This window comes from Orcinus orca, chromosome X (genome assembly GCF_937001465.1).
Source record: "Orcinus orca chromosome X, mOrcOrc1.1, whole genome shotgun sequence".
NCBI lineage: Eukaryota > Metazoa > Chordata > Mammalia > Artiodactyla > Delphinidae > Orcinus > Orcinus orca.
Window position 1 is genome coordinate 116,243,228 of NC_064580.1, and position 71,278 is coordinate 116,314,505.

The 71,278-nt window shown below is 36.9% G+C and overlaps 1 protein-coding gene and 1 non-coding gene across 8 annotated transcripts; both read left to right on the forward strand.

The window, feature by feature from the left end:
- Positions 1 to 1,048: 1,048 nt before the first annotated feature.
- On the forward strand, positions 1,049 to 53,794 carry PHF6 (PHD finger protein 6). Of its 7 annotated transcripts, none has more exons than XM_049704964.1 (12): positions 1,050 to 1,224; positions 5,160 to 5,343; positions 5,580 to 5,681; positions 19,352 to 19,485; positions 19,752 to 19,795; positions 37,701 to 37,870; positions 38,040 to 38,183; positions 39,553 to 39,657; positions 40,421 to 40,528; positions 42,134 to 42,267; positions 50,180 to 50,309; positions 53,164 to 53,794. In XM_049704964.1, exons 2-11 carry the CDS (start codon positions 5,206 to 5,208, stop codon positions 50,307 to 50,309), a joined length of 1,209 nt encoding a protein of 402 aa, XP_049560921.1. In that variant the 5' UTR covers positions 1,050 to 1,224; positions 5,160 to 5,205; the 3' UTR covers positions 53,164 to 53,794. The 7 variants fall into 7 exon arrangements, with proteins under 7 accessions (XP_049560923.1, XP_049560921.1, XP_049560920.1 ...); XM_049704963.1 differs by having other exon boundaries at positions 1,051 to 1,224; positions 50,637 to 53,794; XM_049704965.1 differs by having other exon boundaries at positions 1,052 to 1,224; positions 37,704 to 37,870; positions 50,637 to 53,794.
- Positions 19,927 to 20,033, forward strand: LOC117198637 (U6 spliceosomal RNA). The gene has a single exon (XR_004479851.1). It is a non-coding gene; the product is annotated as a U6 spliceosomal RNA (small nuclear RNA).
- Positions 53,795 to 71,278: the final 17,484 nt, after the last annotated feature.

Below are 71,278 nucleotides of genomic sequence, written 5' to 3' on the forward strand. Positions count from 1 at the left end.
GCATCTTTAAAATTTCATTGGTTTGTTAGGAACTTCTTTTCTTTTCTTTTAAACCACTGGCTAGCAGTCTGTGAGCCCAGTAGAAAATAACAAAAGCTGACCCTTACATAGGGCATACTATGTGCCCAAGCGTTATTCTATGTGATTTACATATATTAACTCATTTCTCTTAACAATCCTATGAGATGGACACCACTGTGATCTCCATTTTGGATGTGCTGAAACTGAGGGACAGAGGTAATGCAACGTGCTCAAGGTCATAGAGCTAGAAGTGGGGGAGCTGAGATTCAAACCCACACAATCTGGCTTCATACATCAGAGGAAAGCGCTCAGTTTAGGTGTCAGGTTTACCTGTGTGAAATATGAAGAAAATCACTTATCTTTTCTGATTATGAAAAATCTCAGAATTTATACAGGGCCTGTTATACGCCAGGGACGCTAATACACGGTTTACTGGCATTATCTCATTTCTTCCTCACAATAAACCCGTGAGATACTATTTTTATCCCCATTTTAAAGACACAAATTTAAGGCACGGAGATGAAAAATTATTCGCCCAAAGATTGAAATCCAGGCAGACTGACTCCACTACGAGCTTCTCAGTCTTTCCTGGCAGTAAAACGAGAGAACGGGGGACCTCAAAGGGATGCCACGAAGAGTACAATGAAATAATGGATATGAAAAGGCCTCGGTGAACAAGTGCAAGGGATAAGGCCTACCCACTTGAATCACTGTTGAAAACTGGTTACCCGGGGCCTCTGGCCAACGGTTTCTAGTCCCAACCCAGCCCCTTCTCCGCCCAACCCACAGCGATATCTTTGAATCTCTTTCTCTATCTCCTCGGATCCTGCCCCCAAACACTTGGCTGAGCGGCGGACCGGAGAATAGAAGGTACGCGCGCGAGCAGGAGGCGGGGCCTGCCGCCCCGATCCGTACCGGGGGTGGCTTCTGCACATGCGTTGTGGCTCTACGGCTTCAGCTGCCTCCTCGCTGCAGCCAATCAGGGCCCGCGGCGCGCTCGAGACGTATTAACGCTATGTGAGTCGTTGCGTGCGAGGGGGGCGACGTAAGGGCGCTCCGCGAGCCCGTCTGTTCTCGAATGAAAGGAAACAACCTCCGGCGACAGAACCCCGCTCCCAGGCGCTGCCGGAGAACCAAGACCGAGTTCTTTCTCTTTCCCCTCATTGGCGCTTCTCCCCTGCCGTTCGCCTCTGGGCCCCGCCGGTGAGTCCCCACGGTACCTTGGGGCCCCCCATTCTCTGCCCGGCGGGAGAAGACAAGGAGGATGGCGGTGGCCAGGCCGCCGCCCCTGCCCGTTGTTAAGGGGGACTCTTGGTGGTCTCGCTTTATTGTCAGGGACCCCAGAAGCGCCGCTCATTGAAGGCGCTTGGCAGAGAGGCTGCTGAGAAAAGTGCTTCGGAGGAGCCAAGGGAGAGGTTAGGCTTAAGCCTAGACTTCGGGGGAGGGGGCGCAACATTTAAGGAGGACAAAATACCGGGAATTTTTAGCCTTTGCCATCGCTTAGGACATATTTGGGAAGGAGGGAGACTCCCAGTTTGGGAAGAGTGAGAGGAAGAATTGTTAGGATGGCAAGAAGGGTAACCTTACGGAATGAGGAAAAACTCCGGGGTGGGGGGAATTAGGGGTGAAACTGAGATAGGAAACGAAGACTATTAGAGGGCGAACTCCTGGCGGGAGGAGGGTTAAAGAAAGTGGTAGGGTGATATTTTCCTGGATCCAGGAGGATTGGAAAAGGACAATTAGGGGACCCTGACTTTACGACCGAAAGGAACCTGCTAAAGTGCTTTATTGGAAGATAGTTTTGCGAGTTTATCTAGCGCTTGATTAGAGAGAGATCTTGGAGTCTAGTGTGTATTGAGGAATAAATAACGGAGAGGCTCCGGTACGTTATGTGTACCATCCTTTATTATATGGACGAGCAGCACGGCATTCTTTTGAAATTTCTTCGTTTCGATATTCTGCGTGGAAGTTGAAAAATCCTTTAATTTCGAAAAACCTTTTCTTTTTATCGGCTTACTACGTAATATCAGGTCTTATTCATACAGTTCAAATTCTTTCTCTACCCTTGGGTTTGAAACAACTGGAAAATTCCTTTAGTTTCCTTTTGAATAACCGCAAAAAGCAGTGCGAAGCATGTAATAATATCGTGCAACCAAATTCAGGTGCCCTTCCGGTTCATCTCTTATTCGTTTATTTCTCTCCAGTGTAACTTTCCTGACAGAAATACTGCTTCTTGGATCGTTTATATATTTTGATCTGTATATTTCAACTTCCTTGCGTGTGGAATTGTTTGATCTTCCGGAACTGCAGTTTTTGTTTTGTTTTGTTTTTCCGTGAAAATGGTCTTTAAGATATCAGACACTGAATGAGCTCTCGAGTTGGTTCTTGAATGCTCTCCTTGATGTTTCAGGTTATTTCCACCTTGGTGCTTTAAAGCATCTTGGAAAATCTGAAATGCACTGATTGCTTCAGCCTAACTAATCGGGTTTTTATATTTTTTCGGACATTTAAATTATGTTTCTCACGCTGTTATCTTTGCCTCTTTATTTCTGCTTTATAACATTATCCATAATGCTATGTTTCTTTTAAGGAAAAGGTTTCATTGTTGGGTGGAAGCATCAAAGTTTGATCTCCGCATGCCCTGAAAAACCTTTTAGACTAAAATTAAAATGCCATATACTGTATGGATCATTATGAACCCCTTAATATTGGTCCTTGGAATGCCCTTATTCTCCTCAAGTAGAGACCACAAATGTGACAGCATTAGATAAAAATCTGCATTTTTATGATGAAGACATTTTTACTAGGAGTCATTGTTTCCATGATGTTCTCCACTTCATGTTTTACAAGGAGGCTGTAAAAAAAATTAGCAAGATATGCACAGATGCATTATTTGAATTTTAGTGGAAAAATCCATTTACTCATTGCACGTTGGGGAAAGTTTTTAATTGGTTTGGTGCACTTTTATGTGCGTTTCTGTTCACTTTACAAATTATATTTAAACTGATTACAGGAAAAATACACTAGAGTATTTTTGAATGCAAAATAAAGTGTACCTTTTTTTCTCTTTTAGATTTTGGGGTCTTTGATACCTAGAAAAGTAAGTTCTCAAAATTAGGATGAGAAATTTACCTGTTTATAAATGGAAAGAGGCAGGATTCAATATGGGTAGAATTTTGGGGACACCATTTTCAGAATTAATTTTAAGAATAAAAAGTGATGTTCTAATCTAGGAATTTACTTTGTCTTAAGCTGTTTTTATAGCTTATGCTAAGGTTGTACAGAAATTACACATTAAGACGTCTGTATAGATTGGATTCATAATGTGCCATCCTTTCAGCTGGCCAAGGATGACCAGGAGAAATGCTGAATACATTACAGTGCTTTCAGAGTGCTTACTGTTCATTGCACAGTAGTAAAGAAAGCTAATTTAGAACTCAAGTAGCAAATTCTGGAGCTATTTATGAATTTTGATGTTTTGCATATTTAATTCTAAAGATGTTGGCAGCTACATTCTTGATAAAGCAACTGAACACATATTTGCCTGAGCAAATGCAAACACACTTCCCCTTTTGTTTCTTTTGTTTCTCTGTTATGTTCTTTTTTTTTTTCTTTAATCCTAAAAGTATTTGCTGCCTGTTTTCAATCAGTTTCACGGTTTATAGCCAGTGCTATGAATACAGTACTGTTGTAAAGTATCCGATGCCATTTGGAAGAGTGAAGTATTTAAAATTGTAAATAGCCTTAAGAGTTTGTTAAACCCATCAATGCAGAGACTGTCAGGGCCTTTGAAGTTTCATTAAAGAGAAAAACCTAGATGTAAATTGCTGAGAAGACCTGTTTCTTTGTAACTTCGTGTTCAGTTTTAAGTATTTGCATTGTTACATTGTAAAGCACTGAATGGTTTGCAGCTACCACCTTGCTGGCTTCCAACTGCTCCTGTTCTTGTTGGTGAGCAAGTGCTTCTCAGAAAGAAACAGTGTAGTGTTAGTGAGTCCATTTTTTCAACATATTTTGAAAATGTTCAAATGTATGGAGGAATGGAAAGAATTTAGTAAATGTTAACACAAAAATTTGAGATTTTATTGACTGTAATGTGTGTTGTGGTAACCTGGGTCCTGAACTGCTTAGTTATGTTGATTTGGGAAACCTCCACAATTCAAATAACTGATTCTACATTTGTTTATAGTCTTCTGAAGAATCCATGTTGAGATTGATGATCTAAATCTGAAACCTTCCATGTTAGAGCTTTTCTTCCCTTTTTTTGTTTGACTATACTACCTATAGTTATAATTTGACTAAATTTAAGGCTCATTCAGAAAAATTTCCCTTTCTTTATACAGTATTACTAATTAAGGTATGAAAGTTACTACATTTAGAACACGACTGTCAGTTTGTAACTTTAATAAGCATATTTTTGGAGTAAATCTCAGAGTCAGATAATACAGTTGTTTTTATAAATGATTGGTTCCTAAAGTCTGCGTTTTTGAATAGACTGGTGTAAAGCTGAATGTTTTCCTTACTTGCAAAAGGAATACAATAGCAAAAACTAATAAAGATGTATACATGGTTTTTTTAAACTTGAAAATAATTCAGCTTTTAAAAATAAGTGTTCCAAAGTCATGGTTATGTAAATTCATTTCTCATTTGTTGGATTATCAATATGTGAGCTTTAAGGAGTTGTGCAGTTACAGAATTCTGTTCACCCTGGATATTGTGTAGTTCTCTTATTAGTTTTTGCTCTGCTCTTAGATGTATAATTCTTTGTCTCCTTGAAGGGGCACCTAGCTAGCTATACATGAAAAATGTTTTTCATTAATTATGTCAGCAGATGACTATTTTAATATCATACACTGTTCGTGTTTTATGTATCCATGCAGAAATAGTTCTAATTATTTCACATGTCCCTTAATTTGAGAGCAGTTTGATTTTTCTCAGTACTTCATTAACTTATCTTTATGCATATGCTGTACATTTTTAAAATTACAGAGGTTTGAATATTAATTTGTCTATACTAAATAGCTATTTTTAAATGCATATATTAAGACCTAGGTCAAATATTAAGCAATTTATATTACTGTGTAAACTGATTTTTAAAACAAAATTAACCATTTTGTTGCCCTTCTTATTCTCTGTAGCATTTCTTGAGACATAAAGTGGCATTCTAAAGGCAATTTAAAAATCATGTCAAGCTCAGTTGAACAGAAAAAAGGGCCTACAAGACAGCGCAAATGTGGCTTTTGTAAGTCAAATAGAGACAAGGAATGTGGACAGTTACTAATATCTGAAAACCAGAAGGTGGCAGCACACCATAAGTGCATGGTAAGTATGCCCGCAGCAACCAAGAGATCTGAAACCATGAGAATCTTAATAATGAATATTCCTGATTACTAAACAAAACAAAACAGCAAAACCAGTTAAACTTCTAAGAAATGGTTTCTCCCTAATGCTATGCCATTTTTACTTGAATATTTCCTTTTAAATTTAGCATCTTATTCACTGTTTCACTGTAATTTCTTTATATATGAACCTTAATTTTTTTTAAATGTAATTTATAGCTCTTTTCATCTGCTTTGGTATCATCACACTCTGATAACGAAAGTCTTGGTGGATTTTCTATTGAAGATGTCCAAAAGGAAATTAAAAGAGGCACGAAGCTGGTAAGTTGGTATTTCTGCCTCTTGAGAATAAAACTTACTTTAAGCTCATTAAGGAGGAAATTGCTTATTTTAGAGTGTATCGTGTTATTAACTGAGTGTAATTTTTTTAATTGCAGTCTTATTTTTTTCCCCAAATCAGCAAATTGCAAGGCTAGGTTTAACTTATTTGTCTATCAGTGAAAAAGGAGTGAATCAATATGTATATTCATTTTTTTTCTTTTCAAAAATAATTAAAATCTTCTTGGAGGCCATGTTGACTTACAAAACAAGCAGTTTGCTTAATTTGAATATTTCATGTGTTAAAGTCTTCATTCACGTATATTTTGATAATTAAAATTCTGAAATGTTTTCATTTTCCATTAATAAAGTAATTGTGATCATTACAAATGAAGATGACAGAACCCTTTCAACAGGAAAATGTTAGTAGTTGCTGCACAATGTATTTTACCATGGTTCAGCTATACAACACAGCATTTCTGACTTTGGATAACTTTTGGTGAATCTTACAGTTTTTCTGAAGCTGTGCTAAGTGTAATGTTCCTACAGTTGTCTTCACTACCAAGTAACCAGTTTGGCAAGATACTGTATTGCTCTGTTGGAGAGGTAGTGTCGTCTCTGTTGCTATTTAATACATTGTGGTTTACATTGAGACAGTGTCTTCTCATTTGGTTATTTTTCTCCTCTGAGCTCTTTATTGAAATTACATCTGTAAATGTACCTTCAGTAGCTCCACTATCAAGTGTTTCATTATTTTAAAGATGGGTTTGGCAGAACATATATCTATGTTCCTAGGCACTAAGTAATCTCATATTTCGTAAAGAATCTAATGGGAAAGGGGGGGCTATCATTTTTTTTTTTTTTTTGCGGTACGTGGGCCTCTCACTGTTGTGGCCTCTCCCGTTGCGGAGCACAGGCTCCGGACACGCAAGCTCAGCGGCCACGGCTCATGGGCCCAGCCGCTCCGCGGCATGTGGGATCTTCCCGGACCGGGGCACAAACCCATGTCCCCTGCATCGGCAGGCGGACTCTCAACCACTGTGCCACCAGGGAAGCCCGGGGGCTATCATTTTGATGTCAGGAATAATCTATTTTGAAAAGTAGTCAGTTTTCTAGTATTAGTTGAAAAAAAAGAGAAAAGCAATATGAAGAAGTTCAAAGATAACATTTGAGATTTGTTTTAAGGATAAATAGTCTCAAACCCTAGAATCAGTATTGGCACAAATGGGAATTCAGAGGTCAGACAGTTTTTGTTGTAGTGAGATCTTAACTGTGAAATTGTTTATATTCCCCACCCTCAAAACTGTAGATAGCAATAGAATGCTGCATTTTTTTAAAAATGAGTTTTTTTTTAATTTGGTGGTTTTAGATTTCTTCATGTTACTGTGGCTTGCTGAGTTTTGAGAACCAGAGCAGTTATGTTTTTATTTCCTAGTCCTTAAAAACAACTTTGGGTACAAAGAAAGAATACTATTTACTTGAAGCTAGTTGTACTGTAACCCTTATCACCCCATTATTTATTCCTTGGCATTATGAATATTCCTGGAAAATGCATCTACATCCTGACTTGTTAGCATTTTTGTTATTTGACATGGCTGCTCTAGTCAGAACAGAAGCAGTTTTGGTCCCTGATGTTACTGTGTTATTAACAAATACAGTGCCTAGTTTTATATGAAGCAGCAGCATACATCTGGCAGTATTGCTGAATTCAATGGAGATTTAATTTATTTGTACCTGTTTGTGCAGAAAGCATCAGAACTTTGTACAGATTTCACTATTATAAATGGTTTTGATTAATTTTTTTTTTTTTTTTGCGGTACGCAGACCTCTCACTGTTGTGGCCTCTCCCGTTGCGGAGCACAGGCTCCGGACGCGCAGGCTCAGCGGCCATGGCTCACGGGCCCAGCCGCTCCGCGTTATGTGGGATCTTCCCGGACCGGGGCACGAACCCGCGTCCCCTGCATCGGCAGGCGGACTCTCAACCACTGCGCCACCAGGGAAGCCCTTGATTAATTTTTAATGGTATGGTGTAGGGAGTTAATTTTTTTGCCCAAGTGTAGTGAGTTATAAATAACTAAGCTTGTTCCTTGATCTAGGGAGTAGAACAGTATTGGAGGTTAAGACCACAAGCTTTAGTAACTAACTAGCTGGGTGACCCTGGGCAAGTTGATTTACTTCTCTACACCATGTTTTCTTCGCCTGCCAAAAGGAGATAACGGTAGTACTTGCCTTCCAGGGATATTGTGAGAATCAAAAAAGAGACGATACAGGATTTAGCATGGTACCTGGTACATGGTTAAGACTTGATAAATGGTAGCCCCTGTTGTAGTTATTGTTCGTAAGTAATAATAAGATCCTGCTAATATTGTTGTAGGCTAATGAAAAGGATGCTGGGCTGGGAATTCACGAGGCCTGTTTTTAAATAACTGCCACTGACACATTATATAACTTAGGACAAGTCACCAACAGTAAACGGATAATGCTGTATCACTGCTTACTAAACAGTGATGTTGCATAACTAAAGAGTGCTATAAGAGATATAAAGAGTTACCTTAGGAAAGGTGTGGGTTTTTTCTTTTTTCTTTTCTTTTTTGGCTGTGCCGCATGACTCGTGGGATCTTAGTTCCCCGACCAGGGATTGAACCTGCACCCTTGGCAGTGAAAGCATGGAGTTTTAGCTAGTGGACCACCAGGGAATTCCCTTAGGAAAGGTGTTTTGTAGCCATTTTGAGGCTGTGGGCATCCAGCATTGAGGAATAGTGGCAGAAGGAGAGAACTTTTGAGCCAGGTATATAATTTTGCTCCCTTTCCTTCTCTTAAAATGTCAGAATTTAAATAATTTACATAGGGGCTAGGACTGGAGTAGCATTTGTATGTTTAATTTTGAAATAATTTTTAAGTCACCTTTTAACCTTTAGTTTTGTCCCTTCCATTACATCATTTTTATGTGAAATACTATCAAGTAACCAAAATTCCAGATTTTGGTTTTCTTATTTACTTTTCCCTTTGTAGATTTGTCTAAGCAATAAAAGGGCCATAAATCAAATAGAAAGGGAGAAAAAAAGTGAAGAGTTTCATGTAAGTAGGTAAGCTACGTGTAAACTAGATAATCAGTTTCCATAATTGACTTTTTAAGGCATTTTATCCTGTGAGTCTGCCCTGGCTCCTGTTCATCTAGATTTTAGGTGAAAAGTGGGTCATGAATTCCCGTTGAAAATAATGAAAAACAGGAGTGCTGGTCCATGGGTGCTTTTAAGACAGGTTCCAGTCTGTATCTCGTGCTGGCTCCAGAGGTTTTCACTTGCCCCAAAGAAAAGTATAAAGAGAAGAGTCTGGGGTTTGAGGTGAAAGTATATAGGCGGCCAGATGGGTCAGAGTCTTGAGAGGATGGGAATTCACAGTAGAGCAGGAGGTATGGGTGGCAAGTGTGTTCTTGCTGCCATAGGCCATTTTCCAAGATTTTCATGTCAGCCACAAGGATCAGGGAGGAAAGCCATTCCACACGAACATATTCATCTCTTTTACATCACCTTTAAGCACCAAGATGGACCAGGAGACATTTGCCAGCCTACTAAGGTTTTTATAATTTGAGACTCTGTTTTTGCAATTAAGACAGATTTTTTTTTTCCAGAATGGTTTCTAGTTCCTCTTGAATTCATATGTGGAGACACCACATCTGTACCATCTACGCTTATTCTCCAGCCATCTAGCCAAGAAATGCAAATTTCCAAGTAAGATTATGAGTTATCGTTGCCGTTTTCATTTGTTTAAGGAGACACTTGAGTATATTTGAAGAACATACTCTTGCTGGATGAAACTAGGTGGTGAGATCATTAAGAGTATCTACATCGGGGGAATTCCCTGGCAGTCCAGTGGTTAGGACTCGGCACTTTCACTGCTGGGACCAGGGTTCAATCCCTGGTCAGGGAACTAAGATCCCACCAAAAAAAAAAAAAAAAGGAAAAGAAAAGAAAAAGAGTATCCACATCAGATAGTTACTGTTAAAATTGGTACCTATGTCACATATATCACAGACTCTAGGAACAGAAGGAGTTGAGAGGCCATTTAGTTCACTTTCCTTCCCCTTAGGCAAGATTACCTAAAAGCCATGTAACATAGATTTTTTTGTCTATCTTATTTTAAATATATCAAGAAATTGTGATTCTACCCAAGCAACCTGAAACAGGACCAGTATTATATAACACTCTTCACAGTTGCGAAATTCATCCTCCTGTATAACTCAAGTATCTCACTTAAGTTAGAGTCATTTATTCTAGGTCTGCCTCTTTCCATTAAAAGAAATATTTGGTTTTTTCTATATTAAAAATGAAAAGTCCTTCATAAACTTGATGACTATCCTCAGGTCATTCCTAAACTTTCCCTTTTTCAAACTAAATTTTACTCACATGTCTTAAGAAGTCCTTTGAACATTTTTCCTGCTTTTTTCAGTAGCAGAAATAGCTAACATTTATTGAACACTTAATATGTGCTAGGAACTGGGCTAAGTACTTTAAATACATGAACCTTTTTAATCCTTACAGTCATATTGTGAGATAGGAAGGTATTCATTCTCACTTTACAGATTAGGAAACTGAGGCTCAGAGAAGTAACCTGACTATGGTCATATAGCTAGTAAGTGGCAGAGCTGGAATTTGAATCCAGGGCCAGTTAACTCCAAAGCCAGAACTCTTAATCTCCAAAGCCAGAACTCTTACTCTCTAGGTTATACTAGACTGCCTTTTAAGCTACCTAACCAAAAATCACATTTTAAAAAATGTAATGATTAGAGCTTAGAAGTTTTCTAATAAAGATGGAAATAGTACTGAACTTAGGACATAATCAGACTCCTATTAATATATTCTGTTAATAGCATTGTTTTGGGGACAGAAATCCTACATACATACTATGTAAGAATATGCCAAGTCTCTATTGCCCTCAAGATACTTTTTGTAGCCTCTGAAAATAAAAAGACAAATTTTACATAGTGTTTAGTTTATTTACTCAGTACCAGTAGAGTGCTTGGCACCCCAAACAGGGTGTCTCATTTTGAGAGTTCATGATCTAGATATTGGGCATGCCATGAATCTGCATACATGACAATTTATAGATACACCTTTTTATTCTGTGCGGGAGGGATCTTGCCAATTTAGGTGGTTAAGACTACTTCCTAGAGATGGTAAGTTTAAAAAAAAAAAGGATGAGTCCATGAAATAGGTTAACTATAACAGAATGGGTCATTGAGACTGGCAGTAATGGATTAGAATTGAGAAAGGTGGGATGATTACAGGGTCTTCAAACATTAGCAGGAATTTCAACTTAGATAGGCAGGATTTTTCAGGAGACAGGTGATACACAGTAGTCATTGTGGAGGATGAAGTATAATAATGGCAGCATATTTGTCTGCTGTACATAGATGTCCTGCAGGCATCTTAAACACAACCAGTATTTATCATCTCCCTACCCTGAAACCAGATTCTCTTTCTGAATCATTTACCTTCAGTTCTTCCTTCTTCCACATCAGTCACATCGATTCTACTTCTGGGATGTCTCAGCCCTCTTGTCTTTCTTACTGCGACCCTGTATCCAGTCTTCCTCTTCCCATCCTTCCAACATACTGCTGGTATTTACTTGATCTCTACTTTTATAACCTAGTATCACTCACTTCCTGACTCCAAACCTTTACTGATTCCTTACTGCCTACAAAATAATATCTGCCCTTCAGAAGTCGTACCTTAACCCACTTTTTCCATTCCTAATGTCATCCCCTCTCCTCTCGGTTTCCCAAGTATCCTCTGCTTGTCCCCATATCTGTGCATGTACAGATGTTATTCATCTCCTAGCTGCCTCTCAGAACTTCTGTCTGTTTCTGAGTCTAACTCAACCTTCACCTCTGTCATAGAGTTTAACAATATGCATTGTACTTGTTACACGTGCGCAAGCCATTCTTCTCCACTGTGTTGTGAACTCTGGGAGAGCAGACTGTATTTTCTTTGCCCAGCATAGGATTAAGTGGGGGAAATGCATGGAAAACACTTAGCATGATGCTTGGCGTATCATTTGTGCTCAGTTATACTCTAGTAAGTGGGCACTCATTAACTGTTGGCTGAATTTGAAGGAGGGAAGGGCTTCAATTGGATGATAGTGTGAAGCTTAAATAATGGGCTAGGTGTAAATTGACCACGGAAGTAATAGTATAAGCATAAAATTCCTGTGTTTTGGTTAATCAGTGTTTTAGTGTTGTTTGCAGCTCTAGCAGTTTGAAGAGGAAGGAGAGAAATCTAGAGGGAAAAATCAGGTTGGTTATTTGTTCAGGATGGTGGAGAGCTGTGTATGCCTCAAACAAGGGCGTTTTCATGTTTCTTCAACCTTCACTCTACCAGTAGGGTGTTAAATTTTTGTTGTTTTCCTCAGGCATTGTATTCGTCAAGGCCTCCATCTAGATTCTAGAAATCATCTGTCTGTCCATTTATCAGATACTTAATTGGGTGCCTACTTTGTACCAAGCACAATGCTAGACACTTTGTATGCAATCATGAATAAATGTACTTTAGCCTTAGAAGTATGTAAAGAATGCCACAGGGGAGCTGGGAGAGAGGACATAATTAATTTTACCTGAGAAGTCAAAAGACTTCATAGAAAGTGACATTTGAAGTGTGTTCCACTGGGGAAATGATGCTGTAGAACTCAAAGGGGGAAGAGTTTCAAGGAGGAGGAAGTACTTTTGACAAGTATTAAATGAATATTAAATGCCAGTGCTATTTAAAGTAGAGTGTGTGTGGCTTATTTGGCATTCAGTAAGGGTAAAATGGAGCACCCAAAGTGTATAGAACGCAACCACTGCTTACTACATACAAAGAAGCAGAAGATGCCAGGTAATTAATGGTGCTACCAAATCCTTAGAGCACTGGTACTTAACCAACTATTAAACCAGAAAGGGGTGTGGGTGGGTTGCAGATAGGTATTTTCTGAAAAAGATTCCCAAGTGATTTTTGATGAACACTCTCCGTTACGGACCATTGCCTTAGGACAGGGGTTGGGACACTTTGTGTAAAGGATCAGATAATAAATATTTAAGGCTTTGCTAGCCATATTGTTTCAGTTGTGGTCACAGACTATACACAAAGAAGTGAACATGTCTGTGTGCCAGTAAAACTTTATTTATGAAAACAGGTGATGGGCCGAATTGGGCTTGCAGGATCCTTGCCTTACAGTATTTTGGGGGAAAAACAGGTAAATTTTTTCCTGAAGATTTGTTCACTGGCTTCGTTGTCATCTGTGTAACTAAGTGTACGTGCGTCATGAATGTATTCGTATAAATGTGAATTTTTTGAAAGCTCATCATGGCATGCAGATTAATTTAAATGTGCGCAGATACTTTACCTGTCGTTTATATAAAATGAACTTTGTTTTACTTTGGAGGTGATTAAGGAGAATGAATGTGAGGCCAAAGAGAAACTTCAGATCTAATGATGAAGAAAATCAGGTCTTTGACTATTACTGAATAAATTAATTTTTAAAAAATTCACAAATTTTTTTCCTTTGCCTTCATTGAATATTGATACTTCTTTGTAATTGAGAATACTGTAAATTTATGTCATTATATAATCACTTCTCGCTTATTTGTGCTAATGGAAGAGAACCCAAACCAGTAGTATAAAATAATCTATGTCTGGTTTTGGGGGGATGTCTTGGTACTTATTTGAGCATGGATTGTAGTTGGTGTTCTTCACAGATTAAGTATAGTAAGCAGCGTGGCACTTTAGAGTACCCTCAGCCTGAAAGACCTACATCTTAGAAGAGCTTAAACAAAAAGATCTGAGCTCAGAAAAACTCTGAATCTTTCAGATGAATAAAACAAACTTCAAAAGCTCCGATAAGATAATTTTATATTCCTCATAATGATGATTCATAAAGTTGGATGGAGTTGGAGTATGTGATATTGAGAGCTAGGTCAGGAGACTAGGTTAAGTAAGAGCTTGACAGGCTTACTTGCCCTCTGATTTCCAAGAGACTTCTGAAATTATTTATTCAGTAACTGCTTAGAATTATCTATTACTTTAGTAAAAAACAAGTGCTTTTCAGTAGCCCTGTTTTTTAGAAGCACTTGGAATTTAAGGTCCTAATCTATCAAGTCACTTTTCAGTGACTTTGACAGCTTTCAGATTTCATTTTTGCTTTCTAGCTTTCTACTTAGACCTAATTATTTTATTATATAACCCTTATTAAGAATATTTTATTAAGTTTGTATTTTTTGAGACCTTCTTCAAAATGCTGTATATATATATTTTTTAATTGTAGCTGTAGGATAAACCAGAAACAGTTATGAGTTCATGTTCCACCTTTCCGGGCAATGGTAATTTTTTTTTAGGGGTTTTTAACAAATCAAGTGGACAGCATCTGCTAACCAGATAATTCAGAGGTTACTCTGTTTTCTGACTGTGTTGGATATATGAGGTATTACTCTATATAAAGTAATGAACCTGGAGTTAGGAGCATTTTTTAGGCAGCTCTGAAAACTTGCCCCAACCGCACTGTCCTCCATTCTAGTTTTAACCGGAGGTAGTGTTTTCTGTTATTAAAAATAACACAGAATAACAAACACCAGTGTAAGGTGAACTACTCTCACTTTATTTTTGTCTCGTTTCTCCTGTGAAAATATCCTAGGTACACTATTCCCAACTCCCAAGTGCTTTTTTTAAAAAGATTTTTTGACCTGGACCATTTTTAAAGTCTATTGAATTTGCTACAATATTGCTTCTGTTTTATGTTTTTGGCCCCGAGGCATGTGGGATCTTAGCTCCCCAACCGGGGATGGAATCCGCACCCTCTGCATTGGAAGGCGAAGTCTTAACCACTGGACCACCAGGGAAGTCCCTCTGATTTTTCTTTGTTTTGCTTTTGTTTTTTTTTCCTACAGACTTTTTTTTTTGAAACCTCTTTCATTCTCTGTACATTTGTAGCAGTTTTCTTGCAGCAGGTATCTTGAGAGTAGTAAGTACTTGGCTGTGAGAATTTATATTTATACACTGGTGGTCAGTTACTGACATGCATAGTAGATATACAGCAGTTAAGCTGAGCAAGCTAAGACTTAGAGCTTTTCCCCAAGAGCCTTCTCTTTCTGCCTGTCCTAGAAGTTGGCAATCTCATTTGTTTTGCCTTGTCTCTGTCTGTGGTCTTAGTTGAGTTTTCCCTGAGCTTCCCCCATAGCAACTAAGAAAGCAGTATTTTTCCTTTTATTACTTAAGACTTCTTCCTTTTGCAAAGTGAATTTCAGTCCTGGCCTATTTCAGTTGACTGAGGAGCAGGTATGTCCCAGCCTCTGTCTTCTGCGGGACTTTAGCTAAGTCATAGTCCTTTCAGTTCCGTTTGTCTCCTCTCATGCGTGACTTAGTTCCTCTTTCGTCTGTGGATCAGCTCCTTGAGACTCTGCTTGTGTGGCACAACTTAATCTTAACATAGTAAAGCTTCACAGACAGTAGAACCCTGGTTACCAGGGGCAGGAGGGGTGGGGGAAATGGGAGATGTTTGTCAAAAGGTACAAAGTTGCAGTTATGTAGGATAAATAAGTCTAGAGATCTCCTGTACAGCATGATGACCGTAGTTAATAATACCGTATGGTATCGTGGAAATTTGTTGAGAGTGGATTTCTGGTGCTTGTACCACATGCACTAAAAAAATGGCAATTATATGAAGAGATGGATATGTTAATTAGCTCAACTCTAGTAATCATTTCACTATGTATATGTATATTAAAACGTATACATCCTAAATATGTATAATTTTTATTAACATTTTTTAAAAAGATAGTATGATATGTAAACATCTATAAGAGTCTCTTTTTCTAATCTCCCCATTTTGGAAGAAGTAATTGATTATTGAAATTTATTAGGTCTACTAGGTAGCAAACTGAATAGAGGAATAAAAGTAAAAGAAAAATCATTAACAACAAAGAAATTTTCACCTCTATTTAAAGAACTTGAAATCAGGGTATAGGCAGGATAAGCTGAGAATTGACATTTATACCTATATTGAAGACAGGAAGTTGGCCTTCAACAGAATATTTGATATGTGGGACAGACCTTTTTTCAGGGAGGAGGAAGTCCGCCACTGTCCTTGAGAAATGTGTTCCTGTCAGATTAACTTTGATTTGCCCACATGGAGAGCAACCTGGCTACAGTGCAAGCATGACACTCGTTCTGCTGAGGGCCCAGTAGGGCCTGTGACAGATTGGAGGGCAAATAAATGTTTTGTGTAAAGAGGAATACAGGATAACATCACTCAGGTCCAACCAACTGGTGCCTTGCTGTGTCGGGGGGGCCCATTTTCCTATTATTCTACTTTTTTTTCAATAGAAGTCCTCTTTGTTTTATTTTCCATAATACTTTTTTTTAAAGAAAAGTATACTAGCCACCTATCTATTTTCTCAACTTCTTTAATTTTCTTTTTATCTCTTCTTGATTCTCTCTGCTCATTCTGTGTCCCTTCAATTGGATTGTTCGCAATTTCACCTTTCCAAATCAGACTTTTAAAATATTTTTAGATGTATTTTAAGATAATTATGTCAAGTCTGCAGGTATTAGAAACGTGAATGAGAAAAAGATATGCCATATGATATTAAAATCTTCAATAACAGAGTAACCTGAGTTTCTGTAGTTAACTGGTTATACTTTGGGCAGATTTGAATTTATAACCAGCCAAAACACGTTTTGATATATTTTGGGCATTTGGTTTCCTTCTCATTCTCGATAATTGAGTACTACATGGTAAGTCACAGTGTTTGTCTTCCAAAAAACTCATTCTAGAAGCACTTGATGGATAAAGTCTATACATTTATAAAGATAAATTAGTCATACAAGGAAGTAAAATGGTAAGAGCCAAAATGAATACTCTATCTTAAGTCCCATAGGCGTTCAAGTAAAAAGAATTATTTCAGGTGTTGCAATATAGTAGTGATGTCTTGAACACAGTAGTGTTCCCATTCTGTATTCATAGGTACACAAGCAGATATACATTTTATATTTAGTTTTATTATGGACACTTTTTTGGTATTTTCTTAGTACTTTGCCAGAATTTCTTATACAAGCAGAAATACCTGCTTGTGTATGAATGCTGCATAAAATAGATCCTGTGAATTCTAATTAAGAAAAATTTCTACTCCTAACCTTGAGAAGAATCTTCCACTCTCTGAAAACATTTTTATTGGGATATCTTCCTCTTTCTTTTCTTCCTTGAGATAAACTGACAAAATAAAAATGAGAATAAGCTTTTTCTCACTTAAAAAATTTTTATTTGTTCTGAGTTGCTGTAGTTAACTGGTTATACTTTGGGCAGATTTGAATTTATAACCAGCCAAAACACATTTTGATATATTTTGGGCATTTGGTTTCCTTCTTATTCTCAGTAAACTGAGAGATGGGTATTGAAATCATTTGCTAGAGTATTTCCAATGGTTTTTAAATAATTTTTTGTAATTTCCCCTTTGTAGAAAAATCAGAAAATATATGAAATGATGAAGAAGAAAACCAATCACACACAGATAGTCACTCAGCATTTTGCTATGTTTACTTCCACCTATTTTCAGAATATATGTTGTAAACATAATTAGCATACCTAACTCTGCATCCTGCTTTATTTTTTCACTTAATGTTATACATAAACCTTTTCCCATGCCATTAAAATGTTTTTGAAAAGAGTAAAGAACATTCCTACATATGGTTGAACCGTAATTTATTTAAACATTTTTCAGTGGTTGTTTTCCACAGGTGGTTTTACATTTTGGGCTATTCCAACTTTGCAGTGAAAATGATTGCATATAAATCGTTTAAGTATGATTTATTTTGTAGACTAGATTAATTCAAGGAAAATTACTGGATCAGAGAGTATAAACTTTTAATAAGTTCTAAGATAAATAAGGCAAGTTGCTGTCCAGAGAGTATACCAATTTCCAGCAGTATCTGAGAGTGCCCATCTCACTGTGTTTGCCAGTGCCGAGCCTCTACAGGATTTTTATTTTTGCTTGCTCCTTTTATTTTTGCTTGCTCATTGAACTCAATAATTTTTTTCAGAATGTACCCATGCAGACACATTTTCGATGTAATTTCAAAATGAGCTACTTGCAGTACAGTTCTTAATGAAGTAATGGTAATGTTCAATTTATTAAGTTAAAAACCAAGTGACAGTATGTACAAAATTACATAGAAAAATACTTTCACGTAAGCATAGCAACACTGTAATGGTGTCTACACTTGGTGAGTATGAGTGATCTTTTAATTTTTGTTGTGCTCTTTCGTGTTTTCCACAATTTCTGTAAGTCTATGATTTTTTTGATTAGAAGTATAATTTACTAAAATAGTAGAACCTCATAAATAAGTTATAGTACAAATGCTCCACCTCCTCAAAAATTTATAAGCCACCCAAAAGCATTTAACAGCTTTCCCTGCTTGATAATTTGGCACAGTGTTTCTTTTTACAGTATTGCTTTGAAGTTTCTATATTTATTTAAGGAAGTGGTGTATTTCTTTCGCATTAATAATGGGCACTGGCCATCATGTTTTCTGGGAAGTACCTGTATTGAGAATGTTTGTTTCTGACTTACATAGGAGTCTTTTTTAAATGATAGCTTGAATGAGAGGTTGAGTGTTTGACTTGCTTAGAGAAATGTAAGGCAATTTATTAGAATTTACATTAGCCTCTTGGTACACTAAAATTGCTTAGGAGCCAAGTAATGCAAAAATTAGGATGTTCTTTATGTTAAAATTAATCAAGAGGAAGGAGAACAGTTCCAAATGAGGCATCTAGCAACAAAGAAACAAATGAACAGATTTTAAGATTTACCTTACTGTGAATTTATTTTTGCATGGCATTTATAGCTTAGGAGACAGCCTGATTAAAAGTCCACTCAGTACCGTATACTATGATATGTTAATCAAAACCACTAACAGTCATTGTTATGTACTTTTCTTAAAGAATTTGTTTCTAAATTTAGACATGAGCTAGTTAAACAGTATGAATTATCCAATAAAGTCAGAAGGTAAGGTATATTAGAATATCTTGAAAGAATCTGTTTTATCTACTTCCTTGACTTCATAATGTGAGAGGTAAGTAACAGATTAAATTAAAATAGATGAGCATGTTTTCACAATCAATTTGACATCACAAAATATTTTTAGGGCTCGAGGTATTTGAAAATCTACCTAATTCTTTTATCTTCTCTCCTTCCCTCACTTGAAATTGATTTTACCAGGTTCCCAAATAGTATGTGAGTTTTTTTCTAAAAATTCTCATTGATAAGTGGAAATGTGAAAGAAAATTTTTTCTGGAATGAGCCATTTTCTCCAGTTACTCATTTCCAGGAAGATCTGGATTGTGAAAAGGTCTACAGCTTACATTCCTGATTTGCAACATTTCAGATTTTCTCTTAACCACAATGAACCAATAGATATTAATAATATTCCATTAATTTTGTCATAGTTTAACATGGGAAAAAATACTCCCAGTAGAATTTGATTTGAATTATTTCTAGGTGAGAAAACAAGAAAAGTAGCATTATTAGTTACAGAACTTTTCAATAACCAATTTGTTTTCCTTGACAGAGATTTGATATGCCTCTAACCTGATTTCATAGCCATAGCAAAATCACACACTAATAATATTATTTTATTGTTTTCCTGTAGATGTGTTCTTTGTGCCATTGTCCTGGAGCTACAATTGGTTGTGATGTGAAAACATGTCACAGGACATACCACTACCACTGTGCATTGCATGATAAAGCTCAGATACGAGAGAAACCTTCACAAGGAATTTACATGTAATTATTTAACTTCTCTTTTAGTTTTTTTAAAACAGTCATACTTTCTTTAGGCCTTTGTAAAAATTTGTTCCCATTTCAAAGCATTTCATCATCATCGTAAAGGGTGTTTTTGGTAGGGAATTTAATGCTTAGAGAAATGGCATAGAAAGTTTAATGATAAGGTTTTTGGAATCCAGCTTGTGAATGGGGTGAAGTGTACTGCTCATTCTTAATTTGAAAAATGAATTTGGTTTGTTTACTTTTAATTTCTTCATTTTTTGTAGGGTTTATTGCCGAAAACACAAGAAAACTGCACATAACTCTGAAGGTACGTTATTCAGCCACTTTTCAATTTCAAGAGGAAATTTGAGTAAAATATGAGTGAATTATACTGTATTGACTTTTACCACAAGACATATCTCAATATTGAATACATTTTGAAGAATTGAAAGCATTCGGGTGCTTTCTTCAGTAGCACATATACTAATATTGGAACGATACAGAGAAGATTAGCATGGCCCCTGTGCAAGGATGACACGCAAATTCGTGAAGCGTTCCATATTTTTCACAACATTGTAAATCATCTATACTTCAATTAAAAAAAATAGAATGCTTAACCCAGTTCCTACAGAGATTCAAAGCCTTTTGAGAGCAGTTTTATTATATCTGTAAATTAATTCCCTTTTTATTCCTATTATTAAGATTTATAACTAAGATATTTAAGTATAGAGAACACGTTCTGTTCGCTTTTAAGTTTAAGCCCTATAAAAATTATTCAAGTTATGAATGAACCATTATGAGGGGGAAAAAAGAGAGAGAAGCATTCAAATAAACTAATGTACATAGTGAAAAAGATCTGAATTTTTAAGAAAACTTTTACCCCAAAATTCTTATGAAGAGTATGTTGAGAATGTATTTATCTTTAGGGGGAAATGATGCTAGTGGTTACAGATTTCTGTGTTCAGGTAAGTATGTTAGTAGATTGTAAAGGTAATAATTAGAAACCTTGCTACTGTCAGATAAAGAAAACGTGAACTGGGGATACTAGTGCATTTTGTGATAAACAGGCTTTCTGTTAAATTTTTATCCACATTGTAGTACTTCTTTTTCTTAATACAGACATGTTCATAAGAGGTAATCACTTTTAAAATACAAAGTTTTAAAATTGTTTTATAGTTTATTTCCACTTAAATTTATACAAAACCAGGATAGTCATGTTCATGTATAGTTAGCCAAGCTGTAGTTGGTCTTTAAAAGGTATGGGAAAGTTCTCAAATTGAATTCTGACTTGTTTCAAACCTTTTCAAACAGATGGTTTTGATACTTTTACTAGCAATATAAAAAGGCTTAGATTTAATTTGAGATTGTTCTATCCTTCCATTTAGATTAGAGATCTTTAAAGTTTTTGTTAGCTTCTGAGAACGTGTTGCTTAGAATTAAGAATGGTTTGAGCCTGTTGTTTTAGGAAGTTGTTGCTTTTATAAAGACTTACCTAGTTATCAGTGTTAGCATATTAAAATTTGTGGCCCTTTTTTGATCTCTTAGATCTTGGTTTTATAATACAAAATAGTATTGTTTCCCCTTCAGGACCAGATTGGTCTAAATACTTTAGAAGTGCTGGTTAAAAATTCAGTGTTTAGCAAAAACTTGTCATTAAGGTAAACATATTGGACAAATAATAAGAACAGAATGTTTTTGAGGTGATAAAGTACAACTGATAAACTTTATAGTGTTTTCCTTCAGTTTTTTCCTCACTTAATTCTGTAATTGAATTGAAAAACCTTTCGTGAAAGGTTAAGAGTAAGCTTTCCCACCTTTCATTGCTTCAGGTTTTAACAGCGGATTTATTTGATTCTCTTCACAATTGTAGTGAGCATATATGAAAAGGCAAGGATTGAGACTTAATAATCTGACGAATACAAGTGTGTCAGCATACTGGGGCAGGATATTTGAGGGTGGCAACAATGATTAATATAGTCATCTCCCCTTTTATTTCCTCAGTTTCTGAGGCTGATAGTACCATCTAGTGGTAGAGATAAGTCAGTGCAGACTACATAAAAATAATTTTGACCACCTTTTTGCTTTGAGAAACTTTTTAATGAGGAAGATCTAAATTCATGCTTTTCAGGAGGGCTTTCCGTTTTTTTTAAGATTTTTTCATGTGGACCATTTTTAAAGTCTTTATTGAATTTTTTACCATATTGCTTCTGTTTTCTCTTTTGGTTTTTTGGCCCTGAGGAATGTGGGATCTTAGTTCCCCGACCAGGGATCAAACCTGCATCCCCTGCATTGGAAGGTGAAATCTTAACCACTGGACTGCCAGGGAAGTCCCAAGAGGACTTTTCTTTCAATATAGCTGGCAGGAATACTACAATTCAAATTTGTGATACGATTGATTTGAATTTTGGGTTCAGTGTATAGTTTGGTAGCACATTTGGGTTCCCTGTATTATTGACACATGTAGTATGTTTATACTCATCTTGTAGAACTTGAAAGGATAATATTACAGTTTAAAAGTATGACAGAGTTTCTGTTTATTGAATTTTGACTTTTATCACATTCATCTAGCTTGAATTTATTAGATATTGAGTGCTTTGTCAGAAATAGAACTTCCAATTATTTCATTATTCTAATGGGAAACATATATGCTACTTTATGATTGTAATTTATGTTGGGGGTTTATAGGATTGTATTTCAGGGACTGTCTTTGAGAATTGTATGGCACTAATCTATACAGCAAAGAGGAATTGATACCTTTGGCGATTTCTTGATCGTTTTTGCCATTTGTGGCTCAGTACCTACTTTGCTAATACTCAAAACGATAAATACTATGTAATTCAGTCTGTCATGTTAGCTTGATATAACATGAACTGTGCTTTGAAATATTAAATTTGAGAATCTCTTTACCATCTCCATACTTTTGCCTTTTCCAGAATGTCATATAGTTGGAATCATACAGTATGTAGCCTTTTCAGATTGGTTTCTTTCACTTCGTTGGCCTTTTTTTTGGTGGGGGGGGATTAGTTGTTAATGCTTACAAGAAAGGATCCAATGAACGAGAAGAGATTGAAGGTACAAGAAGGAGGATTCAGTGCACAAGTGGAACAATTGTCCTGTGATAAGGAGGTCCTTTCCACTGTAATAGGAGAGAAGGAAGAGGATAAGTGGTTCCTATCAGGTCTGTTTTCTCTGTGAGGGAGAATGTAGGGGGAGGGGTGAGGGTTGGAAGTTGAAGGAGAGAGAAGTTGTTTTGAAAGAATAGTTGTGAAGACCAGGGGAGGAAGTTTGCCTAGAGAAATGTAAAGTTTCTGGACTGAATTGGGCCAGTTGAGGTTGGTAACCGTGAATTTATAAAGTGATGCCATCAGTCAGGTTGTGTGACATTTCCTACAGCAGTACAGGATCCTGGGTGTAGAATAGAGAAAGTATCTAGTTGGTTCATTCAGAATCGGAATTTTTCCAAGTGGGTTCAACATAAGAGTAAAGGGATAAGGGAGTTTAGAATATTTGCGAGAGTAAAGAAACTGAAAGGAATTAATAGACTGGAGGTCCTGGTAAGATTGAAGAACAATGAGAATGAAAGTACTTGGGAAAGCAATCATCTGTGGTTCCAAAGTATGATATAGTGATTTCAGAGGTAGAATCCTTTTAGGTGACTATGAGGTATCTGGGTATGATTATAGGGATTAGGTGGTTGATGGAGGACATCAGTGAAGTCTAAGGAACTGAATGGCTGGGTGTTGCTTGGATTGTCCATGTGGATAGTGAAATCACCCAGCATGATGGGCAGGGGTCAGGATGGAGAAGAGGGCTGTGAGCTGTGTGCTAAAGAAAGTGATGTGTGAGTGGAATGATTGGAAGTTGGCAATTATTAGCAAGAAGGAGAGGAAGAAGGTAGCATAGTCTGTGGACCAGCAGAATGGACGTCATCTGGGAGTTGTTAGAAATGCCTGATCTGAAGCCCCACCCCTGACCTACTTAATAGGAATTTAAACAAGATCCCAGGTGGTTTGTATGCATATTAATTTGGGAAGCAGTGGTTTAGTTGAATGACATGGACCTCAAAGGTGCAGGGCTTTTTACAAGGGAATGGAGAATTAATGGCTCAACAATGCTGTCTAGCAGAATTTTCTGTGACGATGGAAATGTTCTATATTTGCACTGTCCAATATGGTAGCCACTAGCCACATGTGGTGATTGAGTGCTTAAAATGGTGTAGTGCCCTCCTATATGTTAGAAATGGACAGGAATAGCCAGAATTAAATCCTACATCTTATGTTCCCCCCCCCGTTGGCCTGTGTTTAGATAATAGGTATATCCTTTACCTTTTTTTTAATAACTTAATTTATTTTATTTATTTATTTTTGGCTGTGTTGGGTCTTCATTGCTGCGCGCGGGCTTTCTCTAGTTGAGGTGAGCGGGGGCTACTCTTCATTGTGGTGTGCCGGCTTCTCATGGCTGTGGCTTCTCTTGTTGCAGAGCACGGGCTCTAGGCGCACGGGCTTCAGTAGTTGTGGCGCGCAGGCTCAGTAGTTGTGGCTTACGGGCTTAGTTGCTCTGCAGCATGTGGGATCTTCCCGGACCAGGGCTCGAACCCATGTCCCCTGCATTGGCAGGTGGATTCTTAACCACTGTGCCACCAGGGAAGCCCTTTTACCTTTTTTTTAAAGCAATATTTCAAAAATGTCAAATGTTCGCAATAGCAAATAGCTTTAGCTTGTAACAGATGCCAGTCTGTATTTTGTAGAAGTACTTTAATATGATAATTTGTCATCACTAAACATATGACTACTTATAAGGAACTGTGATTACAAATGAATGGTGGTTCTTTTAAAATCATTTTCATTAAGGGTATTACGGTCTTTGCATTAAATAATTTATATGGAGCAAAGTAATCTGTGAAGAGATAGAAAACAGTATCTAGAGTAGATGCTGGGTGTTAGATATTCACAGCAAGAATGTGTAGAATGTAAATCATCATCACAAACATAACCTCAGCCCAGTTTAAATTCTTAATTGTAAGGAGCCAAACTTGTGGTTTATTATACTTCTTAAATTACCCAATATAGAATGTTTTGCATGGGATGGGTACTCGAGAAATGTTTGTAACTTATTCATTTTCTTTGGCTTGAAACTAAGAACGGTATTTAACATGTCACTTGTTCTGGGGTGACACTTCTTGTCCTGTAGCTTCTCTTGTGCTGGGTGTCAGTAGAGAAAGATGAATTAATAAAACAGGGTTTCACTCTGGGGGGAGTTACAGAATTTAGCAGCAGATATGTGACTAACTGATTAAAATACAGTGGTGATACATGGAAGTACTTAGAGATAAAGGGGCATCATGTTTGCATCTTACTCTTTAACCTTTCAGAAAAAGGTATATGGATAGAGAGAATGAATGATAACGTATATATGGTAAGATATTAACATTTGGGTGAAGGGTATATAGGAATTTTTTTTTACAGATTTTTATAAGTCTGAAATTAGTGATAAGTGCCACAATTACAGTGACCATAAAATCCCAGGTGTTCTGAGACAGTGTAAACAAATCAGGGACTTGGTGGAGCCCCTGATGGACAATTTGGGAGCTTTATTAGAGGTGTTTGTCAAATCATATAACTCAGTTTATGTTTCAGGAAATAGTTATATTGGAAGTATGTTGAAAGTGTGTTGTCATTTATGTAGATTCAAGCCTTTGCCTGGTTTAATACTCCCTTAATATTTTCTTTCCCTTGTTCTTTTTCTCTAGATTATGCTGCAGTTTCCAATCTACCCCTATTAAGTGGAAGTTTAGGGAGATTTTAATATGGTATCAAAGTGTTTAAAAACCTTTTTAATTTAGGTGCATTGAATAGATTTATGAAGTACTGGAAAGGCAGTTTTGTACACTGATTGAATATGGGCTTTGAATTCAGATGTATATTTGAATCTTAGCTCTGCCACTTACTAGTCACATGATCTTGGGCAAGTTATTTAGTATCTCTTAGAACCTTAATACTGCATCTGTAAAATGGGGATTAAAAAAAACCCACCTGTAGGATTATTGTAAGAATTAAATGAAATGATGCATGTGAAGCTCTTAGCAATGTGCCTGGCACATAGTAAGTTGCTCAGTAAATACTACATTCTGTATCATTATGGTTGTAACCATTATTCCTTGAAAACTCTACCTACCTCTCTTACCACTCATCTTTTCATGTGCTCTTCCTTGGAAGATAATAGAATTTAAACTGTGTGATTTAACTCGGAAAATTTTAGTAGTGTATTCATACTGTGCTCTTTGCTAGAATTGACTCCATTTTCTTTCTTTGATTCACCAGATTTGTTGACTACCCATGTGCAAAGTGCTGTGCTAGGCATTATTTACACTCATCTTTGTTTTAGCACACTTTATAAACTTTCATTATAGGAAGTTTGAAACATACGCAAAAGTATGTTTGAAAAAAAAATCCCAATTCACAGAAAGATAGACAAGATGAAAAGTCAGAGGGCTATGTACCGGATGAAGGAAAAGATAAGACCCCAGAAAAACAACTAAATGAAGTGGAGATAGGCAACCTTCTAGAAAAAGAATTCAGAATAATGATAGTGAAGATGATCCAGGACCTCGGAAAAAGAATGGAGGCAAAGATCGAGAAGATGCAAGAAATGTTTAACAAACACCTAGAAGAATTAAAGAACAAACAAACAGAGATGAACAATACAATAACTGAAATGAAAACTACACTAGAAGGAGTCAGTAGCAGAATAACTGAGGCAGAAGAACAGATAAGTGACCTGGAAGACAGAATGGTGGAATTCACTGCTGTGCAACAGAATAAAGAAAAAAGAATGAAAAGAAATGAAAACAGCCTAAGAGACCTCTGGGACAACATTAAATGCAACAACACTTGCATTATAGGGGTCCCAGAAGGAGAAGAGAGAGAGAAAGGACCCGAGAAAATATTTGAAGAGATTATAGTAGAAAACTTCCCTAACATGGGAAAGGAAATAGCCACCCAAGTCCAGGAAGCGCAGAGTCCCATACAGGATAAACCCAAGGAGTAACACACTGAGACACATAGTAATCAAATTGGCAAAAATTAAAGGCAAAGAAAAATTATTGAAAGCAAAAAGGGAAAAACGACAGATAACATACAAGGGGACTCCCATAAGGTTAACAGCTGATTTCTCAGCAGAAACTCTACAAGCCAGAAGGGAGTGGCATGATATACTTAAAGTGATGAAAGGGAAGAACCTACAACCAAGGTTACTCTACCCGGCAAGGACCTCATTCAGATTCGATGGAGAAATCAAAAGCTTTACAGACAAGCAAAAGCTAAGAGAATTCAGTACCACCAAACCAGCTCTACAACAAATGCTAAAGGAACTTCTCTAAGTGAGAAACACAAGAGAAGAAAAGGACCTACAAAAACAGACCCAAAACAATTAAGAAAATGGTCATAGGAACATACATATCGATAATTACCTTAAACATGAATGGATTAAATGCTCCGACCAAAAGACACAGGCTCGCTGAATGGATACAAAAACAAGACCCATCTATATGCTGTCTACAAGAGACCCCCTTCAGATCTAGGGACACATACAGACTGAAAGTGAGGGGATGGAAAAAGATATTCCATGCAAGTGGAAATCAAAAGAAAGCTAGAGTAGCAATACTCATATCAGATAAAATAGATTTTAAAGAATGTTACAAGAGACAAGGAAGGACACTACATAATTATCAAGTGATCAATCCAAGAAGAAGATATAACAATTATAAATATATATGCACCCAACATAGGAGCACCTCAATACATAAGGCAACTGCTAACAGCTATAAAAGAGGAAAACGACAGTAGCACAGTAATAGTGGGGGACTCTAATACCTCACTTACACAAATGGACAGATCATCCAAACAGAAAATTAATAAGGAAACACAAGCTTTAAATGACACAATAGACCAGATAGATTTAATTGATATTTACTGGACATTCCATCCAAAAACAGCAGATTACACTTTTTTCTCAAGTGCGCATGGAACATTCTCCAGGATAGATCACATCTTGGGTCACAAATCAAGCCTCAGTAAATTTAAGAAAATTGAAATCATACCAAGCATCTCTTCTGACCACAGTGCTATGAGATTAGAAATGAATTACGGGGAAAAAAACGTAAAAAACACAAACACATGGAGGCTAAACAATACGTTACTAAATAACCAAGAGATCACTGAAGGAATCAAAGAGGAAATCAGAAAATACCTGGAGACAAATGACAATGAAAACACGACGATCCAAAACCTATGGGATGCAGCAAAAGCAGTTCTAAGAGGGAAGTTTATAGCTATACAAGCCTACTTCAAGAAACAAGAAAAATCTCAAACAATCTAACCTTACACCTAAAGGAACTAGAGAAAGAAGAACAAACAAAACCCAAAGTTAGTAGAAGAAAAGAAACCATAAAGATCAGAGCAGAAATAAATGAAATAGAAACAAAGAAAACAATAGCAAAGATTAGTCAAAATAAAAACTGGTTCTTTGAGGGCTTCCCTGGTGGCGCAGTGGTTGAGAGTCCGCCTGCCAATGCAGGGGACACGGGTTCGTGCCCCGGTCTGGGAAGATCCCACATGCTGCGGAGCAGCTAGGCCTGTGAGCCATGGCCGCTGAGCCTGTGCATCCAGAGCCTGTGCTCTGCAACGGGAGAGGCCACAACAGTGAGAGGCCCACGTACCATAAAAAAATAAATAAATAAAAGTAAAAGCTGGTTCTTTGAGAAGATAAACAATATTGATAAACCATTAGCCAGACTCGTCAAGAAGAAGAGGGAGAGGACTCAAATCAATAAAATTAGAAATGAAAAAGGAGATGTTACAACAGACACTGCAGAAATACAAAGCATCCTAAGAGACTACTACAAGCAACTCTGTGCCAATCAAATGGACAAACTGGAAGAAATGGACAAATTCTTAGAAAGGTTTAACCTTCCAAGACTGAACCAGGAAGAAATAGAAAATACGAACAGACCAATCAAAAGTAATGAAATTGAAACTGTGATTAAAAATCTTCCAACAAAAGTCCCGGACCAGATGGCTTCACAGGTGAATTCTATCAAACATTTAGAGAAGAGATAACACCCATCCTTCTCAAACTCTTCCAAAAAATTGCAGAAGAAGGAACACTCCCAAACTCATTCTATGAGGCCACCATCACCCTGATACCAAAACCAGACAGATACTACAAAAGAAGAAAATTACAGACCAATATCACTGATGAATATAGATGCAAAAATCCTCAACAAAATACTAGCAAACAGAATCCAACAACACATTAAAAGGTTCATACACCGTGATCAAGTGGGATTTATCCCAGGGATGCAAGGATTCTTCAGTATATGCAAATCAATCAACGTGATACACCATATTAACAAATTGAAGCAGAAAAACCATATGATCATCTCAATAGATGCAGAAAAAGCTTTCGACAAAATTCAACACCCATTTATGATAAAAACTCTCCAGAAAGTGGGCACAGAGGGAACCTACCTCAACATAATAAAGGCCATATACGACAAACCCACAGCAAACATCATTCTCAATGGTGAAAAACTGAAACCATTTCCTCTAAGATCAGGAACAGGACGAGGATGTCCACTCTCACCACTGTTATTCAACATGGTTTTGGAAGTCCTTGCCACGGCAATCAGAGAAGAAAAAGAAATAAAAGGAATACAAATTGGAAAAGAAGAAGTAAAACTGTCAGCGTTTGCAGATGTCATGATACTATACATAGAGTATCTTAAAGATGCCACCAGAAAACTACTAGAGCTAATCAATGAATTTGGTAAAGTTGCAGGATATAAGATTAATGCACAGAAATCTCTTGCATTCCTATACACTAAGGATGAAAAATCTGAAAGAAATTAAGGAAACACTCCCATTTACCATTGCAACAAAAAGAATAAAATACCTAGGAATAAACCTACCTAGGGAAACAAAAGACCTGTATGCAGAAAACTATAAGACACTGATGAAAGAAATTAAAGATGATACAAAGAGATGGAGAGATATACCATGTTCTTGGATTGGAAGAATCAATATTGTGAAAATGACTATACTACCCAAAGCAATCTACAGATTCAGTGCAATCCCTATCAAATTACCAATGGCATTTTTTACGCAACTAGAACAAAAAATCTTAAAATTTGTATGGAGACACAAAAGACCCCGAATAGCCAAAGCAGTCTTGAGGGAAAAAAACGGAGCTGGAGGAATCAGACTCTCTGACTTCAGACTATACTACAAAGCTGCAGTAATCAAGACAATATGGTACTGGCACAAAAACAGAAACATAGATCAATGGAACAGGATAGAAAGCCCAGAGATAAACCCACGCACCTATGGTCAACTAATCTATGACAAAGGAGGCAAGGATATACAATGAAGAAAAGACAGCCTCTTTAATAAGTGGTGCTGGGAAAACTGGACATCTACATGTAAAAGAATGAAATTAGAACACTCCCTAACACCATACACAAAAATCAACTCAAAATAGAGGAGAGACCTAAATGTAAGACTGGACACTATAAAACTCTTAGAGGAAAACATAGGAAGAACACTCTTTGACATAAGTCACAGCAAGGTCTTTTTTGATCCACCTCCTAGAATAATGGAAATAAAAACAAAAATAAATAAATGGGACCTAATGAAACGTAGATTCTTTTGCAAAGCAAAGGAAACTACAAACAAGACAAACAGACAACCCTCAGAATGGGGGAAAATATTTGCAAATGAATCAATGGACAAAGGATTAATCTCCAAAATACATAAACAGCTCGTGCAGCTCAATATTAAAAAAAGAAACAACCCAATCGAAAAATTGGCAGAAGACCTAAATAGACATTTCTCCAAAGAAGATATACAGATGGCCAAGAAGCACACGAAAAGCTGCTCAACATCACTAATTATTAGAGAAATGCCAATCAAAAGTGCAATGAGGTATCACCTCACTCCAGTTAGAATGGGCTTCATCAGAAAATCTACAAACAACAAATGCTGGAGAGGGTGTGGAGAAAAGGGAACCCTCTTTCACTGTTGGTGGTAATGTAAATTGATACAGCCACTATGGAGAACTGTATGGAGGTTCGTTAAAAAACTAAAAATAGAACTACCATACGACCAAGCAATCCCACTACTGGGCATATACCCTGAGAAAACCATAATTCAAAAAGAGTCATGTACCACAATGTTCATTGCAGCTGTATTTACAATAGCCAGGTCATGGAAGCAACCTAAATGCCCATCGACAGACAATTGGATAAAGAAGATGTGGTACATATATACAATGGAATATTACTCAGCCATAAAAAGGAATGAAATTGGGTCATTTGTTGAGACATGGATGCATCTATAGCCTCATACAGAGTAAAGTAAGTCAGAAAGAGAAAAGCTAATATCGTATATTAACGCATATATGTGGAACCTAGAAAAGTGGTACAGATGAACCAGTTTGCAGGGCAGAAATAGACACAGATGTAGAGAACAAACGTATGGACACCAAGGGGGGAAAGCGGCAGGGGGGTGGTGGTGGTGGTGTGATGAACTGAGCGATTGGGATTGACATATATACACGGATGTGTATAAAATTGATGACTAATAAGGACCTGCTGTATAAAAAAATAAAATTAAGAAATTTAAAAAAATGTAGGGACATGAGGAGAGCATAAAAAAAAAAAAGCCCCATCACCCAGCTTTAGTAACCGTCAGCTCCTGGCCAGTCTTGTTTCATCTATACCCTTACCCACTTCCTCCACCTGGATTATTTTAAATTCAATCCCAGCTATCCTATTTCATTTTGGCACACTTAATTAAGAATAATATATTTATGTATGTTACATATTTATATATGTATATGCATATGCCTAAAAGAAATCATTTTTCTGATAACTTTACTGGAAAAGCAGAGTTTACTTGTGACCAGGGGCATGCAGAGCAAGTGCTCACTACGTTCCCATTGGAGACGGCAGGGCAGATGACCTCCAGTCTTGCTTTTGTAGCTGCCCTAAAGATTCAAAGCAGATGTGGTAATGCTTACCCCAACTTGAATGCTTGGCCTTTTTCTTAAAAAAAAACATTCCGACAAATGTTATTGAGTGCCTGCTGGGTGTAGGCACATTGGGAGTTTAGAAAAGAAGCCCCTTGTGGACAAAGAGCTTAAAATCTACACAAGGTATGACAAGTAATAATTAACAATTGAATAGAATTTCATAGTTTATAAAGTGCTTTTCTCAAACATTTTCTTAAAGCAGCCTTTTCAGGAAGGTGTTCTTATTAGTCCCATTTGATATACCAGGAGACTTGCGAGTGTTAAGTAACTTCACCAAGTTAAGGCCTAGAAAGTGGCAGACTTCAGACTTTCTGTCCAGGGGTCCTTTCTACTTCATACTGTTAAGTGATGTGAGAATTTAGGAGAAGGAAGGAAATGGGGCTTAAACCAGGAAGATATAAGATGAGGAAAACATTGATTAGGAGGGAGAAGAGAATTGGTAAAGGGACAGATAGGGCTTATACAATACTAGGAGGAGGGGAGAGTTGGTTTCCTGGTAAGTTGGTCACCCCCCTGTCGCATAGGGGCAATCAGAAGGGTAACAGAGAAGGGCCTGGCCATTCTAAGGTGACATGGACATCTGTACTCATAAAGGTGGGGAACACTTGGTGGCACAGGAAAGGAGGACAACCTTATTTTGCTACCTACCTTATCAAGTCTGGATTTTTAGAAATTGTAGTTGTGAATACAAGGGTAAGGTTTTATTTTCTCCCATATTCTTTTGTTTGAATAGGTATATGAACATTGTACAAAAATCAGCAATACAAAAGAGTGTAGACTGTAAGTAAGCTTTCCTCTCATCCTTGTCCTTGTATCTCAGTTTCCAAATTTTTTTTGCTAAAAGCAACACCTACTGTCAGTTTCTTTTGTGTCCTTCCAGAGCGATGCATACATAAGCATATGTATAGCTATCCTTTTTCTAACTTGCAGGAGCATATGAAGATGTTTATTTCCATGATAGTGGGTATTACTACTTCCAAAGCATATAGTAGTGACTCACTGACATGTGTTTGTCCCAACTCTGCTACTCCCTAGCTTTATGATCTTAGGCAAAATTATTTAACTTTTCTGAATTTACTTATCTATAAAACGGAGGATGGGGATGGTGACTGATACAACCTCATGGGGCTGTTTTGAGGTTGAATAAGATAATGCATGTAAACTGCATAGCACATCCTGTATAGTCAAAACTCAAAAAGCTCTAATGTTAGCTCTTATATTTTGGGTATTTGCATTTACATATTAAATGGAAAAGGGCAAGATGCAGAATAGTATGCTTAGAATGCCATTTGTTTGTATATGCTTTTAAAACGGATTTGCATATGCATAGAAAATAATAGCTGACATTTATTGAGAGTGTCTTATGTGCCAGGCCCTGTTCTAGATTAAGTACTTTACAGGAACTAACTCATTTAATTCAAGAACCCTCTGAGGTAGGTCTCAGGTCCAAGGACACACAGTCTGTGACAGATCCAGGATTCAAAACCAGGCTCTCTACCCTTGAGATTGAGAAAAGAAGCGTTAAGTTAACGGTACCTTGAGAGTAAGGGAGTGAGTATGAAGAAAGGGAAGCAAGGAAGCTAGGGTACCAGCTGGGAGTGCAGAGCAGATGGAATTGGAAGGTGGAAAGGAAGATTTTCCCTACTTTTATGCAGATAGTTCTTTATAATTATTATTAAAAATAACTTTTAAGAATGTTAAAACATTTTCACAGTTTTGAATTGGAAAAATAAACAATAAGTAACCATGAAAAATTTAAACAAAGGTGCTGTGACTAGCTTCATACTCACATTTTCATGTGCAAATAATTTTCAAATATTTTCTAGGATAAATTCCCAAAAATAAAATCACTGGGTCAAAGGGTTTAATCTTTTTAAGGTTCTCAATATGCATTGCCATATTACTTTCTAGAAAGATTGTGCTAGATTATATTCCCGTCAGCAGTGGCTGACTTTACCCCCTCCTTTCACCACACTGGATGTTATAAATTCTTTTAAATACAAACGTAGTACATAGCCCATTGTTAAAAAAATTAAAATAGTACAAAAGTACTATAAAAGTAATTCAGAAAGCCCTCTCTTCACCCCAAAATCACACCCTCAGTAGTAGTAGAGTTCCTACTACTAACAGTTTGTAAATCTTCCTAGAACCTTACTTACATACGTACAATCTTACATATATATGCATATGCTCACTATTTGTAATACAATGGCATCATAGTATACATAGATAATGTTATGCAACTTGTTTTTTTCATTCTGTGATGTATCAGACACCCTTCTCTGTGCATACAGATCAACCTCATTCTTTTTAACAGTTGTGTTACATCCCATAGAATAAATAGAACCATAGTTTATTTAAGGATTTCTCTTAATAAAAATCAGTTATATTTATTTTTTATGTGAAATAGGAATAAAACTGCATTGATCTTCCTCATACGTATGTGCTTATGTACTTATGCAAGTGATTCTATAGGATAAAGTCCTAGAAATGGGGATGCCAGGAGAGACTCTGCATTTAACATTGGGAATCAGTACTGTCACGTGTACCAACAGTGTATGAGAGTGTCCAGTTCCCTACAACTGTGCTGGATATTATCAGTCTTATAATTTTTACAAATCTGATTATCTCATTTAATTTCCATTTCTCTTGTAATTAGTAAGGTTGTGCTTCTGCCCATGTTTTTTCAGTCATTTATATTTCTTCTGTGAATTGTCAGTCCTATCCTTTGCACGTTTTTCTTTCAAGGTTTGTCTTTTTAAAATTGATTTGAAGTGCTGTCTGTAAAATATAGATATTAATTCCCTGCCACTAAATGGCTTCTTAGGTGTCCTAACCCCAAGATTATAAAAAAAAAAATCTCTTCCATTTTCTTCTGTTACATTTCTGGTTTGTTATTTTATTAGATTTTTTGGATCCATCTCTAATTTTTTCATATAGTATGAGAAAAGGAATCTGAATTTTTAGAAAATGGGTACCCAGTTGTGCCATTATGTCTCTCCCCCACTCATTTGAAATGCTACCATTATCATACTCTGATTTCCCATATGCATGTGGGTCTCTTTTCAACCTGGCTTTCTCTTCTGACATGTGTCTATTCCTATGCCAGTGTTTTAACTACTGTTGCTTTATGGTATATTTTGATACCTTTTTTTAAAAAAGATAGTCTTGTGTATTATATTTTTACTCTTCTAGAAAACTGTGGAATCAACTTTCAATTCTGTTTTATCAGCGTTTCATTAAATTAGGTTAGCAAGAACTGATACCATTCTAATGTTGATCCTATTCATCCAGAAGCATGGCTTATCTCAACATTTTTGTGGGGCTTCTTTTATATTTGTATTTCTAACACATTTTTTGTTGGGTTTATTGACGTTTTTTACAACTACTTAAAGACTGCTATTTTGATAGGTGAAAATGGTGTATCACTTAATTTACACTTCTTTGATTTAGAGACATCAAATTTTCTAAAAGTGTATTTATTTATTTATTTTAAAGTTTACTTTGGCTGTGTTGGGTCTTTGTTGCTGTGCGCGGGCTTTCTCTAGTTGCGGTGAGCGGGGGCTACTCTTCATTGCGGTGCGCAGGCTTCTCATTGCGGTGGCTTCTCTTGTTGCAGAGCATGGGCTCTAGACGCGTGGGCCTCAGTAGTTGCAGCACGTGGGCTCCGTAGTTGTGGCTCACAGGCTCTAGGGTGCAGGCTCAGTAGTTATGGCGCACAGGCTTAGTTGCTCCGTGGCATGTGGGATCTTCCTGGACCAGGGATTGAACCCGTGTCCCCTGCATTGGCAGGGGGATTCTTAACCACTGTGCCACCAGGGAAGTCCCTAAAAGTATATTTAACTACTTATGTTCTACGAATTATTTGATCATACGGTTCACCCATTTTTCTGTTGAGGTCTTAATCTTTTATGAGCTTATCAGATCATAAAGATACTAATCCTTTGTCATAAGTACAGCAGATATTCTTCCAGTTTGTTTGCCTTCTAATTTTATCACTTTTTTTTTACTTTCAGAAGTTTAAAAGTCTAATATAATTAAATCTGTCAATCTTTTGTGATTTTTTTTTTTTTTTTTTTACTATTGCTGGTAAAGTCCCCTAAAATTTTATACTGAACGATTCCATGTTTAGGACAGACAAATACGCCATCTGGAAAACTAGCCATGTTGGCCTGATAATGGAATCAGTTAAGTAATTTCTTTATAGGTGTTTAACAATGTAGTGTTATTATAGTGTTAGTGATTATTTGTTTTCATTGTAAATAACAGAATATTATGTATATCATATATATGCTGTAATATATATCAGGATGATTGGAACATTTGGTTATGATTTTTCATTTTAATTTTTGGCACATGCAAGTAATTCTAAAAGCTTTAATGAAATTCTGTGTCTTAAAAATTGTCAGATTGAATGTTTAAAGTAGGTGGCGTGTTCTGATGTGAAATTTGCTATAGTGTTAAGATCAGAATTATCTTTAATTGACTTGTCTGTCTTCACAGGGAGAGTTATTCACATGAATTTGTCTTATTGCCTATAAAACACTATCCACTTTTACCTTCCCCCCCCTTTCTTCCCTTAAATCCTACCATAGTTAGGTGAAGTTACATTGATATAAATTTTTATTAACTGTTTTGCAAATGGTCTAATGCTCTCAGTTCTTAGAGTTTATATATTCAAATATACTGATTAAATTACCCTTTTCTTATCATAATGAATGTGCTTTTATTGCTTAGGAAAAAACCCTTTAAAGTATTTATTAGGAAAGATCAGCATCTGAGAAGAGGAGTTGATATGCTTTCTCATGGAAGAAATTAGTCCGTGGAATTATAGTCGATAATTTATGGTAAAAGAAAAAACAATGTAGGTATTAGAACTATGCCTAAAACTTTCTATAGTTTGACACTAAGACAAGTGAATATTTGATTTTTATACCTTTTTGAACACTAAGTACATTGTCTTACATACAGTAGGCCCTCAATAAATATTTTTAGTGAATAACTGAATGAAGCACCTCTATTAATGGTAGAAATACTTTTCAAATTACTGGGAAGCACAGTTCTAAAACTTCTCCATAAATTTTGTTTAATCCATTAACGTATACACAGACAACCTGCACCATAGCTTTTCTACCACTTATGTTAGAAATTCCTTTTATACTTAATATTTGTTTAATTACTTGATCAATTGGTTAGTTCATTTGTAGATATGTTCCTTGGTGAATTTGATCTTTTGATTTTCATGATAGTTTAAAGAGCTATCTAGAGCAGTGCTGTACAATAGAACTTGTCTGTAATGATAGAAACATTCTATATCTGTGATGTCCAGTAGAGACTCAGCTTGCCACATGTGACTAATAAACACGTGAAATGTGGTCAGTGTGGCTGAGAAACTGAAGGTTTAATTTTTTTTTTTTTTTTGCGGTACGGGGGCCTCTCACTGTTGTGGCCTCTCCCGTTGCGGAGCACAGGCTCCGGACGCGCAGGCTCAGCGGCCATGGCTCACAGGCCCAGCCGCTCCGCGGCATGTGGGATCTTCCCGGACCAGGGCACGAACCCATGTCCCCTGCCTCGGCAGGCAGACTCTCAACCACTGTGCCACCAGGGAAGCCCTAATTTCATTTAATTATACATGACTTAAATTTTAAAAAGCCACATGTTGCCAGTGGCTACTATATTGGACAGCACAGATACACCTACTTTATTTTCATTTAGCTTTCCAAGTTATAGCAAGTTTATTTTCTGGGTAATTGTTCTGATTTCACCAACAGTGTGAGGTAAAACTCTTTGAAACCTATGGTAAAAAAATAATTATACAAGATCTAATTCTAAAAAATTCCCTTATTAGAGTTTAGAAATGTTTATTGAATTATGTGCACAGTTAAGATCACAAAACTCATATTCATAGAATTATAACTTTGATGGAAATAATTAATTTTACAGTTATTATAGTAAAACTATTTCTTTGTATTTCATTTTTGTTGCATTTATATGAAATGTTAGGCCACTATATCAAACATACCACAGATCATTTCTCCCCATATCTTGAGGTGATTTTATTCTAAGGAGAAACATATGTTCTAAGGACCCATGAACTAATGCTCATTTTAAGATTGGTCCATGTAAAGCTTTTATTCATTTTTAAGCAGCTGATCTAGAAGAAAGTTTTAATGAACATGAACTGGAGCCCTCATCACCTAAAAGTAAAAAGAAAAGTCGCAAAGGAAGGCCGCGAAAAACTAATTTTAAAGGACTGTCGGAAGATACCAGGTCCACATCCTCCCATGGAACAGATGAAATGGAGAGTAGTTCCTATGTAAGTAGAAAAATGTTGGATTCTTTCTTTTTGTTGCACCATGAATATTTCATCTGAACTATGTTGATAGGTAAAGTTAATCATTTGAAGTGTTAACTAAGCTTGAGGTACTGATAGCATATTTTCATGGATTTTTTTTCAAGGTTTTCATTTTCTTTTACATTTGCAGAGAGATAGGTCTCCACACAGAAGCAGCCCTAGTGACACCAGGCCTAAATGTGGATTTTGTCATGTAGGGGAGGAAGAAAATGAAGCAAGAGGAAAACTGCATATATTTAATGCCAAGAAGGCAGCTGCACATTATAAGTGCATGGTAAGTATGGTTCTTTTTATGTGCTTTTAAACACAAGTTTTGGAAAAGCATTTAGCTAGTAACCAAATATAGAACTTTCCTCCCCAGCATTAGTGTTTTAGAATTATGAATAGTGTATCCTATAATCTCAAATCTTTTTTTAAAAGTATAATTGACTTACAATATTATATTAGTTTCAGGTATACAACATAGTGATTCGATATTTTTATACATTACAAAATGATCACCACGATAAGACTACTTACCATCTGTCACCATACAAAGTTATTACAATATTATTGACTCTGTTTCCTATGCTGTACATTATATCCCCATGACTTATTTATTTTATAACTGGAAGTTCTATAAGCCCAAATCTTCATAAACTCTAGATTTTAAAAAATATAGCTTTTATGATTTAGTGCGATTTAAAGTAATCCTAAGTATAGTTACTATGTTCCAGATAATCCATAATTAATGATTTCATAACTGTAAAAATTTCAGCTTTATAAACTTGTCTTGGAAGCTATGTTTGGCCTCCACTATAACCTCGTAAAAGTCTTTCTTATTGCACTTCATATACTATATTGCAGTTATTCATTTATGAACCTCTTTCCCCTAATAGACTCTTAAATCCCTTGAGGGTAAGAACTATATCTTATCTTTGCATCCTTAGATCCAGGTCTGACATATAGCATATGTAAACATTTTTGAACTAGATTGTATTGAATTACTCATCCCATTTATGATTAGGTTTTAAAAAATTATATTATTTAGGGAATTCCATGGCAGTCCAGTGGTTAGGAGTCCACGCTCTCACTGCCAAGGGCCCGGGTTCAATTCCTGGTCGGGGAACTAAGATCCCACAAGCCACATGGCATGGCCAAAAAAAATTTTTTTTTAAATTATATTATTCATATCAGAGGTTCTTAACCAGAGATGCATATCAAATTTACCTGGGGAGCTTTTTCCATAATATGTACCCTTGGAGTAGATCCCAAACATGTCTAGTTTGAAAAAAAAATCTCTAGGTGATTCTCATCTGCATCTATGATGGAAATTTGTCATTTTAAACTATTTTTGAAACTGTGGAAATGTAAAATAGTTGAGATGACAGGGTGACACTGCTGAACTCTCCTTGTTAAATGAAGCATTTAATCTTGGCTCCACACTGGCAACCTTAGTTTTATTCCATTGTCCTTATTTTGGGTTATATTTTAATCAGACGTGAATAGATTAAAAAATATTTGAGTCAGTACTTGATTATTATTAAAGAAAAGTCATCTTTCTCAGGATATTAAAATAATGTAACGTAAGTGTTCTTAAGTTGTTTAATCTTTTTCTCACAAGGATTCTGAATATTAAATGTTCCTGCATTTTTCTTTTCTAGTTATTTTCTTCTGGCACAGTCCAGCTCACAACAACATCAAGAGCAGAATTTGGAGATTTTGATATTAAAACTGTACTTCAGGAGATTAAGCGAGGAAAAAGAATGGTCTGTGCTTTTATGTTTATGCTATGCAACATTACTCTTCTGACTTTGTGCTTTAAATTTAGAACACATCTCAAATTTATCCAGTCATCAAAAAATTTAATATAAAGTAGTTCATATGTTAAAGTGAAGTATATATTTGACTTATTTGTAATATAATAAAGGATGCTGATGTTACTGAAAGTTATTCCTCTTTCTATGTAACTTCATTACCTAAGACAATTATACTGAGATTTATACTTCAGGGTATCTGAGAGTCTTTTAGTAAAATAAATGAAGATGTGAACATGACACACCTTATTAAGTTTAAAATGTTAAATTGTTTAAGCTCGCTTAAAGAAAAATTCCATGACCCCAATAGAACATTGAGAATCCCCCCTTGTTGTTATTCATTCTTTTTTTTTAAATAAAAGGAGATTTTTTCAGAGCCTTCTGTTTAGTTAAAGTTCACATACATAGTTATATCTTTTAATATGTTTATCATAGCTTTAAAGTTTCCTTTATAAAATGTGCCTAAGTCTCATGTTTTTAAACATACTGAATTACTAATAAATAGCTTTAAGAAATAATGGCATCTTTATTTGATGACTTACTCCTTTACAGTCTGTGAATATTATAAAATGTCATTGGAATGCAGAATCTTTTCTTTAAGACAGCAGTTGTCTCTAGAAATGACTATTTAAAAATTTTTTTATTGTGAAAATTTTCAAACATCAAAATTAGAAAGACTAGTAACACACGTCTATCCATCACCTTGACTCATCAGTTATCAAGAATTTGCGGCACTCGTTTCATCTATGCCTTTTATTCTTGTTGCTTGAAGTATTTTAAAGCAGAGCTGAGACTTCATATCATTTCACCTCTACATATTTCAGTATGTATCTCTTAAAAGTTGGACATTTTCTTACCTAACCACAATGTCATTACACCTTATAAATTAACAATGAGTCTTCAGTGTTATTTAATACCTAGTTCGTATTTCCCCAATTGTATCAAAACTATCTTTTTAAAGTTGGTTTGTGTGAATCAGAGGAGGTTCACATATTACATTTGGTTGTTATATTTCCCTTAAGTAATCTAGGGCACTCCCTCCTCCCTGTCTTTGTTGTCTCTGTTTTTGTTTTGTTGTATGCCATTGACATGTTGAAGAAAACAAATTAATTGTCCTGTAGAATATCCCACATGTTTTATTTGTCTGTTTGCTTTTTCACAATGCTATTTAACTTGTCCCTCTATCCGCCAGATTTTCTTTTAAAGTGGAAGTTAGATGTAAAGCTTGATTAGATTCATTTTCAACATTTTGGGGGGTAAGAACACTTCACAGGTGGGACTATATCATCCATATTTTATCACATCAGACAAGTCATAATGTCTGACCTTGGATTCAGGTGGTGAGTAGATCCCTCCGTTGTGAAGCTCCCCTTCGATCTTTCATCTGGTGGTTTCAGGCATTGTTGATCTTTGTCTGAATCCATAAGAAATGACTTTTTCTTTGTGGAACTGCATTTTTGAAGGTATAAAGATTTTTGATGTCAGTTGTTCCATTTAAACCCAGTTCAGTTTTTTGATACTTTGATTACTCTTCTAAAAATGAAACTCCTTTAAAACAGAATGTGGAGTACTAAAAAAAAAATAAAGGGGAAAAAAATCACTTCATCGTATGTAGCACAATGTTGTGTCATACAGCTAAAGTCAAATAGGTGACTAGGATAACAATTCACATTCTCTTGATCAACTTATTTACCTCTGCACTGTTGAATCTTAGTGTCAACACTAACCTAGCATTTCCCCAAGTGTGCTCCAAAGGAAGTCAGTCCATCGGGATGCTCTCCCACTGCTCCAAAGTTCAAAGGGCATCTGGAGTTCAGTAAACTTGGGAACTGTTTACTATACCCTCCTTCCTGGAGGAAGGCTGTCAGAAGTTCTACAATCAAGTAATCTGTTGAAAACTAGCATTTCTCAAACTTCTCTATGAAACCCTTCTTCCAACAATCACCTTAAGTCTTAAAAAGATGTCAGCCCCTTTAGTCTGTTTCTGCCCTTTTGCCTACTTGGTAGCAATCCCTCTCTGAGAATCTTCTCATTCTTCCCCCCAGCCATAATAGGAAAGGAACTGATCTCAGGGAGAAAAAGAAGCCAACCACTAAAATACAGAATATATTTTTGTGTATGTGTTTGGCAGTATTAAGGAGTGTTCCCTTTATGTTTAGATGTCAGCTCTCTGATGGTTAGTAGAGTTAAATAATGGAAACATCAGGGGTGACTACATATTAGAAAGTCTATCAAAGTATGATTTGAATTGCAGTGTTATTTAATACATATGCTATACAATAAGTTCAGTGCACTCTTTTTCAATAGAAAAACTGGCTGTTTTCTTTGTAACGTGGACTGTTTGGCTGAAATAGCTAAAATAGAAGAAATAAGATTGCATAAACTTTGAAATACTGCTTATGATTATTCTTTCTCTTCCCTTAAACAGAAATGTACACTTTGCAGTCAGCCCGGTGCTACTATTGGATGTGAAATAAAAGCCTGTGTTAAGACTTACCATTACCACTGTGGAGTACAAGACAAAGCTAAATACATTGAAAATATGTCACGAGGAATTTACAAGTAAGAGAACAATTGTCCATTTTCCTAAACTTGTCAGTAAGTAACTGCCCTTAAATAGATGACATTAGTTTACTTGCTCACTCTTCTTAGGTGGTGTTTAGCCAAGTGTAGAATACTAAGGACTCTGTATAAGCAATGAGTACTGCAATTGACATTTTCCTCTGCCTACACATCCCTGGATTAGCATTCATTCAGTCAGTATTTTTATGCTTCCTGTGTGCTAGGCATTGTGCTAGGAGCTGGGCATACAATAGTGATCAAAACAGACAGAGACAGTGTCCTCATGAAAGCTTACAGTCTAGTGGGAGAGAGATATATCAATTAAATGGTCACATAAATATACAATCATAAACTTCGTAAGTGCTGTAAAAGATGTTACAAAGCGCTGTGACAGCATGTAACAAGGAGGAGCTAACCTACTAGTCTGTAGTGGGGGAGTGTTTGGGAATTTCCTTAAGGAAATAGTGCTTGAGCAGAGATATGAAGGGCGAAATGAATGTGGGCATTGGGAAGGCGTTCTAGGCAGAGAGAACAGCGTGTGCAAGGCCCTAAGATGGGAGAGAAACAAGGGTGCAAATGAGGGGGTGGGTGGTAGGAGGCTACTGCTGAGGGTCCAGGTGAGAATTGTGGGTAACTTAGAATAGGATATAGTTGTGAAGGCAGAAGTTGAAAAGATACACTTGGAAGACTGATGAAAGAGTAAGGTTTGGAGATTTGGGATTACATGTTACCCTCCTTTTTATGGGCCTCCACTTACCAGTGCTGCGTTGGGCTAGTGTTATCAATGTGAATCTACAATGGTTCCCTTTGTTTAATCGAATGGAGAATAAGTTGGTAGAGATCCCTGAATATTTATTTGGTTTGCCTTTGCAAGTTGTAAAGCACTTCCTCGCTCTCACATTCCCAGCGTGCAATAAACCAGTGACTCAGGGTCTCCTATTCCATGGACAAAGCAGTTTGCGTAAGCAGTCACCAAGTCATTTGGGTGATTGCGTGAGGTGCTAATGCTGTATTATAAAATTGGCCAAACTTCGCTTAATAATAAAGGCACATGTTTTTCAAGTGAGTTCTATCAAGCCTTGAAGGAACAGATAATTCCAATGTTATTTAAAGACGTCCAGCACATAGCAAAAAATGGAAAACTTCTTGGTTCATTCTGTAACACGTGCATAGCTGTGACACCAAACCTAACAAAGACAGCATTTAACAACAAAAATTTTAAAACTAGAGACCAGTCTTAACTTTTATAAATATATGTACCAAAATCTGAAATAAAATATTAGCAAATCAAATCCAGGGCTGTAGTCTAACAATTTAAAGATTATTCAAAATTAGGAAACATATAAATGTGACCTGTTACAATTAATAAAGAAAAATCCTAGTGGATAGTGAAAAGACATTTGATACCATTCAACATCCATTTCTGAATTTTAAAGTAAGGTAGCAAGAGTGCTCTTGGTGGTAAGCTAGGAGTCTTAATAGAGTGTTAGGAGAGACAAAAATGGCAAACAGCTTATTTAGTGTTAAAGTAAATGGACCATGGTTCTTAGCCAGAGCTGAGCCTCAGAATCGCCTGGAGGTGGATACGGCCCTCTTTAGAAATGTTCATGCCTAGGCCCTACCCTCAGATTTAAATTCAGTGGGTTGAGGCCCAAACCATGTATTTTGATGACTCTGCAGGTGATTCTCAGGTTCATCTCTAATTGAGAGCCACTATATCAATACACTTTCATTCAGATCAGGAACAAGACAAGGGTGCCAACTGCCAACGTTAACTTTCACTCTTTTTCTGGAGGGTTAAGCCTGTGCAATGAGAAAAGGAAGGAAAATGTATAGTAAATGTTGTGAAGGAGAAAAATACAATTGTCAATATTATTGATATTACTGTCTACCAAGAAAATCCAAAGAAATCAGCTCTGAATTTATTAAAACTTATAAGAGCTCAGTAAGGCTGCTGAATATGAGATGAATTCTTAAAAACAATTCCAGTAATAACTACTTAGGAAATGTAAAGGAAAAATGTCTATCCTACCACACACACACACACACACACACACACACACACACACACACACGTGCATACACATACACCAATGGTGAACCTTTTTTAAAAATAGCATTTTACATAGGACCCCAATGAATGACGAAATATATTATGTTCCTTGATAGGCTCAACTTTGAAAGATACCTATTCTCCCCAAATTAATCTATATACTTAATACAATTTTAATGAAATCCAACTTTTTGAGTTTTATCTAAAAAAGTAAATGTGGTATTATTGTCTATTAGTAATGATTGTTACCTTATATAACAGGAAAAGAAATAGAAGCTTAAACAAGATAGAAGTTTGTTTCTCCCCTAAAAGACGTCCAGAGGAAAGCAGTGCAGATGTGGTAGGCAGCTTTTCAGTGTTATCGTTGGCTTCCATTAGCGTCTTTCTGCTGTCTCCTCCTTGGGCTTCCTTCCATAGGAAGCAGGAGGAAGCAAGGGCAAAGGAAGATGGAAGGACAAAGTAGCTGTTGCTCCAGCTGAGTCAGGCTTTAATCAGCCTTCCTAGAAGTTCCATACATGCTTCTGCTCAGCATCTCATTTGCCAGAATTTAGTCATATGTCCAAAGGAGGCTGGGAAATATACTCTTAGTGGACACATTGCTACCCAAACAAAATATGGTTTAGTACTATGGAGGGTGGTGGGGGATAGATAGTGGGGTAGCCAACTAGTATAGCACATGAAGCCAAGAAAATTTTTAATGCAATTGAGAGGAGAAATCCCCTGTTAGATATCAAAGCCAATCATATAGTAATTAAAACAGTATCACATAAGATAGATCACAGAAGATCACAGAAGACAGATCCGTGTCTTTGTTGGAATCTTATAAATAATTGTGGTAGCATTTTATATATGTGGAGACAATGGATTAATTCAGTACCTGATATCTATACAGTTGGCTCTCCATTTAGAAAACGGTCTTGACCCAGGGAACTCTACTCAATATTCTCTAATAACCTATATGGGAAAAGAATCACTGATTCACTTTGCTGTACACCTGAAACTAACACAACATTGTAAGTTAACTATACTCCAATAAAAATTTAAAAACAAAGAAAAAGAAAAGAAAACAATCTTGAGTATAGGTGGCCTTTCTAAGCATGATAGGGAACTCAGAACTTTTATTTGACTACATTAAAATTAGACTACCTAAAGAGAACTCCAAATCATTACGAAAAACACAACCCAGTTTAAAAAATGGGTAAAGGACGTGAACAGGCAGTTTATAGAAGAAATAGCCATGGGTTTTAAGCACATGAAAAACTGTTCAACCTTATTAGTAATGAATCAAATGCAAATTAAAACAAGATCTTACCAATTTTGGCAAAGATGAATAGGATTTAGACTATCTACTGTTAGCTAGGTTTTTGAGACACAGGCATTCTTATTCCATGTTAAGGTTGAATATAATAAATTGGTACAATTTTTTAGGAGAGCAATTTATTATTGGAGATGAAAACCTTAAAATAGTATATATCTTTTGCTACTAGTGTGCTTGTAGGGATTGAGCAGACAACAGTGCAGAGATGTATGTGCAAGAAGTGTCATTGCATTATCGTTAGTGATAGTGGCAACACCCACTAGGGCATCTTCTTAGACTCAACTATACTTCAAATTGACAAGATTACCCCAGATGGCATCAGTCTACTCAGGAAGAATATAGACAAGAACTACAGCTTGCCAGCAGGGTGGCATCAAATATTCGTCTTCTCTGAGAGTCCTTGCAGCAGTCATTGTAGCAGTACAGCTCAGGTCCAATAAGATATGATCCACATTGGGGAAAAGCCTCATACCCCATTGGAGTCAGCACCTCTTAACAATACAGTCATATAGGCATAGATAATTTTCAGGTTACACCACACTGAAAGAGGACCAAAGATAAGACTTCTTATCAGAATATGCATATTTTTCCCAGTCCAGGTACAGTCTACCAACTGGGGGGGTAACATAGCTTAGTAAAATAGTTGACACACTAATTTTTGTTAAGTTGCTAGAGGAAGAGAGCTAAAGAGTTAACCAAAGGTGAAATTCTCATGTGGAATGGGAAAAGATTTTTAACTTTTCACCCACAATAGCAAAGAAAGAAAGAGAGAGAGAGGGAGGGAGGGAGGGAGAAAGAGAGAAAGGAAGGAAGGGAGGAAGGGAGGAAGGAAGGAAGGAAGGGGAGAGAGAAAGAAAGAAGGAAAGAAAGAAAATCAAATCAGAATTCTATCAGGAGATTTAGTAAACAAATTTTAGTACATACATGTATCTAGTGGAATACTATGCAGAAATTAAAGAATAAAGTAGACCCATGTGTAGAGTTGTGGAGAGGCATTTCAGTGATTGAGTCAGGGGAAAAAGTTGCATAATTCTATTTTAGCATATAAAAAGTACGTGTGTACACACACGTACAAGATTTGTGTATGTTTTTTATACATAGAAAATTTTCTAGGAGCATAGTCAGCAAACTTAATAGTTGTCATCTCTCATTCGTTGCATAGGGGTGGAGAAGAGGCAATTTTATATTCTCCTTTATATGGTTCATGAGCAATCCATTATTTTTAAAAGTAGCCAATAATATTTTTAAATAACAGGCCCATTTAAAATGTTTAGAATTAGATATGTGGAGAATTATTGTGTTTACATTTTAACTTTATTTAGATATTTTCACAATAGTTACCCGTTTTCATTTCAGGAAAAGATGGAAAATGTAGATAAGAAAAATAAAACTAAATGTCAACTTTAATTCTACCACCAGAGATAATAACTTTAAATCTTTTGGAATATTTTCTTCTAGACATTTGTGTGATTGTGTATATGTGTATATTTATAAAAACAAAACTTTCTTATATATACTCTTTTATAACCTGTTTTCCACTTACTATATCTTTAGTAGAGGCATTTTTTTTCTGTGACGTTAAACAGTTGTACATCACCATTTTAATGGTTGCATAGTATTCCAGTGTATGGGTGTATTAGTTTGTTTAATCAGTTCTCTTTTTAGACATTTAGATGGCTTTTATTTTTTAGCTGTTAGAAAACCATGTTGCAGTGATCATTTCTAAACAAAAGTATTTGGACTGGGATCCATGATGATTTGAAATGCTCTTTTTACTTTTTCACATTGAAATTTGTTTCTTAAATCTGCTTAGAAGTGGATTCCAGATTTTTTCATAGAGACCATGGAGTTCAAATGAGTCCGTAAGCAGGCAGTTTGGGGAGAGAAGAATGGACAAATGAAAGGAAATGCAAGGAGGAATATTTCTGAATGAAGTGGCTTCCTTCCCTCCTACATGTGACTTGCTTTCTTTCTTTACCAGCCCTTTCTGGATCCTGAATATATTCATATTAAAAAGGGGAGGGAAGATTATATAGTGATCTGTTTATCCTGTTTTATTGTCTTTATTGTATTTCTAAGCTATTTAAATATGTATTTTTCTAAAATGTCAGCCTCCCACCATAAAACAGTAAGTTCTGTGACAGCAGAGATCTTGTTTGACTGGTCAGCACCTGCGGCCTTGGTGTCCAGACTGGTGAAAGACACATAATAGGCCTATGGGAAATAGTCCTTGAGTGAAAAATAATCCGATAAAAAGATTAAAATTTGTTCTAACAAGAAAGGGCTCATCCTTTTAGATAAAACTCTGTTATAAAAATTTCTAAAAGCCCACAAAAATAGAAGAGTATAACAACCCCAGTCTCAGCAGGTACCAACTTATTGCCACGGTTGTTTCATCTACATTTTTTTTCTTTCTGAGGTATGTTAAAGCAGAATCCCAGATCTCTTGTCATTTTATCCTTACATACTTCAATATCACTATGCTATCATCACATCTTATAAAATTAACAGTAAATTCTTAGTATCATCTTATACCTGGTTCACTTTGGCATTTCCCCAATTGTCTTGAAGATGTCTTTTTAGACTTGATTTGTTCAAACCTCAATACATGCAAGGTCCTTACATTGCATTTAATGGATGTCTCTTAAGTCTCTCTCAATATAGAGCAGTCCCCACTCCACCCTTGCCTTTTCCTTCTACCTGTTAAGGAACCCTGATAAGTTGTCCTGTAAAAGTCCCATATTCTAGATTTATCAATTTGCATTTTCCTGATGTCATTTACCTCATTTCTCTACCCCTCTGTATATCCTGTAATTTATAAGTTGGCTCAAAGGCTTAATTAGATTCAGGTTATATTTGGGGGAAGATACTTCATAGGTGCACTATATAGAAGTGATATTTGATATTTGAACTCATGATTGAACTCATGATTTAAAGTGATTCCTAACATGCAGCGTTTGAAGAGTAGAAATTCTCCATAGTTCTTTGAAAATGTTTTAAGAATAAAAAATGATGAGCAAAACTAGGTCAGAAGTCAGTTGTTATTGCTGCCCCCCCCAGCCCCACCCCTGCCGTTTATTCTACTCACTTGTTAGAAACTTTTCATGTTAAACCTAGTCTTACACCATTTGTGGCAGATGAATTCCTGTGATCATCTTTTATCAGTTGCTGACCACAAGAGGGCATCCACTGAACATTTTCTAAGCATTGTTCCATCTTGTCATCTTGTGTATAATTGACCTAAAACTGAGCTCAGATCAGCTCCCACCCTTCTTTGATTATTGTAGGGGTATTTAACTATAAAAAATATAGTGATGTATATACAGTAAAGTGGCCTAAACCTTTGTTCAAAATCACCTGCATTGCTATTTTCATTAAAAACAATGAATTTCAAGTATATACCCAAGTAAAAGGTTGTCGGAACAGCATGATGTCAAAGTATCCCTCCAGAGATGGTTTGTTAATTTCAAAGAGGGAATACTTACCCTTACGATAGAGAAATCTGGCCGTTTCTACCACCTTAAAGCAAGTGAAAACAGCACACTCATAGCAGGACATTCTGAAATTACATGCATCCTGAGGTATGCAGGATTACCTACAAAGTATCCTGGACTAACAAAGGAAAGTTGAACCTAAACTTAACCAAGGCCTTAGACCTTGTTTCTAGTTTACAGGAAATAAAGGGTGAGAGAAAACCAAATAAAACATTCACAGGGACTTCCCTGGCGGTCTAGTGGTTAGGACTCGGCGCTTCCGCTGCCGTGGCCTGGGTTCAGTCCCTGGTCAGGGAACTAAGATCCCACAAGCTGTGCAGAGCGGCCAAAAAATGAAAAAAAAAAAAAACTGTAAAAAAGACTCTTAAAAACCAAACCAAAACAAAAACATTACCACAGTTAGATAAATCCAAAATGTGGTGTAGTTGACGAGGCATATGGTCTGACTCTTCCCAGAAGGTCAGTGTCATGGGGAAAAAAAGAAATTAAAGGAGCCAGTCTACATCATGAGAAACATAGCTAAATGCAGTACCTGGAAAACTGTTAGGTGACTCATAAAGGTGTTCTAGTAAAGGCCAGGACACTAATGATGAAAAGGTACTTGAGGAGTTTGAGTAAAATTGTTTCATGAAATGTGAGCAGAAAGCAGCAGCATGTATACAATTTATATTATTTCCTAAAATGTGCTTTGAAATTATGTATATGAACCATTATAGAATTTCATTATTTCATATATATACCTAAAAGTTGATATTTTCATGTTGGCCAAGAACTTTTTTTAATCTCATTGGGCAAAGTGAGGAATTGCCTTATATTTGGACATATGTGGTTTTATTTCAGACGAACTTTTATTATTTCATTAATAGAGTGCTTTCCTTTCTATCTTTTAGACAGAGATGGACCTATAGCTAATTGTGGGGTGTTGTTTTAGTGTGGATGAGGAAACCCAGATTTTAAATGGGCATGGACCTCATCCACTAATGACATAAATATATTCTCATCAACAATGACAAAACATTTTGAGATTTTTATCTTTCATCATTGTAGACTATATTGTAAAAATCATAGTGGAAATGATGAGAGAGATGAAGAAGATGAGGAACGAGAGAGTAAAAGCCGGGGAAAAGTAGAAATTGATCAGCAACAACTAACTCAGCAGCAACTTAATGGAAACTAGGTATGAAAGTTAATTATATTGGCTCTGTTGTCAGGATACAGTATACACACTGATAAATACGTATTGAGGTAATAATGTGCAGTATGATTTTTTTAATGCTATTATGTTTAGTTAAGCATGTTACTAGAATGCTGAGGATGTGTAGGCTTGCATAGTTTTTTTCTTTTAACTAGCTGATTTTGTAATAATAAACACAAGCTATCCACTTTATCAATAAATGTAGTTGTAATGTCAAACCAATAAGATATTCTTGCTCCTCAATAACATTATATTATTGTGTTCCCCTCAAGCATCATATTTTACATTTTTTTATCATCTTTTAAACAGGTTCATGGGACAGAGTTAGAAAACTGGGAATGAATAAGACATCCATAACTACTATTCTTTTTTCACTGTTTTCTAAAATCAAAAAGGGTTTGTAACTTTTTACTGCCCAACTCTTAGATCCTTCATTGAACTGCCTAAAAACATCTTGTTTGTTTTATGAGCCTTCACTAGATGGCAGAGTTTGACATGTTGATATTACGTAGCTGTAGTTTGCAGTTTCTGGGAAGCAATTGAAACACTATTAACCCTGTGTATAGTGTCAACAGTTAAAGCAGACATTGAAATGAAGTAAGCTATATTTCTGGACTGAACAAAGTTCTACTGTTTAGAGTGTCTAAGTTTGTTTAGTGGATTCATACTCAAGGGAAAGCATAAGCAAATTTCACTTTACAGTGCAAACACGCCTCTGGTGGCAGCACATGGGAATTTATGAATTTTTTTTCCGCACTCAAGTAATGGAGGCGAGAAATGAAGAGAACCTTCTTTTTCTCTTGGCTTCGACAGCACATGCTAAAAATCTCTTCCAAGAAGTGTGCTAAAGCTTTTCATTTGGTTCCTGTTAAAGTTGTTCTCACTGACCAGCATGGACTCAGGCAACTGGTGATTGATTATAAGCTCTGAGCTCCAGTGCTTACGGCAAAATTCTCTTGACAGTAACCCTCTTCTCTTTTCATGTCATACAAAGAGCTTCTAGCAAAATGATTGGATCCTTTCAAGTTTAAACTAACATTTGGCAACAGCAAATTAAGCCTCTTTAACCTTTAAAGGGTTACCACTTACTAAGGACTTTAGCCACCGTGTCTGAAACCCGTTCCTCTCAAGTGCCGTGTTGTTGTGGAACACTTTATATATTGGCCCAAAGTATGTAAGGAGATCTCATGTGCTGTAGAAGTAAAAAAAAAAAAAAAACAGTCTTTGCATAAAGCAGTATTTATTTTTAATTTTGTGACCACTATTTTAGAAACTTTATTTAATATTTTTAATGTTTTCATTAATTGCTTTGCTTATCTATAAAATAGGATTCTGTGTCCTATTTTTCTTCTGGTAGGGTTCAGTGGTGTTTTATTGATCATCTGAATTGTTCCTCAAAGCCTAAGAACCCAGCTTTTTAGAAAGGATTTTCACACTGGCATTTCTAGCTAGTGATATTTTCTTCCACTTACCTGCTGAAGCACATTTATATATTTCTTTATGGCAAAACCAAAAAATTTTAGTTGTGTTCTGCCGAATATTACCATAGCACCTCAATATCAAGGGTAGGGATTCTGATTTCTGAATTATTAGTTAACCTACCACATTAAAGCAAATTAGCCAACAAGAAATAACATGTTAACTTGACTGTACATTGAGATATTCTGCAGCTTATGGAAAAGCATTTTAAAAATGTAACAGGTGGAAAATTACACTGTGCTTAACGACTGATTTTTTTTAACTGCTAGTCCCTTAAAGTCACATTTGTCAAGTGTGTATTCACACATGTACTTAAATCAAGGGACTCGATGACTGCTTTATTTTAACCATCTTTTATTATTTTTAGAAGGAAACTAGCTTTAGTAGTGGATTGCCCTATATGTTTTTCTCCTTTTGCTCTAAATATACCATTGGATTTTTTGTGTGTGTATGTGATGAATTTTCAAAATTCACCATGACTTGAAGTGCAACGACAGATCTAGATGTTTGTTTACCAAGCTATGTGACTTTTCCCAAAGGATCTGTACTTTATTTCCCTACAGCAGCTTGAAACCCATTATTTTAAATCTTTGAATCACTGTGTCTAGATCATTTTTACATTGTGTGCCATAGACTTACCCATGGAATAATAGAGCACCTTCATTTTTGGACAACTACTGTAATGATGTTTTTAGGAAAAATGGAAGGTGCCGGGGGTAATAATGGCCAGTCAATAATCATGTAATGGACTTCAAATACAATAGCTGTCAGTTAATGGATTTGTTATGTAATAAACTGTATGACTTTGTATGGGTTTCTTCAACCCTTTCTCTGCCACTAGCAACCAGAATAGCACTTTACCATTTGGTTGGCTAGATAAGTGGCTGGCTACCTATTTTTCTCACTGTGGTGTGATTGGCTAAATAGTCTTTCATTAAAAATTGAAATGTAAATTGAAGTCACATGAAAAATCACCTTTGGTTGTAAACCTCCAATATTTTGATTCTCTATCCATGTTTTCGTCACATGCTGAGTAAAAGTGCCTTACAATGTAAAAATTGTACAGTACTTATGTTCCCAAGTAGCATCATCATCTTCTGGGTAGTAATTACATCGTGGTATGACTATTTAGAAAAATGGACCTCAGCAGTGTATTTACCGTTCATCTCCTAAGTCCTTAACTGTAGTTTTAATAAGCATGACATTATTTGATAAGTATATAACATTTACATCATTTCAAAAAATACTGCCATGACTGTCTTTTATGCGTATTTTAGCTTGAAATTTTGAAGCGTCTTTTCTTTTCTCCTTTTTTTTTTCCCTTTTTTGTTTTGTTTTCGTTATCGATATTAAACAGTGTAATCTTTGCAAGCGTATATTGAAGATTATTCTGGAGCATTTATTGCCTTACCAGAAATGTTAGTAAGAAATGTTCTTTAGAGTAGAAAGATAGACTTGAGTTTCTATACTTTAATAAGAGCTCTTTGTTCCTGGGGGGAGGGGGGGATGGGAGGGGTGAGTTTTACTTTCATCTCAGTTTATTAAATACCCACAAATGAAATACATTTTATTTCAAGGATCATCCATTTTAGAATTTCAGATAGTACTTGCTCAGGAGTACATGCTACTCAAGATATTAAGAGAATAACAAGATATGTAGATCTACTGTTGAATCAGAATCTATGTACTTGAACAAATGTGTGACTCAAATATCTCAAAGCAAAAGAAAAGTGTTCTAGAATGTTGTTGCTTTTTTAAAAAGCACTAAAGTTAGACCAAGGTATACAGTTTTGTTCTAACAGACATTTAGGTTAATTGTAAAGATAAGGAATGCATTATGGGTCAAAATCAAACATTCCTCTCATGTTATGTATATTTTGTTCCTGTTATATTGGCTTTATTTTCAGAATTGTAGTTTGTAGTATTAGTTTCCTTTTATTGGTATTCTTGCATATACTATTCATTCAATAAATGAGTTATGACTTTCATGTTCGTATTTATGTCTTTTTTGTGCAAGGGTATGATGAAGCTTATTTGTAACAGCAATAGTACTGTGTTCCTTTTAGTCTTGCTTTTATTTCAAGGTGAAATACCTAGTTTGTTTAATAAATTTGTCGTTAAACAAGTATGAGAGAGAAAAATGTGAATTTGAGTTTAGTTCAAAGTTTCACACATAAGGCTTTATCAGGGAGAGAATCAGCACTCTTTCAAAAGTATGATAGAACTGCATTACATTTTGGTTCTTTTATCATTCCATGATAAAGATACCTACAACTTAAATCGGGTCCTCTGGAACCTAGTTAGAAGGTGATTTTAAAAATAAACCAAAACTCGTAGTACAATTTATCTGCTTGCTAATAAGGGTGCAGGATAATATCCTTGTCATAAAGGGATTCCACCTTAAAGATTTAAATGTACTCCCTTTACTCTGGACAGCTTACTTCTAGCAGTAGTGCTCATGTATTGAGATGGTCCTATCCAGGGCAGAAATCAAAGTTTTAATTGGTAGAATTTGCTCATTCCATACATACAATTCCTAACCTGTGTTCCTGCATTCCTACTCAAAAGGAAAAAGAAATCAAGTAAGAGGTTCTGATTAATGCTGGAACTATAGGAGAGTGTGCTTTATTGCAACTGCTACACACATGCTTGGCAAGTGTGTGTGTGTGTGTGTGTGTGTGTGTGTGTGTTGAAAATCCATTACTTAGTTTCATTTTAATTACCCCATAAAATTATAAAGAGAATTATGTGGTTTTCTTTACCTAATTGAAACTGTTGACAGCTGGGGTTGGGGTGTTTTTTGTTTGTTTTCTTTTCTCAGCTGCAGTCATCAGCAATTGCTGATGATCATTCCAAAGCATAAACGTGCTAGAATTTCCTACGAAAATTCTGTGGCCAGCAAATGGCCAGTCCATGTTTTTAAGGGAAAACCCAGTCCCTGAGACAGTGCTGCTTTATGTATCAACCAGTGTTACATAATTTTGCCGTGTTCAGATAATGAGGTAACTGGGACGTTAAGGACAAGGCAAAGGTGCATTCTTGATTTTTCTTCAGAAGATGAAAGCTATAAAATACCAGTTATGATGAAAGTTGATGATAGTATTTTACCTTGTTAACTGTAGCAGACGTGTTCTCCATGTGGTCAGTGTACTGAAGTTAGTCAACCAGACCTGGGTCTTTGTCAAAAGATAGCAGATCCATAAACATCCAAATTCTACCTTTGCCTATACCTCTATAGGCTATAAATGTGTTTTTATGTTGGGGGTGAGGGTAGCAGTGGGGAGATAGGGAAGGTACAGCTGGGCAAAGAGCTAACTAGATCTGCTGTGTGAATGAAGGGCAACCTTTTAAATGGAACCTGAGAGAGTAGATATTCAAGGGAGTGTTAGGAGCAGGGAGATAGAAATAAACTGTACTTTAATGTGGACATTGGATTTAGACTGTTGAGTTTCTACAAAGTCATTTGTACAAAAGGGTAAGGTTTTTCTGTTTGAGTAGCTTTAAAATCACAGCTATTTACAGATTTCTTTTGAATTTTATTTTATTTTTTATACAGCAGGTTCTCATCAGTTATCTATTTTATACATATTAGTGTATACATGTCAATCCCAATTTCCCAATTCATCCCACCACCACCACCCCACCACCAGATTTTTTTATTTATAAAAGTAATATATATACCCATAAAAAGAAATGAAGTACTGATACATGCTACAGCCTGGATGAAGCTAGCTAAGAAGGGGCTAAGAAGGCAGCACAAAGTGTCACATATTGTAGGATTCCATTTATATGAAATGTCCAGAAGAGGCAGATTCATAAGAGACAGAATGCAGTTTAGTGGGTGCCAGGAGCTGGGGGGAGGGGAGGATGAGAGTAACTGGCATGGAATTTCTTTTGGGGGTGATGAAAATTAGATAGTGGTGATGGTTATATAACTTTGTGACTATACTAAAAACCACAAATTATATGCTTTAAAAGGGTGAATTTTAGGGAATTGCCTGGTGGTCCAGTGGTTAAGGCTCCACGCTTCCACTGCATGCCACACGGCACAGCCAAAAACAAAAGGGTGAATTTTATGTTATGTGAACTTTACCTCAATTTAAAAAATATGTAGTCATTGTACAAAATTAAAATATAAGATATATCAAGCAAAATGTGAGAATCCCCCCCTTTTCCACAAGCCTACTCCCCAGTATTTGATGTGTATTCTGCCAAATGCCTGTGTACAGATATAACTTAGACGCGCTTTTTTTTTTAGCATAAATAGGCTCATGCTGTACCTACAGTTCTGCACCTTGTCTTTTTCACTTGAACAACATCACAAGGTGTCAGCACAACTAGATTTCTCACATGCTGTTTAGCGGCTCCATGGCATTGTAGGGTATGGTTCTGTCCAGTCTCACGTGCACCTTCATGTCCTTAAGCAAGTAATTTCTTAGGCTAAATTTCCAGAAGTGGAACTGCTACGTAAAGGGCATGTACATTTAGAGTTTGGATAAAAATTGCCCTCCAGAAAATTGGTACCAATTTAAAAGTCCACCTGTAGGGATTAAGCTTCCTTGCTCTGCTACTCCAAAGAAGTGCTTTTTAATGAAAAGAGGTGTGGTACCTTTTTAAAAAAAAAAATAAAACCATACATGCTCTACAGAAAATTCTATGGGGTTTTGATTTTGTTGTAAAGACCAGATAGACTGTATCTCAAAGTGGAATATGAATTATCTTCGGGAAAATGGACACTATATTTCATTTGTGAAAAGATTAAGTCAAAAGGTTTTGTTTTGTATGTATTATTAACAGTAGTAATTGGTGAATCATTTTCCTTCCTTCTGCTTTCTGAACAGTAACAGCTTGCTCGTAGCTGTTCATTGTTGCCAGATGGATCTGCTTCTCTTTGTGTCCAGGGTCGAATATGGCTCAGTTTAGTGTACTTGAAGGGGTTGTGTACTGTTTTGTTGAAGAATTCCTATGACCTTTATCTGTCGTGATGGTTCCTACTCCCCAAATCATGACTCCAACAACTGGTCGATTATGTAAAAATAAGATAGAATCACTTGACCTTTTCAACTAGTTGTTTTGTCCTTGTATGAATAAAATCTAAGACTAACTAGAAAAATTGACTTGATATTTATATCATGCTTTTAGCTTATTTGCTAGAAAATTGTTTTTTTCATTTAAGAATTTCAAGCAACAGTTAGTTACCTGCATGTCTGAAAATAAAGTAAGAAATAAGAGTAAAAATAACATGAATATTTGGTTATCAAGAAAGTTCCTAAATAAAGAACAAATTGAATGTAGTCAGGATGAATTGATGCCGTATGATGCCGTTAGTTTTTTTCTAATTCTCAAAGTCACATTTTGTGCTAACTGGGTATTTATGACATTAGCCAAACAACTATTTTACTTAAAAAGATTTAAGTCAGATGTATAATATTACAAAAATAATTTTTAAGTATTTTACCAATAACCTGACCTTTGGTCATGTTTCCTTCCCCCCCCCCCTTTTTTTATATGCTTATAAAATAATTAAGTCTTTAAGGAGGGGTGACAAAACAGGATGACTACACTAGAGAGTTCTTTCTGTAACTTTGAACTGCAGCAATCATGGAGACTGGTGTTACTTTCACTTCAGAGGTTAGCCATACAACTTAACACAAAGGCTTATTTTCAAATGTTCCTGACCCTTAAGCCCAATAGGCTTATGTTCTATATTTAGTATTGATTTAGTATTACCAGGAAGCAATAATTCTTTGGACCCTGGTCTCATATGTTCTTGGTTAGAGAGCAAGCACAAAAGATAAGCAGTGTCTGAAAGTTTGCAGATCAGAGAGCTGGAATTTTGGCATTATCCTCAAATACAACAGTCTTTCCGGACCTCCCTTAGAAGAGTTGTTCTTAAGCATTTCAGCTCATCCCATGTGCCCAAACAGCCTAGGGCAGCTATCCAGTATGCTGGGGGTGGGGGTACAGGAAGAGGGGTTAAGGAAAATGTATGTCGCTTAGGGAAAAGACTTGACAGGTTTTCTTTCTCCCTGGGAAAGAGGCAAGGTAGGAGATTTAGGTAGCCTTTACTGCATTTAATAACTGAGGTCACTCCATTCCATGAAACTTGGAAATGCAGCCAACTATTTGTAGGCCACTTCCTAGAAAGGTTGACACAAAACATTTAGAACATTCATATCTTTATTCTTTTTTTCCTTTGATGCCCTCCTGGAAACTCTCTTACCTTAATTTCCATGATCTATACCACCCCTTCGAGACCAGTCCTTTCCTGACTCTTTTCCCTACCCTGATCTAAGTGTTCCATGGTGTCCTGGTCTTTGCCCTCTTGTACTGTTCTCGCTTGTCACCACAGTCTACTGCTCCAGGTGTCACCTGTGTGTTCTGCTGATGAGTTCCAGTCCCTACCCACAGTCTGCTCCACCCGCTGAAGCTCCATGCTGAGTCTCAAATGAGACTCTGTGCTATTCTCCTGGACATTTTTTCTCAATCTGCTGGCTACTCAAGCATGAGTCTCAAACCAAGTTGTCCTGATAGTGCTACAGTTCATCTACTTTGATTTCCACATCTACTTCCTTAGAATCTGTCATTCTGTCTTTTGGATCCATCCTCTCTATTCTTACTGCTGATTAACTAGTTTGGATTCTACTGGGTTTTGTTTGTATGTTTTTCTTTTTAACTTTTTGCCAAGATTCCTAACTTCTTCCACTCTGTGCCCGTGTTCACCAGACTCTTAGTTCCTTTGTTTTCTTTATTGGGCAGTTTTTGGTCTTGCTTCCTTAACTACTCAGTTTGGATAAGATGGTTAATCACCTCCATTACCCTTTGACACCACTGGCCTCAACTTCCCACTTCTTGTAATTCTCTTCCACCTTTTTGTCTCCCCTCTGCCTAGAGTTCACCCCAGTCTTACATCTGGGGAAGATGACCTGCTAGAGGACATCACAATGCAGACTGATGCCACCAAAATTTTGGTGTTTAGTCTCAAATTCTCCATATCAGTCTGCAATCCTTTTTACTTACGTATGGACTCTAGATTTTGGTGGCCTTGGCTCAGATCCCATGTAACCTTGACTAGGTTGCTGACTCTCTCTGTACCTCCATTATCTCATCTTTTAAATGCAGGTGAAAATACTACTCCATGCATAGACCTGTGAGGATTAAAGGAGGGAACCCAGACTGAAGATCTCCGTCCCCTAATCCACCGTCCCTTGTTCCTGTGCTCCCTTCTAGTTTTACCCTATTTCTTTCCTCTTCTCATATAATTTTCTTGAAAGTCAAGTCCCCACTTGATGTCTCCACTTACATATCTTTATTATCCATTCCTTAGCGCACTGTACTCGCTTCTGTCTATACGTCTCCATTTCTCTCAACTACATTAAAACCACTCGAGCAGAGTTCACCAGTGACTGTTGCTAAAGCCAGCGGGCGCTTTTGAGTTCTTACCTTACTTGACTTCTTGACTCTGTTTAATGTCCCTGACAGTCCAAGCACCATCATATGGTTCTCTGCCAGCCTGCTTTTGCAGATGACCCAAAGATAAGAGTAACTCATAAGGTGACAGGAGCAAGATTGAAAGGGCCTTCCAGTGGTTGGGACTGTACATGGACTATCTACCTAGCCCCTCCCCACTAGCAGAGATTTAATAGTTACCTATGCAAAATCACAATCTGGTCTTTCCTTGGCAAAGGACCTACACATACAGAGTGGGGTGAACTGTAGGCACCTGGGAGGTAAAAGGGTAGAAGGGAAAGTTGAGAGAAGGAAGATGTTGAGGCCATGGGTATCAAGAGGTAGTGAAGTTGATTAGCCAACTTGCTTGTGAAAAATGCCACGTGGTAAAGGCAACTCAAAGCTTGAAGCACATCAGAAAGCAAAATGCATTTATGTTCATAGATACACGTATATAATTCTTGCTTAGTAGAAAAAATCAAAGTTAAGGTATTTGCCTACTTATAAAACCTATGAAAATCACCAGAGGTACAATGGTGAGACAAAAGCTGGGGAACTGTAAAAATTCTAAGCCTGTTATGCAGATAGAATCAGGCAGCAGACACCTGAAAAGGGGCCACACAGGAGCAGAGGGAGGTGGATAAGTTAAGAGCTTTATGGTCTGAAGACCTGGGTTTGAGTCCTAGTTTTACCACTAGTAAGTGGTAACTCTGAGCAAGGTAACCTCCCCTTCTCTCAGCCTCAGCCCCACCCCATCTGTCAAAATAGTATCCCTGTTATATATGTATATATATATCCCTTAAACCACTGGGTTGTCTTAAAGAGCAAATAAGATAAAGTTATTTTAAGTGAAATCAGCCGATTCATGGTAGATAACAGTACAGAAAAGTAATAGCTATTCCCTTTCCACACAGTGATCCTTCAGATATAAAAGTGAAGCTATCCCATTACTTTTTAAAGTTTTTAAAAAATATTTTCACTATTCACAGGTGACCTGACGCTCATCATACCTAATTTAGAAAATACAGATAACTAAAAAAAATTTTTTTAATCCCTCATCATCTTGTGGACCATAGGTCACCATTATATTTTTTGTAAAATCTTCAATGTTTCTATGCCTATATGTAATCATATAAAATGGGCTCATATTATACCTACTGAGTTGTATTCTGCTATTTTCATTTAAAACTTGGAAATTTCTTCACAGGTCAGTAAATACACTCTATCATTCTTACTGGTTGCATAATAGTACATTTTGTGGCTGTATCACAGCTTATTTAACCATTTCCCTATCATCAGACAGTTAAGTTGTTTGCAGGTTTTTTTGTGGCCATTATTTTGCTAGTGCAAACAGTGCTGATCTAATCATGAAGAAACAGCAGAGAACTCCAGATTGAAGAATGTTCTACAGAACAGCTGGCCCATACTCTTCAAAAAAGTCAACGTCTTGAAAAACAAAGGCAGAGGAACTGTTCCAAGTTAAATGTGACCAAAGAGACATGACAACTAAAAGTAACGTGCGATCCTGAGTTGGATCCTGGTTCAGAAAAAGAATTCGTGCTATGAAGGACATTTTGGGGACTTTTAACTAAATGTAAATATGGACTGAATATTAGATGATACTGTATCAATGTTAATTTCCTGTTTGTGATCATTGTTGTTATATAAGAATATCCTTGTTCTTAGAAAATACATACTGAAATGCTTAGGAGTAAAGGTGTGTCATGTCTGCATTTTAACTGGTTCAAAAAAATAATGTGGGTGTGTGTATGTATGTGTATGTATAAAAAGACATAAAGCAAATAGGGTAAAATGTCATAAGTTGGTAAATCTTGGTGAAGGATATACAGGAGTTCTTTGTATTATTCTTGTAACTTATCTGTAATTTTGAATTTTTTTTCTAAGTTAAGTTAAACACACCAGCAGAAACAGCAGCTCTTGTTAAGGGAGCCTGAAGAAGGAAATAGGAGTAAGCCTTGGTGAGCCATCAGGATATTTCACTAGGGAACCACATCTGGAGGAAAGAGTATAAACTGTATTCGGATCAGGTGGCCTAGAGAGGAGCCCTCTCCTTTCCCATGCAGGAATCAGGGAATTGGGAATCAGGGTGATTCCCAACCTTTTCTACTGAAGTACACCCAAAATAGAGGAAATTGGTCTTTTGAGCTGTTTTCACCCTTCAGCTGCCACTGTTATGCTTTGTATCTCATTTCTTCATCTATCTTAGATTCCTTTTTCATTTTGTTGAAGTAACATTTCTTTTTTTCTTATAGGATACAAAGTAACAAATATTTAAAAATAATGCTGAGATGAACATTCTTAAACATATAGCTTTCTGCCCTTGTCTGATTATCTCCTTAAGATAAATTTCTAAACAAATTCCCAAGTCAAAGTTCTGTGCACATTTTTTAAAGTCCATTAATTCATATTACTAAATGCCCTGCAGAAAGTTTTTACTGTGAACACATTAGCCAGTTTCAACAATTATTAACTAACTTCCCATCTTGTTTCATATATACCCCTACCTGTTCCTCTCCCACAGAAATATATATATATTTCTCTAAAAAACAAAGACTTTTAAGAAATAACAATCACAGTACTGTTATTGAACCCCTCCAGTGTTTAAGTTTCTCCAGTGGTAAGTGCTAAGTGTTTGTTATTCTCATCTAAATTTCCACAGATTTGAGGAGGGAGAAGCAAACAGAAGTTCTTGAGGTTTTGTTTGAAATCATCTTAAAGGTCATAATTCACTTTATATATAATTATCTCTATATTATATGTTATACAGGTATATATTACAGGCAATTCTGGTAGACTGTATAAAATCAGATGCTTATTAATCTAGTTTAATGCTAATTTAAACTCTCCAAACACACTTTATTAGGATATACGATCAAAATAATACAGACAAAATACAATTGCTAAATAATTATTACAAACATTTGTCGGATAGCATGCCTTTAAAAGTCCACACACAAAGTTGAGTAGAAACAGTTTTATATATTCATGTAAATTGCAGAATTTTACCTGGATTCGGCTAAGCAAATTATTATGAAATAGCTGCCAGTGAAAATGAGTTATTTAAAAAGCAGTTGATTAGGCAACAATGAATTTGTTGCCTAGTCAATTGCTTTCTAAATTTCTAATAAATGGTGGAAGTTAGGCATAGTCTTAATTATGTAGTAACAAAGTCATTATTAGCATTATTTTTTATCCATGCTGATACTATTCCTTTAAACTAGTTTCCTGTATTAGGAAGGTGTTTCCAAAGAAAATCCCATGATTCGTCATTTCCACTGGTAGTTATTTCGCATAGCCTGTGGACCAGCTAAAGGGTGAAAACAGCTCAAAAGACCAATTTCCCCTATTTTGGGTGTACTTCAGTAGAAAAGGTTGCGAATCACCCTGATTCCCAATTCCCTGATTCCTGAATGGGAAAGGAGAGGGGTCCTCTCTAGGCCACCTGATCCAAATACAGTTTATACTCTTTCCTCCAGATGTGGTAGTTGCTGTTGGTGCCCTGGCCAGGTCCCTTTACCAGCTGTGCCCCCATCCCACATTAGCTTCGAGTGCACCTTACACCTGGGACCTCTGGTTTCTTGCCCTTGCCTGATGGGAGCCTGGGAGGCTACACTCACCCTCTTCCAAGGTAGTCAATGATTCCAGGATACAAAATCCTTGTCCCCCGGGCCTGAAGGCAGGACTGCTGCAGCGGGTCAGTCCAGGGCTCTGTGTCCTTGCTCACCTCTCTCCCTCTCCTGCTTCGATTCCTCCCTTGTGAGTTTTTCTTTAAGAGCGCCCCCTCCACAAATCAGAGAATTGAAATAACATATCAGTCAGGGAAAGAGTTATGCTTTTCTTTTAGAAATTTAAGTTTCAGTTGCAAGTCCACTGATAGTGAATTTTTAAGCAAATGTATTCATTCCAAGGGCATTGACACAGCCTGCTAAACTGAGGGTTAGAAGTGGAGCAGAAAAGAAAGAATGGGGCCTTTGTCTCTGCCTGTCGGAAAATAGAGCATTAAAAGCAATTCTGATAAGATTCTAAGACAACCGCAACTAGATTTCTCATCAGTTTTACTCAGTCCTGTTTCGATTTCCACTTGGAGTAGTCGTCTACTTTTGTGAAGTCATCTGCCTCTGCACCAAAATAGTCCTGGGAATCCTGAGTCTTAGGTGCACTGGAACAGTCTGTCAGTTTTATGCACCTGGTAGCAGTATCAGCTTACACTGAAAAGCCTGCTTCCTTCCTCCCGAGGCTCTGAGACTGTTCTTTACCATTCCTTCCAGAAGACTCTCTAGCCCAGAGCTGTCCTACAGAACTTTCTACAGTGGTAGAAATGTTCTGTGTCTGGCCGCTGAACATTTGAAATGTGGCTAAGTAGGACTGAGGAACCAAGTGTTTTACTTTATTTCATTTTAATTCACTTAAACTTAGATTTAAATAGCCACGTGTGGTTAGTGGCTGCTCTATCAGATGGCACAGCTCTATCGAATTTATAGCAGGGCCCTTTAAGTAAGTGTGAAGGGAGAGCAGAAACCAAGTGCTGAAAGATGGAATGGTTCTGTTTCATTTTTTAGAGTAACCAAAAGTATCAGAATGGAGGGAAATGGAATGCCTTATTAGAGAATTGTACGCAAGTGAATGGACCTACTTGTAACTTTTTATTAACTTAGTGTATGATAACCCTGAGGCAAAAACATATTATGAACAGAGAAGGCCTTGATAAACCTTCAGGGTGTTAAAATCTGTCCCAGTACAGTGTGTGCTATATAATCACTTTCAAACAACAGAGCTATTTTAAACTCAGCCATAAAATCTTCTTTAGAAGTCAATTTATCTGTCACCTTGTTACTACCCAGCTTGAAAAGGTACCCAATTTCCTATAGTAGTATTTGGCCTATACAAAATTAACCTAAAGTAACCTGAGCTTCTGTCTTTGACTTAAAACTTTCCCTGTGTTGGAAGCCTGAACTATATAAGACAGTTTACTGTTGAGCTCGTTGAAAATATATGAAGCATATCTATTATACCTAATTATTTCTAACACACACCCCTCCATCCTGATACCACGGGTCAGCAGATGAGGGAGTAAGCCTTTGGTGCTAGCAGCCACCTAGGAGGGTGCCAAAGATGGTTTGGTGTAAAATACCCTGTTCATTTTAGTATTCTGAATTTTGGGCCCCGTCCTGGAAAAGAGCAACATTAGAAAGAGATGTCATGTCAGCATACAGATAACCTGAGAACCCCAAGAAGCCACAGCCTTAGCTGTATTAATAACCGGAGCAACAGTGCTTTCTGAAAACCACAATAGCAGGTAACATAACCTTAGGGATTTTAACTTCTCTAGAAGTAAGGAACCCTTTATTATTATTTCTGTCTTATTTGCTGATTTTTCTACAATTGTCTATAGCAGAAACATTCAAATGCAGCACATAAGCATGAAGGTAGGCCTTTTAAGAGTACAGATTTATGTTGGGTGAGGCAACAACTCTGCCTTCATTTAGAAAGTAATTTTTGGGACTTCCCTGGTGGTCCAGTGGTTAAGACTCCACGCTCCCAATGCAGGGGGCCTGGGTTCGATCCCTGGTCAGGGAACTAGATCCCACATGCCACAACTAAAGACCTGGTGCAGCCAAATAAATCAATTTTTTTTAAAGTAATTCTTTTATTGCCTCACCTTGAGAACAAACTGTATACTCAATGTGTAGTCCTTTTTATTTTTGTGAGCTACTAATTCTATTTTATATAAGGTTCTCTTTTCAAAAAAGAATTTAACATACCTCAAAATGTACGTATTTCAATATACAAATTTAAGTATACATACACATACTAAATACTGATAGATGGCATTACATTTTAAACCTTAGTTGTTAAAATATAATTACTCTTGGGACTTCCCTGGAGGTCCAGTGGTTAGGACTCCACGCTTTCACTGCCGAGGGCCTGGATTCAATCACAGGTCGGGGAACTAAGACCCTGCGAGCCGCGTGGCATGGCCAAAACAAACAAACAAATAAATAAATATAAATTACTCTTTAAAAGCTTATTATAAGACTCTTGGTTTTTATCATCATGATTTAAATTATAACCTAGTGCCCAGAGCTTGGTTTCTAATGCCACTCTCCAATGAAAGGAACCCGGGCCTTTGGGGGAAATGGCTGATTCCAAGGCTAGGGCAGGGAAAGTACAAGATGAGCCTAGAATATCATGCGGTGCCAGAAATTAAGAAAGTGCCCAGGACTTCCCTGGCAGTCCAGTGGTTAAGACTCCGTGCTCCCAATGCAGGGGGCACGGGTTTGATCCCCTGGTTGGGGGAACTAAGGATCCCACATGCTGCATGGCGCGGCAAAAAAAAAAAAGTGCTCAAAGAATGGTGGGGAAGTATCAAGACACAGGAGCCAACATAGAGGGACTCCCAACAGCCAAATCTTGGGCAATTTGGGCAACAAAGTAATGCTATTAATGGATCATTACCTATAAGATAAAATTGGAACCCGTGAGTCCATGACGATATAAATAATTTAATAAATAATGACTGGGGAGAAGGGAACGTTCTCCATTATAATAGCATTTCAGCTAATAAACTAAGAAGGAATGATGTTAATAGGAAAATCAACATTTGACATACACCCCAGTAATAATTACTTCAGGCAAGAATCATCAGTGGATGCTAAAATTGGTGAAAGTTTGATGAGGAACAATATTTACATAGTCTTAGTATCATTCCTCATAACCTTTATTAGTTACAAAGGGGAAAATAGTATCTTTATAGTGAAGAAACCTGGCAGACACTGCCTTAACTTAGTGATCCAAATGAACATCAGTAATGGGACAGATTGGTAGCATATGCCTCCAAATACGAAGCACTGTGAAGGACACACCATCACAGCTGCTGTATTTCTGACCCAAAATGGAATGCCTGAAATTTAATGAGGCCGTACCATTGGACAAACCCAAATTGAGGGAAATTGTACAGAATAATAACTCACCAGTGCCCTTCAAAATTGTCAAGATCATATATACACTATTGATACTATGTATAAAATAGATAACTAATGAGAATCTACTGTATAGCACAGGGAACTCTACTCAATGGTCTGCGGTGACCTAAAGGGGAAGGAAATCCAAAAAAGAGGGGATATATGTATATGCATAGTTGATTCACTTTGCTGTACAGTAGAAACTAACACAACATTGTAAAGCAACTATACTCCAATTAAAAAAAAAAAGTCAAGATCACAAAGAGTGAGGAACTGTTCCAGAATGATGGAGACTTCAGGATATGCAACATGCATTCCTGGATTCAGTGTGGTCCAGGAAAGGGATAGTAACGAGACAATTGGTGAAATTTAAATAAGGGTTCTAGATTAGTTAACACTGTTGTAGCAATGTGAGTTTCCTGATTTTGATCATTGTACTGGGTGTGGTTGTATTGGATGTTAACACTGGGGAAGGGTATACTGGAAACTTTGAGAGAGAAAGCAAGAAGAAATAGGGCAGCAGGAGAATCAGGAAGGTGGTGTTCCGGAAGCCAAAGAGATGGCAGAGACATTCAAGAACAAAGTGATAAATAGTATCAAATGCAATGTGAAGGACAGTTATACAAGGCCAAAGATAGTGTCCATCGGATTTGGCAAGATAGCAGTCACTGGTGTTCTTTGTCAAAGCTGTTTCAGTCCAATGGTGGATGCAGAAGACAATGAAAGTTTGTTGAGGGGAGATGGGAAGTGAGAAAGTAGATAGAGCAAATATGGAGAGACTCATCACCTCTGGGCCTGGAGGATAAAGGGGAAGAAGCAGTGTAGATGTGGGTGGAAGGAACTGATGTGATCCAGGCCTGATTCCTTCCCTCTCTTCATAAGTTAATGGGTTGAGTCTTCATTCTAGAGTGAATTTGATGGGGTTGAATAGGGATGAATGTTAAGAGCATTACTGAGGAGAACAAGACGGGGAGCTGACCAAGCACTTGTGAAGGATTGTGGAGGGGTGTTTAGGGCCCAGTTGAGGTTTGAGACCGTGAATCTGTAGAGGAACCAACCCGCATGGTTGTGGGGTTTTCTCCTACAGCCCTCCACAGCCTAACGGGTAGACAAAACAGGCTGTGGGTTGATCCAGGGTGTGGCTTTGCCATTGTGGCAGAGCAGAATTAGAAGGGCACAAAGGACTTCTGGCAGTGGTGAGAGAGTGGTTCATGTGGGATGCAAACTGAACTGGGAAGTCAGGGATGTAAGGGAAGCCGAGAACAGGGTGACAGACCGTGGAATTGGAGGTCTCCCGTGGATCTGAAGCATGCTTAACGTTAGGCAGGTGGCCAAAGTGAACTGGAGAGGGAGAAAACTCTCAGAGATTGGAGGACTTCAGTTGAAGAGCTGCCATCAGCAGCATTGGAAAGCATCCCCCAGCTGGCCCTATACCATTGTAGGTATATACATTGTAGGTATATACATTCCAGTTTGCCCAAAACATTCCCAGCTTATGTGTTATCCCGGCATCTTGTCCAGTTTAGCATTTGTCCCAGATTTTTCATTTTCCCACGAAGTGTATTAATAGTTGAATTGAAATAAGCCAGGATGGGTCTGTTGCATCACCACTTTTTAATTCCAGCTTCTGCCTTGGTCTCATCTACTAGCTTGTGAGATGCACGTACAGAGAACCAAATTCTCACTTTAACAGAGAGTTAAACCTAAACAACAACCAGTGATAACTCTTCTCCCTTTTCCTAAGTTTTTCCAAATACAAGGTAACTAACAGCTCCCTCTCAAGGACAGTGTGCTGCGTGTTCACTGATAACAAAGCAAGTGCACTGACACTAGGAGTTAAAGACAACTGACTCATTCTTGTCCCGGGTAGGGATTGGGGGGGGGCAGTATTCACCACTGTGCCCCTTGCTGGACACTGGGTGTGCCAGCTGGGTGTTCCCGTGCCAAAACCTGCAAGTTACAAGAAGCTGCTAGGCCACCAGTCAGTAGGCCAGTGGACACAGGGAATTACATATTTATGTGTATGTAAAATACATTCAGGAAATAGAGGCAGAAATATGTCCTGCCATAGAACATAATACAGCGAGTAATCTGAATGCTCTTGGTACAATGGTTATGTCATTCATTATATGTTGCAAATCTACAACCCTTATTTTTTTAAAATTTGCAGTCCACCCTTTCAGCATGGGTTCAAAAAACTAAAGTGCATAACTGATAAAAAATACCAAATTTGTTATTCCAGAAAATTGATCATGAATGTGTAACATGAACAAAACATTTTTGATAGTTATTATCACTGACTACATGAAAACCAGAAGACATGTCTACAGAGACAGCATCATCATCTACCTCAAAGGTTTGTAGTTATTTTAAGAAGGCCGTGCAGCAAAGGTGATTTAACAAGATGCAGCTGCAGAGAGGGTATCTTCATATTGCTCGTGAATGACTTTTTTTAGATCAAATAACTTCTTCAAAATTCATTTACTCATTTTTGATTTCAGGTTTCCTTGTACATGATGAAAAGTGAAACAATACCTTTTAATAAGTAGCTCTATTTGCAGGAGAACTTCACAGTTAAATGATGTCAGTTTTATATTGATATCGTGAGATGATTCAAATTGAAAATCAATTATATTAGTCAGGGTTCTCCAGAGAAACAGAACTAACAGGATATGTGTGTGTGTGTGTGTGTGGGAGAGAGAGAGAGAGAGATTTTAAGGAATTGGCACACACGGTTGTGGAGACCTGGCGAGTCCAAAATCTGATGGAGAAGGCCAACAGGCTGGACACAGGGAAGAGGTGCAGTTCCAGTCCAAAAAGGCGGCAGAATTCCTTCTTGCCTGCAGGGGAGGTCAGCCTTTGTTCTATTCAGGCCTTCAGATGATTGGATGAGGCCTACCCACATTAGGGAACGTAATCTGCTTTACTCAGAGTCCACTGATTTAAATGTTAATCTCATCCAAAAAAACACCTTCACAGAAACATCCAGAATAATGTTTGACCAAATATCTGGGCACCATGGCCAAGCCAAGTTGAAACATAAAAATTAACCATCACATTGGTTAATTCCAGTAATGGTTCAATTTGTCATCCAATTCATGGAATCAAAGTAAAGCTAATGGGAATTTATTCTGATGAAGGCGAAACATCTGACATTGAGAAAGCTATTGTAAATTCAGTTTGAAAATTCAACATTTAGGATAAGTATTTTTTAATAAATTTATTTATTTTTATTTTTGGCTGCATTGGGTCTTCACTGCTGTACACGGGCCTTCTCTAGTTGCAGTGAGTGGGGGCTACTCTTTGTTGCGGCGTGCGGGCTTCTCATTGCAGTGGCTTCTCCTTGTGGAGCACGGGCTCTAGGTGCACAGGCTTCAGTAGTTGTGGCTCATGGGCTCTAGAGCGCAGGCTCAGTAGTTGTGGTGCACGGGCTTAGCTGCTCTGTGGCATGTGGGATCTTCCCGGATCAGGGATCGAACCTGTGTCCCCTGCATTGGCAGGTGGATTCTTAACCACGGCACCACCAGGGAAGCCCTAGGATAAGTATTGTTGCAGTGATAATTTTTTTTAATAGAAATACAAATTTTGGTGGACCACAGCACCATGGTAATGTGTGGAGCAGAAATATACTCAGAATTGGTTGTGGTACAGAAATAATTCCTCATTATGTCCACATAAGTGGATTACAAAACTGTTCTGGAAAGTCAGGAGTGGGGCAGGGGAATCTTGGGTTATACCCATGCTTTCCTTATTTCCTCCTTCATGCAGATATTCTAGTAAAGATCGGTGGCATACATAGCATATTTGACACCCAGAATGACAAAATTATACGAGAAAATTATTTTGTCTGACAAAATTATTTTCTGTAATAGTAAAAACCATTATTTTCTTGATTTCATCTTTAGTTTTGAAACAATTAAAAATTTAAAAGAATACATTTCAATTTTAAATACATTGTCCAAATTCAGTAAAATATTTCATACATTAACCAGATTTTCACTTACCAAACAAAAGGATTACATCTTGTAGGCTGCACTTTGTTTGCTGTTTTAAATTTTAAACACAAGTAAAAGCTCCAAGTTGTCACCTAGAATGACAGGGTTGAAATAATGACTGTTTCTTTGTCTTTAAAGTCACTGGGCTTTCACCATTTATTTCAAATCTGTGTTAAAATACAGGAGTATGTGGTACCATAGGGGCTGGAGAAAGAAACTGCAAGCCAGAAGCAAGCTGGAAGGGTTCTGAAGTGTTGGTATCTAATTTAGAAACCAGTGTGGGTGGCTGAGTCCATTTGTGTCAGGGGCCAAATGTATAACCGAAAGTTCTCTGAATTAATTTCCCAGTGAAACAATGATTGTTAAAAGAATAAGTAATAAAAATGTGCTAATACGAACTTCAAAGTCTATATACCCAATGGAAATGCACTCATGTTCACCAAAAGATACGTAAAAAAACAAAAAAGTTCATAGCAGCACTATTTTTTAGAGAAAGAGACTGAAGCTCCGAGTTCAATGACTTACCCCGTTTCACAAGTCACCTACCATCACATTTCCCTCAGTGGCCTTAATGGAGGCCACCAACTTTGTGCTGGGCACTGTGGTGGGTGGGTGCTGGAGCTACACAGATGAGCACGTTAGGAATGGAACAACTCTTATTTGCTTACTCGACCTATTGGAGAGTCGGGGAAGATTTTTTCACCCATTTCCGTATCGGGAATTGTGGTGGCAAAGAATATAGATCAGCAAAGGTGATAGTTCCCATTTACTGATTGTGCACTGTCCTAAGTGCTGTACCATATATAGATAGATAGATATACATATGCACACACCATATACGTACACATCATCTTCTTTAATCCTCAACGATCCTTGTTAATAATATCCCCATTTTACTGAGACGAAAAAGAGAGGCTCAGTGAGCCTGATTCGCACAAGGTCACAGAACAGTTAAGGGTTCCCCTCACCTTTGTACCCTTATCGGGCTCTAGGTCTCAACTCTTATATCCAGTTAAAGATTTTTGTTAGAATCCGGCTACGAGTC

Coding starts and splice junctions, on each gene's coding strand:
- PHF6 (XM_049704964.1), top strand. CDS start 5,206: ATGTCAAGCTCAGTTGAACAGAAAAAAGGGCCTACAAGACAGCGCAAA. Junction 5,682..19,351: donor TTAAAAGAGGCACGAAGCTG/GTAAGTTGGTAT, acceptor GTTTTCCTGTAG/ATGTGTTCTTTGTGCCATTG. Junction 19,796..37,700: donor AACTGCACATAACTCTGAAG/GTACGTTATTCA, acceptor TTCATTTTTAAG/CAGCTGATCTAGAAGAAAGT.